The 72089-nt window shown below is 41.1% G+C and overlaps 1 protein-coding gene across 1 annotated transcript; it reads left to right on the top strand.

Annotated features, from left to right (window-relative positions):
* Window positions 1–30677: 30677 nt before the first annotated feature.
* On the top strand, window positions 30678–63346 carry LOC132236720 (nuclear respiratory factor 1-like). Its single transcript, XM_059699937.1, is given in 5 exon segments — window positions 30678–30893; window positions 31185–31610; window positions 61838–63220; window positions 63223–63293; window positions 63295–63346. Coding segments are annotated over 5 exon segments (2148 nt in total).
* Window positions 63347–72089: the final 8743 nt, after the last annotated feature.

Below are 72089 nucleotides of genomic sequence, written 5' to 3'. Positions count from 1 at the left end.
CAAGGGTCCTAGTCTTGTCTAATTCTTGGCATTAATGTAGCCATAAAATATTTAACACTTTTTCTTCTCCACTATTGTTCCTTATCTGTGAAAAGCTTGATAGAAATTGTGTATGCAACATCATACCTGAGTAAAATCTAAGCTATTTTAGGGATAATGATAATAAAAACATTATGTATCAATTACATGCTGGACTGTTGACATAAATTATCTCTAATTGTTAAGAATCCTTTGAGGTTTGTAATATTAGCACAATATTAAAAATTACTAAGCTTAAAAATATTTTTATTGTTTTCAGAGAGGAAGGGAGAGAGGGAGAGTGTGCCGTGCCAGCATGGCCAAGGGTGAGCCTGAGGAGGGGTGGTGAAGGATTAAAGAAGACAGACAAAGAGGATACAGCTGGGGCTCAGCGATCTCCCATGCCTGGATGAGGACACAGAAAGATCCAGCCAGCAAGCTGAAGCTTTATTTTATAGTCAGAGATAAACAAGGGTAGATTAGCATATATACAAATGTTCTTGTTTTGGCAACACTTGCTGCACCTACCACAGCCCATTAGCTTCTTAGGAAGGAATTAGGGAGGGCTACAAGGTCAGTCTTGATTATGCTAGGAGAGCTCTGCCCTCCAGGCTGGGACTTGTTTGTGGCCCTGCCACAGGTCAGCCTGAGGCTTGACCCTAGAGCCGCTCCCTACAGGAGTGATAGAAACATCAATGATGAGAGAGAATCATTGATTGGCTGCCTTCTGCATGTCCCCCTTTGGGGATCCAGCCCACAATCTAGGCATGTGCCTTTACAGCCTTGAACAGGAATTGAACTGTGACCTCCTAGTTCATAGGTCAACGCTCAACTACTGAACCATGCCTGCCGGGCCAAATTCTATGTTCTTTTTGCTAATAACTAGTTTGGAAAATAAAGTGTCTCTGAACTTGTTGCAGAAATGTTCCCTTTATTTCGCCTTAGACTCTTAGAGGTTTATCAGAATATAATTGAAACAAGTGCCAGTACTTAAAAAAATCCTAGAAAAGGCTGCTGATAATTCTAACACTCCATGAAGCTTAAGTAAACATAGATCTGTTTTGTCTTGAATACTTTTCAACATTCTCTATTTTGTTAACTACAGTTGACAAAACTATTTGCAACTAGGAAAGAAATGTGCATAGTTTAAAATACATTCTTGGACATTTCTGATATGTAGCAAAATAAAAGGAAAATTTATATTGTCTTTCTAGTCTTCCCATCTGGATACTGGGAGAGGCAGCTCTATTCCATGCCTTTGCTGTGACCAGCTGCTCCTCTACTTCCAATCACCTTGACTCTGCCCTGGCTAGTTGGCTTATACCTTTGGGAGCACATTAAAAACCCTTTACCCTCAATTTACACCACATCTTCTAAGAGCTGTGGAGACTTCATTGATTTTGCATTCTGTTTTCTGTACAAATGATGTCAATGGTGTTTAACGCTTCTCATGCATAAGGAAGGGCCAAAGTCTTTTGTGAAAGTTGATCAATTGAAACTATAAGTATTCCAGAGTCTATCTGATTTGAGGCACAGTTAAAGCACTCCAGCCAGAGATGGAAGCTCTCTCACGGGTATTACATTGTTTTTATACCTGACATTGTTTCTAGCAGTGATCTTGGGGCTTTCCTTTCCTTTGTGGGTTAAATGGTCTTCTCTTAGACCCACATGTGGAGTTCTGACTGCTCTGCATTGTTCAAGTGGTCTCTTTACTCTTGTGAAGTGTAAAAGTGAACTTACTGCTGATCCTTTAATTTTTAATTTAAATTTCAATCTCTCTCAAAGATATATATATATGTGTGTGTATATATAATTATATATATCATTATATATATAGTTTGATTTGAAATAATACCATCAAGCTTATAACAACAAACATTTCTGACCAGTCCCTACCCCAACTATTCCCCAATTCCCACTCTTCAAAGGCATCACTTCTAGTTCTTTTAGTTAATTGTTCTTTTATTTACCTTTATATTCAAAAACAACATCCTTAGAATCCTTTTCCTTGCAGTTTTAGATCAACTATTGCAGAAGATGAGGATTTAGCTTTTAACCTGAAACATTCGTATTCCCTGTCCACCTATCCCCTGCCCTCACCCATCTCCCAGTGTAGGTTTTGGTTAAATTAATCTCCAGCGTTACAACTAAGTAAATATTTTTCACAGTTGATTTATGAACTTATGATTTTTAGAGACTTTTACTAATTTATTCTCCAATTTTGTGAGAATCATAAATGTCCTTTCAATTTAGTCAAATATATCTTTCTGTTTTGCTCCCTCCTTCTCCCCTTTCTTCCTCCTTCCCTTCCTTCCTTCCTTCCTTCCTTCCTTCCTTCCTTCCTTCCTTCCTTCCTTCCTTCCTTCCTTCCTCCCTTCCTTCCTTCCCTTCCTGTCTGTCTTTCTGTTTTCCTCTCCCCTCCGGCCCGCCATGGGTACATCCTTTATGGAGACTTCTGTCCTCCTGCTTCACTCTTGACTAATTGCTTTCTAGATTCAAATTTTCCTTTATCAGCACCCTTAGAGAGGCCTTATGTTTTTACTATGTTGGGGCTCCTGTTTTCCTGAATCATGTCTTTTTTTATTTTTATTTCTATGCTCATTTGCTTTTTTTCTCTGAAAACTTTTATCTTACTACATCTTACTTCTGTGATCATGCTTTTATCTTCAACAGCTCCTTTTGGTCTTAGAATTTTTCTTTTGTAGTAGCATCCTTTTCTTGTTTCACAGGCTCAACATTGTTTTAAAAAATATATTTTTATTGATTTCAGAAAGGAAGGGATAGGGAGAGAGAGATAGAAACATCAATGATAAGAGAGAATCATTGATTGGCTACCTCCTGCATGCCCCCTACTGGAGATCGAGCTGGTAACCCAGGCATATATCCTGACCAGAAATCAAACTGTAAACTTCTGGTTCATATGTCAACACTCAACCACTCAGCCATATATATATATATATTAAAATATATTTCTTTATTGATTTCAGAGAGGAAGGGAGAAGGAGAGAGAGATAGAAGCATCAATGATGACAGAGAATCATTGATTGGCTGCCTCCTGCATGCCCCCCACTGGGGATCAAGCCTGCACCCCAGGCATGTGCCCTGGGCCGGAATCGAAGCTGGGACCCTTCAGTCCGCAGACTGATGCTCTATCCACTGAGCCAAGCCAGCCAGGGAACTCAATATATTTTTATGTTTCTTTGAGACATTCATCACAGTTTAATTGTTTATATATTAGAATGTCCATTTGTAAATATTCATGCATTTATTATTTGTAATAGACAATACATGGACATGGTAAACCATTCGAACAATAAAAAGATATTCAGTGAGAAGTGAGCCTTCCTTCCTCACTTGGCACCTGCCATCCAACTTCTTAGCACAAAAGTCTTCTCTTTTAGGCAGTTAAGTATCCTCTACAAGAATCCTAGTCTCCTGCTGGGAGGTATAGAAATCTGGGTGCCAGAGTCTGGGACCCCAGGTGGGCAAGGGGCTAAAGGTTTCCAGTGTTAGGTAGGTCAACTGTTATTTAATTCCCTCCGTTTGCTATGATACCTCACTCCCACTCGTGGCTGTGTTATCTTAAAAGCCTCTCTATGAGGGCTATTACTCAGTCTTCTCCTGGGAAGTCACTGACTGGGACAGAATATATGAAGGAAATCTGGAGATCTGACTTTTTCTTATAGAGACTTTCAATGTAACTGTTTTCATCCCCCAACTTCACCTTACAATTTAGAGGAACCTGGTTTCTCCAATTTCTGCGTCTTTCTGAGATTATACAGTCTTCTGTATAGTCAGTTCCAGGTGTATGGTTCCAATCTTTTAGGAACTCAATGACCCAGTACAAGCCAAAGGAAAACCCTTCTCAATCTCTCATCCTAAGCAAAGCCTCTCCCCTTTCCCTGTCCAGTGGCTCAGTGGCCAGCAGTGAGGTAGCAGGATCTGGTGAAATGTTGTCCGATTCTTCTTGCTCCTGCCTCTCCTCTTGCTTCAGGTTTCTTTAAGGTGGGGGGAAAAGGAGAGAGGAATAAAGGATGAGAGGAAAGGCCCTTTTAATTTAACACGGCCTGTTAGAAGTTCTCTCTTGGCTGTCCTGCACTTGTCCTGGCAGGAGTCCAGGTGCTTGCTCTGTCTTGGGAGCCAATTTTATGGGTGCTTTGGAGCTTCCTTTGCAGAGACTTTGACACTGTACCACCCCTCTTCAGTGCCTGCCTCCTCACTCCCCATAGAGCCTCAATGTGCTGGTATCCCCAAATCCTGGAAAGTAGCCATCTTGGGCAATGTTTTCCTACTTTCTTCATGCTCATTCATTTGCCTCAATGTCATCCTAATCCATGAGAACTTGGCACGATCCCACCATTTTTTTCTCTCTTTAACCAGCTATTGTGGATGTTCTGAAGCCAGCAGCCTGTCTTTATTTCTTCAATTGATGTCAGATATCAGGATCTGTGCCCCCAAACTCTTGAGGACAAAGGCTCACACTTTAATATAGAGTTGGCCTATGAGCTTTTGGTCCTTCAGCAAGAATACTGCCAGGGAGTCTGCCCTTCTGGAGAGCATCTTTTTAATCTTTCTGAGTAGTTTTCTTGAGGATTTAGCTTGAGAAGAGATCAGGAGGTAGGGCATGAGGCAGTGCTATTTTCACTCAAAGTCTTCCCCTGGAGAACTCTCAGCATTTCCCTTATTTAGACCACTAGGGGTAAACATGGCTGGACTAGTTTGGTAACTTGCCAACAAGTTCCATCTGGATATGTCTTATACTTTTTTTAAAAAATATATTGTTTTAATCTAATATCTATTCTTTATCTTTCTTTATTCTGTGTTATATTTACATGAGGCTCTTCCCTAAAGATTCTGTCTCCTGGATTCTCTTGCTGCTAATTTCTAACTTCCAGTTGGATTTGGGCAATAGGAGATCAATGAGAGGATGAGAGGAGAGACAGGCCAGAGTATTTACTCCCTCTCCTTCCCATTATGTTTCCTAGGGCTGTAGCTCCTACCACACGGTCTCTCCTCCTCAGTGTCCAATCTCTCTGGGCTCCTGGAGCACTTTTCTCTCCTTTTCCTTCAACACTCCTGGTGGTAATGGCATCTCACTGTTGAAGTCTTTGGATGGCTTTATTGGAGTCTCTTCATTAGATGATCTGGAGTGAATCTGTTTCCTACTAGGATACTGAAGGATACAATAGGAGGTTGTAGGATTATGGAAAATAGTACCATAGTCTCAGAATTTGAAATAAGACTTTGTCACTAATTGAGAATGAATTGCATTGCAGGAAGGAAGGATGGCAATACTCAATAGCTGGATGGGAACCCCCTCACCCTAGTCCCTTGACACATCAAAACAAAAGCTTTCCTTATACACATCAACAGCCCAAGTGCCACTTCAGCATTGTTTTTTTTCAGAGGAAGCAAATGTGTAAGAACATATTAAGATATCAGTGTTTTTCTAGTAAACCTTTTAGTAAACATTTCTTGAGATGATTTTTTTTTCTTTATTGACCTATCATATTATAGAAGGAATCACACCTTTACAGTTCTCATCCATTTTTCTCAGGTTTGAGGAGAAGAAAAGACCCATCCACCTCTTGTTTCACACGCAAGACTATTGTTCCATGCAGGTTCTTGAAATTAATCTGTGTAAAATTCTGTCTGATCTTGAGAATGTCCCTACTACTTTGGATATTTGCATAACAGGAAAGAAAAGAAAATATAATCTAGTATATCATTCTAGGGGTGAGGGTGGTGGGCAGGAGAAGCAGGCCCAACCACCTGTTAAATGGTTTGTGCTGCAGCAAGTCTATGAGGTGAATCTTGAGAAAAATGGAGTGTGTGAGGGAGCTGATCTCCTATTGCCCCCAAAGGACAGGACAGTAATGACTTCGACAGGTGTTCAGACGCTTTTGCCAAAAGGAAAAATAATTAGATGCTGCGGGTAAAATTTCAGAAGCTATATACAAATCATCTTGTCTATTTGATGGATGTTGTGAACATATGCTCTTGGAGAAATCGGTCTATTTTCAAAAGATTGAATTAATCATAAAGTTGTGATATCACCGGGCATGCTTAATTTATCTTAAAAATACCAATTCATATAATTTGCAAAGGAATTAAATGTACGTATCTATGTTTAATAATGATCTCTATTAGATTAAAAATGAAATAAATATATAGAATCTACAAATAAATGTAATTTACTAATAAATTTAGTGGGAGGAAAAATTCTCTAATATTTAAAAATATATATTTTTATTAATTTTAGAGAGAGGAAGGGAAAGGGATAGAGATAGAAACATTGATGAGAGAGAAACATCGATCAGCTGCCTCCTACACTCACTCCTCCCCCACTGGGCATTGAGCCTGAAACAGGGGCATGTGCCCTGACCGGAAATGGGACCATGACCTTCTGGTTCATGGGCTGATGCTTAACCACTGAGCAACACTGGTCTGGCAAAAATTCTGTTGTTATTATTATTATTATTTTTTGTTGTTGTTAATCTTAATCCAAGGATATTTTTCCATTGATTCTTAGGGAGAGTGGAAGAGATAGTGAAAGAGAGAAACATTGATATGAGTGAAACACTTTGACCAGGACCCAGGCCAGGCAGGAGCCTGCAACCAAGGTATATGCCCTTGTACCAAAATCGAACCCGGGATTCTTTGGTCTGCAGGCTGATGATCTATCCACTGATCCAAACCAGACAGGGCAAAAATTCTCTGTTACTGATGTCACTTAGGCTTTCAACCTATTGAAAGGAAATGAGGTACTCAAATATTTACTAGTTAAATTTTTTTATGCATTCTGATAGCTATTTTCTATCACTCTTCACATAAATATAATTTCTATTCAAGGAGCTACTAAAATAGCTGGATAATTTTGTAAAAACTTGCTTGAGGGCATATTATTTGAATTGCTTTCTTTAGCTGACTATTTCAAAGATCTACATAGATGTATCAAGGTTCTTTATTTTTTGTCAAGTTATTTTAGTTAGAAGGCTCTTGGCAATTAATTAAGAAGTTAATAGTTCAGCAGTTATGGGATGCTTCTGGTTAGTAGTTTATGGTTTAGCCTAACACAAGAGGTTTGTAAAACTTCTTAATATCTATTTGCTTAGTGTCTTTTATTTATTAAAAAAGTACATTTATTAGGAACTTAGTATGTGGCAAGCACACTTTGACTATGTGTTTGGATTAGAAATAAAGGCAACCATATAGACTTATATATTTTCATGGAGCTTAATATTGTGTGTGTGTGTGTGTGTGTGTGTGTGTGTGTGTGTAAAATATGAGGGGAAATACAGATCAATAAAATAAATATTGAATTCAGTGTGATGTGATGAAAAGAGCATAGTGGGAGAGCAGGTTGCTAGCTACCAACTCCATCCTCCAGTGTTAGAGAAGAGCAACTTCTAGGAGGGGCTATGTTTATTGGAGAGTGAGGATGTGTGGGAGTAGCCAGTTAAGGAGGGCATGGAGGAGGCAGGGATGGAGACAAGGCAGGGACTATGGTCCAGGCAGAGGAAATCATACACTTAAGATCAGGGACCTCAGGATGTCTGACATATAGTGTACAACTAAGTCAGAAATGCTGTTTTCTCTCCTAATAAAATTTCCACTCTCATTTACAACAATATTGGCAATAATGTTGATAATGAAATTGACAACAATTATGGTGACTCTTAGAATGGACAGCATTTTCTGAATACGTATTATGTGCCAGGTGCTGTGCTAAGTACATCATCTGTACTATTTTATCCTCCAAATAACCATATGAGGCAGGTACTGATATCGCCATCCCAAAGACAAGGAGATTCAGAAGCAGAGAGCTAGGAAACAGGTTTAACATGTTGACAAATTGTAGATCCTGGACCTATTTGTTCTCTCTCACTCTAAGGCTCATTTACTTAGTCACCATTTAATTAAGGTCTGTCTGGGTCTGAAAATTAATAAAGCAACTTCAAGCACAAAATTCTCTCTCAGTTAACAGTTTATGCATGCAGAATTTTAATTTTAAAAATCAGAAAATATAGATTATTTTAAAATGTTCTTTCCTTTCAGTGCGACAATTCTATCACATTATAACTAATAAATGATGATTTGATCTCAAATACTAAACATAAGCATCTATAATAATAAAAGTGTAATATGCTCATTAGACCAGATGTCCTTCCAAACAACCTTCTGGATGAAGCCGGGGCTGTGAGGAAAGCCTGGGTCCCGGGTGCCAGAGGGAAGTTGGTACTGGCAGCAGGGGAAGGAAGGCCTACTCTTGCATGAATTTCTTGCATCGGGCCTCTGGTGTTATATAATACAAAATATGGCAGGGATACAATACATAGTTTTCAAGCCTGAGGAAAAACTAAGCTATACAAATTGAGTAAAAGTGATTATTGCTGTATCTTACAGCTAAAGAAAAGCTAACATATTGCCTTGGGTTTTTCAGAGAAGTCTCTCTGAGCTGCAGTTATTTGAAAGGAGCCTGATACTGAAAGGCCACATGTGGTGTTAGTCTCAACGTTGCAGGCAAACCTTGGCTTCTGTTTGACATCTCAGATCCCCTGTAAGTTCCTCACTGTGATCCAGCTTGTTTTGTTTATCAAATCCAAGTCTCTGGAAAATTTGTTCCTGCAGAAGATCTAGAAAAGATGATTTATTTTGATGCTCAACATTTGTCATTCACCCCCACCTTCCCTTCCCAGGGCCTCGCCGGAATCTCCACCATCAGGGTCTGACCCACTGGGACTATCCTTTCGCCTTTGGTTGCCTGTTCACTTTCTCTCTGTCCTTTCTATTAACTCCTGTACCTCTTTCCACGATTCTGGTTTTATTGTGTGTCCTTCTATACACATATGTCTGGCCTCTATCTTTCCAATTCTATCTCCTTTCATCTTATTTTCCTCGTGTTTCCTTTTCATTTAAACTTTTTACTCTGAGCTTCACTTTTGGAAAGAAATGATCTATACAGATTTCAGTCTGGTGTTATCTAGTCCCTGGCCTTCCCCGCTCTTTCCCTGTGCAGAATCTGACTAAACTGAACTGATTCACAACTTTCGTCTTCCCTCCGTCATCTCCTCCCCAGCTACACTATTTCTTGAATGGTATTGCTGCTTTGGAGGGGTGACCCAGAAGATCTGGCTGGTGGTCTTTTGCTTCTTAGCACCTAAGGGGAAGTATTCACATTTTATGGAGTGTGAGGTCTTGCTTTGGATACTATGCCTCTCCTTTGACCTAGAAAACCTCTTTGAGAAAGTGGATACTGTGATCATCAAGCTATGCAAATCTAGATGTTCCCTTCGTAACTTTCTTTTTTAAAAAAATATGTCTTTATTGATTTCAGAGAGAGGCAGGAGGGGGGACGGAGAGATGGAAACATCAATGATGAGAGAGAACCATCGATTGGCTGCCTCCTGCATGCCCCCTAACTGGTGATCCAGCTGGCACCCCGGCACATGCCCTGACCTGGAATCTCAACCTCCTGGTTCATGGACCGATGTTCAACTACTGAGCCATGCTGGCTGAGCCCCTTCATAACTTTCTTAACTTTGTATGGCTCAAACAAATCTGTCAATTTAGAGATGTAGTTAATGAAAATGATGTATGTTAATGTTCCTATGTTAAAATATTAAAAATTTCCTTTATGACATAATCTATGCTTATTAAAAATAATAAAAGAAAAAATAGGTAAATTTTCTAGATTCCCCAATGAAACCATTGTTAACATAGTTTTGGTGTTTATTTTGTCTATATATATATATTTTTTTGTTTCAGATTTTTTAAAAAGTCTGTTCTTTTTTTCCCTTTTGATTTGTGATTATTATGTAATTGCACATATTTTGTACATAATTTAGCATCTTTTTTTTTCTACTTAGGATAATAGCTACGTTTTTCCATAGTCTTTAAAATAATAATTAAAAAACTGCATAATTGCATATTTCTTTGTGTGTCTCGAGTATATTTTATTCATTCATTTGCCAATTGTTGGATACTCCCTATTTTTTAATATGTGAGATTTCCCTGCTCTAAATGCTCAACTTGACCAACTTTATTTCATCCTTCAGTGACTTTCTGTGTGAACCTCAGTTATTGCCTGGGAGTCCGATGTGAGTGATGACTCAGGGAGTACAGGAATGAAACACCCAAACAATCTCCAGGTTGTTATGAACTGCCTTCCACCCATCTCTGTTATGACATGATCCCCAGGAAGAAACTGTGAGAAAGCCTGGGATGAACTATGATGAAGAATAATGAAGTAAGGCAGTTACTATTTCTGGAAATGAAAAATACAGACTGACAGCCACAAATCTCAGAGAAAAGTTATTGACGTCCCACTCCACATGAATAAGGAATGGTATATATGTATCAAGAGATATGTTTTTTGTACAGGTGTTTGTTGAAGGGACAAAGTAGAATAAATCACTAGAGGGAGTCTGATTTTATGTATATGGAACAGAAAACAAAATTAAACTAGCCTGAACAAACAAATACATATTATCTCCTCTGCTCACAAATGGAGAGGAGGCGAGCTGCAGCCTGGCTTGGGCCAGTGGCTCTGGCTGGGTCTCTGTTTGCTCAGCTGTCCCTCCACTTCGTATTGGTTTCATTTTTTAGACTGACTTCTTCATGGAGGCAAAGTGACTGATTATTTTAGGCTTCACAGTCCAGTTTCATGACTTTCAAAAGAAATGAGATCTTTTTTAAAAATTTTATTTCTGGTGGATTTTTTATTGAGAGTGAGAAAATTATTTCCCAGTAGTTCTATGTACATCTTTCTTTACATTTTATTGGTCTAAATTAGATCACGTGTCCATTCTTGAATTAATCCTTGTAATGCCCTGTGCTGATTGGCTTATGCCTGTATTCCTGACCCAGTCACGATGGCATGCATGTTGGGATTTCCTTTAAACCAAGCAAGTTAGGCTGATGTGATTCATGCCCCTTTATGCATATGGGCTGTGGGGAGGGTGAGATGTATGCATGAAGGAAAATTGGAGCAAAATTAGGAAAAGGAAAAATGGCAATAGATGCTACACAAATTTAATCCATGATAGCTGACAGTCTGGAGCTTGTGTTTAGTTTAAGGCTTGCTCACTTGAAAAATGCTAAAGATTTAGAAGACATGGAAGATGGCGGCTGGCAGGACAGAGGTGAGGGATAGGAAGTGAGTGAGTGAGGGGGTGAAAGGAGAGCGTGTGGATGTGTGTGGTGTGTGTGAGTGAGTGAGTAAGGGACAGTTAAATCTGGCAGGAGTAGCAAGGGTTGGCAAACCAGGCTCTCCTGGACAGGGAGCACCTACCACCACTGCGGGCACTCCTCGGGCTGCGGGGCTTGGGCACGGAGTTCACACCATCTTAAGGGGGAGAGCGGCCTCTTCTAGGAAATCATCAGCACCACCACCCCCAGACAGGCCTTGGACACTGCTCGTGACCCTGCAGCCACTCCAGCCAAAATCCTGCTGCCCCACCTGCAGACCTGCAGACCTTAGGACCTCCACCTCCAAGGATGCACGGCTCTTGCAGCAGTAAGTGAAACTTCCCCCTCCCCAGCTGCCGACCTCCGGACTCCGCAGTCATGCTTTTCCAGCACGCAGGCCTCCCGAGACCACCGCCCCAAAGGTGGCTCTTGGGTGCCTCTGTGAACCCTTGCTGGGCATGCTCTTATCCAAATAAGAATGCACAGCCCTGGCAATAGAAATTCAGACTCTCCCCCTCCCCCTTTCTGGCTGCCTGCCCACAGACACCTCGGTCATGTGGCTTCAGCACAAGGGCCCCTCTGAGTGCACCGCCCTGGCAAACGACTCCTGGGTGCCTCTGTGAGCCTCCACTGGCTGCCAACCTCTGGAAACCACAGTCATGCCTTTCCAGTGCACAGGCCTCCTGAGCCCCATCATCCCAACAGATGGCTCCTGGGTGCCTCTGTGATCCCTCTCTGGGCACATGTGATTTCAACCAAGGGCACAAGGCAGCAAAAATTGGGACATCCCCCTCCCTGGCTGCTGACCTCCAGATACCACAGTTGCACCTTTCCAGCACTCAGGCCTACTGAGCTCGCTGTCCCTATAGGTGGCTCCTGGGTGCCTCCTTGAGCCTCAGCTGGGCGCACTCATATCCAAACAAGGCACATGGCCCCGGCAGTAGAAATTCAGACTTCCTGCTTCCTGAATGCCTACCCACAGACACCGCGGTCACATGGTTTCAGCATGCAGGCCCCCAGAGGCCACCGCCCTAACAGGCGACTCCCAGGTGCCTCTGTGAGCTGCCACTAGGCTCACTCGTATCTAACCAGGGGCTCAAGTCCTCGGCAGCAGAAACTCGGACTTCCCCCTCCTCAGCTGCTGACCACTGGTCACTGCAGTCTCACCGATCTGGCGTGCAAGCCCCTTCAGCCCGCTGCCTCAGCAGGCGGCCCCTGGGTGCTTCTCTGAGCCTCCACAAGGCACAACCCCAGCCGCTGGTATCCAGTCCCCGTTGTAGCACCGCTTCAGCACAAGGGCTCCCTGATCCCACTGCCCCAGCAGACAGCTCCTGGGTGCCCCTGTAAGCAGCCATTGGGCATGCATATCCAACTAAGGGTGCACATCCCCTGAAGCAGAAACTGGGACTTCTCCTCCATGGGGCCGGTGGCACACCACAAATGCCCCAATCCAGCATGTGGGCCCCATGAGCACACACCCCTTGCAGATGGCTCCTGGGCCCCTCTGTGTGCTGCCACTTGGCGTGTGCCTCTCCAACCAAGGGTGCACGGCTCCCTCAGTAGGATCCACGACATCCCCCTCCCAGCTACCTACCTCTGGACAGCTTGATGAGTTCCTGAGGACTTGCCTCCCTGGACAAGGTCACATTGTTTCAGCCATAGATCCAGAAATTCCCACATGCCCAGCTGCTAGATCCTGAACCCTCTCATGATTCAGAGAGGGAAACCACTTTGGCCAAAGTCCCACTGCTTCAACCACAGACTATGAGACACCTGTCCCCCACTGTCACAGGCTCTGGGCCCCTCGTAGTGAGTTGCAGAGTGACGCTAATCCAGCAAGAGTCACACCACACCAGCCAAAGTCACAGTACTGAGCCTCAGGCCCTGAGACTCCTTCCTCTAAGGCCGTGGACTCTGGGAACCTACAGTGAGCACATACTAGTGAGACCTCAGGCAATCTTTTCCACCAGAGCTGGAACCACAATCACATCCAAAACAGCTAGCACAACAAAGCCGGGGTGAGTCACATTGCCAATCCATGATGAGACTTCATCCATGAATAAGAAACTAACATTCAAGGTCCAACTACGTCAAGAGAACCCAAATAAGCTCAAGTAGGGAGCTCTGGTAGATCACCAAGCCCAGGAGACCTGAGAGACCACACCTCTAGCATCACCCTCAAAGAACCTGGGTAGCAAAACAGTTGGCTCTAAGACACAGAAACAATTAAAATGTTACAGCAAAAAATGGAGAGACAAAAAAACAATTCCCAAAGGAAAGAAAAAGAGGGATCACCAGAAAGGGAATTAAATGAAATGGAGGCAAGTAACATGTCAGAGAAAGAATTGAGAGTAATGGTTATAAGGATGCTCAAATGGCAGGATGACAAATACACACAACTCAATGAGAATTATAAGGAGCTGAATGAGAATGTCACCAACATGAAATGGAACCAAGAGGAAATGAAGAATGACATAGCTGCAATAAAAACACAATGGAGGGCTTAAACAGTAGACTAGAAGAGGCTGAGGACCGCATCAGCGAATTAGAAGACAAGGTAGGAAAAAACACACAAACACAGCAGCAACTGGAAAGAAAAATTAAAAATCAAGAGGAGAGCCTAAGGGAGCTTTGGGACAACACAAGGAATAGAAAACCGGGTTGAAGAAATAATGACAGAAAACTTCCCTGATATTGACAAGAAAAACAACAACACGCAAGTCCAAGAAGCACATAGAGTCCCAAAAAAGATGAGCCCAAAAAGATCAACACCAAGACACATCATAATTAAATTGCCAAACATCAACAACAAAGTAAGAATCTTAAAGGCTTCCAGAGAGAGACAGAAAGTTACCTATAAGGGATCGCCTGCCAGGGTTCTTGTTCCAGCATCTAGAAGGGTTAAGCAATCTAGAAACGGGGCTGTGTGTAACTTAAGTAAGAGTCCAGAGATAAAGCATAATTTTGAAAGGCATATGGGGGTCAGAGGAGCTTAGCTAAAAGGAACTAAGATCCCCTTGTCTCAGGACCCCATGCTTTTTAATTAACACAAATTGTCCTGAGGCGAGGTGGAGATATACACTTCAAAGGGTCAGGGTTTCGTATACAGAGTCTATTGTTAGATTGGGGGAATTAGCCTATAGCTGTTCAGGTGTTTGGCCAGTACGAGGCAATAACATGTAGATTAAGATGCCCTGAGCTGTCTGGCAGCAAACAATTATCCCTTTTCAGGTTTGGGGAAATGTCCTCAGCCATTCCCAACAGGTGATAACATATGTGACTCAGCCCTTGTTGAGTCCCCAAGTTCCATCAACCTTATTAATTTTTTTTAAAAAAATATTTTATTGTTTTTTTACAGAGAGAAAGGGAGAGGGATAGAGAGTTAGAAACATTGATGAGAGAGAAACATCAATCAGCTGCCTCTTGCACACCTCCCACTGGGGATGTGCCTGCAACCAAGGTACATGCCCTTGACCGGAATTGAACCTGGGACCCTTCCATCCGCAGGCCAACGCTCTATCCACTGAGCAAAACTGGTCAGGACACCATCAACCTTTTGATGAAACTCTTGCAATTATGACATGCTGGAACTGGCTTCCGGCATCTCCCATTTTAATATCAACTGATTTCTGAACAGAAACAAACCAGACCAGAAGGGAATGAAATATACAAAGTGATGCAAAGAAAGGGACTGAATCCCAAAATACTATACCTAGCCAGGCTGTCATTCAAAATTGAAGGTGGAATCAGGAGCTTCACAGACAAAAAGGGGCTAAGAGAGTTTATTACCACCAAGCCAGCAATGCAAGAAATGCTAAAGGAACTGTTGTAAAAAGAAGAAACAGAAAGGCAAGAAGAAACACAAACATTAAGGATAAAAATGATGACAAACAAGTACTTATCAATAATAACATTAAACATAAATGGATTAAATGCTCTAAACAAAAGACACAGGGTAGCTGAATGGATAAGAAAACATGACCTATATATCGGCTGTTTGTAAGAGACCCACCTCAGAACAAATGATTCACACAGACTGATAGTGAAGGGATGGAAAACTTTTTTTCAGTCAAATGGAAATGAGAAAAAAGCTGGTGTTGCAATACTTATATCTGACAAAATAGACCTCAAAGTAAAGGCCATAACAAGAGATAAGGAAGGTCACTTCATAATACTAAAGGGAGCAATTCAACAAGAGGATATAACTCTGGTAAACATATAGGCACCCAATACAGGAGCACCCAAATACATAAAACTACTTCTGGAAGATATCAAGGGAGAGATCAACAACAACACAATCATAGTAGGGGACTTTAATACACCACTGACATCACTGGATAAATCCTCTAAACAAAAACATGAGCACAGAAACAGCAATCCTAAATGACTCATTAGATCAGATGGACTTAATTGACATCTTCAGAACATTTCACCCCAAGCCTACAGAATATACATTCTTCCAATGTGAACATGGGACATTTTCAAAGATAGACCACATATTAGGACACAGGAAAAATCTCTTCAAATTTAAGAAGATAGAAGTCATAACAAGCATCTTCTCAGATCACAATGGCATAAAACTAGAAATCACCTACAATAAAAACAATGAAAAAAAACACTTGGAGGTTAAATAGCATGCTATTAAACAATAACTGGGTTACCAAAGAGATCAAAGAAGAAATAAAATGCGTCCTAGAAACAAATGACAATGAAAACACAACAATCCAAAATCTATGGCAGACAATGAAAGCAGTCCTGAGAGGGAAGTTCATAGCTCTATAGGCCTACCTCAAAAAATAAGAAAAATGCTAATAAATTATCTAACCTTGCAACTTAAAGAATTAGAAAGAGAGCAACAAGGAAAGTCCACAGTAACCAGAAGGAAGGATATAATAAAGATCAGAGCAGAAATAAACAACATAGAGACCAAAAAAATAAATAAATAAAAATAAATGAAAAAATAAAAAGATCAATGAAAACAAGAGCTGGTTCTTTTAACGGATAAACAAAATTGATGAACCTCTAGCCAGGCTCACCAAGAAACAAAGAGAGAGGACCCAAATAAACAAAATCAGAAATGAAAGAGATGAAGTAACCACTGGCCCCACAGATATACAAAGGATTGTAAAAAGTACTCTGAACAACTCTACTCCAACAAACTGGATAACATTGATGAAATGGACACATTCCTAGAAAAATACAAGCTTACAAAACTCAATCAGGAAAAACAAAAAAATCTGAATAGGCCAAATACTACTGATGAAATCGAACAGTAATTAAAAAGCTTCCAGCAAAACAAAAGCTCTGGACCAGATGGCTTCACAGGGGAGTTTTACCAAACATTCAAAGAAGAAGTAAAACCAATCTTTCTCAGACTATTCCAAAATTCAAGAAGAAGGCACACTTCCAAGTTCTTTCTATGAAGGCAGCATTACCCCAATCCCAAAACCAGATAAAGACACCACAAAGAAAAAGAATTACAGGCCAATATCCCTGATGAACATAGATGCTAAAATCCTCAACAAAATTCTAGCAAACCAGATCCAGCAGTACATTAGAAAGATCATACAACATGACCACGTGGGATTCATTCCAGGGATGCAAGGCTGGTACAATATCCACAAGTCAATAAACATGATACAGCAAATAAACAAATTGAGAGACAAAAAAAATCACATATAATCATATCAATTGGTGCAGAAAAGGCATTTGACAAAGTCCAACACCCTTTTTTGATAAAAATGCTCAGCAAAGTGAGAATAGAGGGATCATACCTCAACATAATAAAAGCCTTATATGACAAATCCACAGCCAACATCATACTCAATGGGCAAAAACTAAAACCATTTTTCCTAAGAACAGGAACAAGACAGGGATGCCTGCTTTCACTACTTTTGTTCAACATAGTACTGAAGTGCTAGCCACAGCGACCAAACAAGAAAAAGAAATAAATCGCATCCAAATTGGAAAAGAAGAAGTAAAATTATCATTATTTGCAGATGACATGATACTGTACATAGAAAACCCTAAAGACTTCATCAAAAAAGATTAGACTAAATTAATGAATTTGGCAATGTAGCAGGATACAAAATTAATGCCAAGAAATTTATAGCATTTTCATATACCATTAGTGAACTTACAGAAAGAGAGTTTAAAAAAACAATGCCAGGATTTGTAGGTTGATGCTCAACTGCTGAGCCACACCAGCCCCGACAGATCTCTTTTTAGGAAGGTCAATAAACTTCTGTCTCATATAAAAAAACAAAACAAAACAAAAAATGCCATTTACCATTGCATGAAAAAAATTAAGATACCTAGGAATAAACATAACTAAGGAGGTAAAAGACCTGTACTCAGAAAATTTCAGGACGTTGAAAAAAGAGATAGAGGAAGACATAAACAGATGGAAGAACATACCGTGTTCATGGATTGGTAGAATCAACATTATTAAATGTCCATACTACCCAAAGCAGTGTATAGATTCAATGCACTCCCATTAAAATACCAACGGCATACTTCAAAGACCTAGAATGAACTCTCCAAAAATTCATCTGGAATAGAAAACAAAAACAAAAACACAAAAAAACGAATAGCTGCAGCAATCCTGAGAAAGAAGAACAAAGTAGGAGGAATCTCAATACAGATATCAAGCTGTATTACAAATCCACTGTTCTCAAAATTGCCTGGTACTGGCACAAGAACAGACGTATAGACCAATGGAATAGAATAGAGAACGCAGAAATTGACCCAAACCAATATGCTCAATTAATATTTGACAAAGGAGGCAAGAGCATACAATGGAGTCAGGACAGTCTCTTCAATAAATGGTGTTGGGAAAATTAGACACATACATGCAAAGAAATGAAACTATACCACCAACTTACACCAGACATAAAAACAAACTCAAAATGGATAAAGGACTTAAACATAAGACAGGAAAGCATAAAAATATTAGAGAAACCATGACCAAGTGGGATTTATTCCGGGGATGCAAGGATGGTACAATATCCACAAATCAATAAATGTTATACATCACATAACCAAACTGAGAGACAAAAATCACATAATCATATCAACCAATGCAGAAAAAGCATTTGAGAAAATCCAACACTGTTTCTTGATAAAAAAACTCTCAGCAAAGTTGGAATAGAGAGATCATACCTCAACATAATAAAAGCCTTATAAAACAAACCTACAGCCAACATCATACTCAATGGGCAAAAACTAAACTCATTTTCCCTAAGAACAGGAATAAGACAGGGATGCCCACTTTCACCACTCCTGTTCGATATAGTACTGGAAGTGCTGGCCATAGCGATCAGACAACAAGAAGAAATATAAGGCATCCAAATTGGAAAAGAAGGAGTAAAACTGTCCTTATTCACAGATGACATGATACTATACATAGAAAACCCCAAAGACTTCATCAAAAAACTACTGGACCTAATAAGTGAATTTGGCAAAGTAGCAGGATGCAAAATTAACACCCAGAAATCTATGGCCTTTTTATACACTAATACTGAACTCACAGAAAGAGAAGAGAAAAAAAACAATCCCACTTACCATTGCATCAAAAAAATTAAGATACCTAGGAATAAACTTAACTAAGGATGTGAAAGACCTGTACTTGGAAAACTACAGGACACTGAAAAAAGAGACAGAGGAAGACATGAACAAATGGAAGAATATAACATGTTCATGGATTGGTAGAATCAACATCATTAAAATGTCCATACTACCCAAAGCAACCTATAAATTCAATGCAATCCCCATTAAAATACCAATGACATACTTCAAAGACTAGAATAAACTCTCCAAAAATTCATCTAGAATAAAAAAAGACCCCAAATAGCTGCAGCAATCTTGAGAAAGAAGAACAATGTAGGCGGGATCACAATACCAGATATCAAGCTATCCTACAAAGCCACTGTTCTCAAAACTGTCTGGTACTGGCACCAGAACAGACATATAGACCAGTGGAACAGAACAGAGAATGCAGAAATTGACCCAAAGCACTATGCTCAATTAATAGTCAACAAAGGAGGCAAGAGCATACAATGGAGTCAAGACAGCCTCTTCAATAAATGGTGCTGGGAAATTTGGTCAGACACATGCAAAAAAATGAAACTAGACCACCAACTTACACCATACACAAAAATAAACTCAAAATGGATAAAGGACTTAAGTGTGGGAAAGATGGGTAACCATAAAAATCTTAGAAGAATCCATAGGCAGCAAAATAGCAGACATTTGTTGTAGCAATATCTTTACCAATACAGCTACCAGGGCAATGGAAACTAAAGAGAAAATAAACAAATGGGGGCACATCAAAATAAAAACTTCTGCACAGCAAAAGAAACCATCAACAAAACAACAAGGAAGCCCACTGGATGGGAGAACATATTTGCCAATGTTATCTCCCATAAGGGTTTAATCTCCAACATTTACAGGGAACTCATACAACTTAACAAAAGGAAGATAAACAACCCAATCAAAAAATGGGCAAAGGACATAAATAGGTACTTTTCGAAAGAGGACATTCAGAAAGCCAAGAGACATATGAAAACATGCTCAAAGTCACTAATCATCCGAGAGATGCAAATCAAAATGACAATGAGGTATCATCTCACACCTGTCAGAATGGCTATCATCAACAAATCAACAAATGACAAGTGTTGCAGAGGATGTGGAGAAAAAGGAACCCTCCTGCACTGCTGGTGGGAATGCAGACTGGTGCAGCCACTGTGGAGAACAGTATGGAGTTTCCTCAAAAAACTAAAAATGGAACTCCCATTTGACCCAGTGATCCCACTTCTAGGACTATATCCCAAGAAACAAGAAACACCAATCAGAAAGGATATATGCACCCCTATGTTCATAACAGCACAATTCATCATAGCTAAGATTTGGAAAGAGCCTAAATGCCCATCAGTAGATGAATGGATTAGAAAACTGTGGTACATCTACCCAATGGAATACTATGCTGCTGTAAAAAAAGGAATTCTTACCATTTGCAACAGCATGGATGGAACTGGAGAGCATTATGCTAAGTGAAATAAGCCAGTCAATGAAAGAAAAATACCACATGATCTCACTCATTTATGGATAATAAAGACCATTATAAACTGATGAACAAAAATAGGTACAGAGGCAGAGCAGCATTGAACAAACAGTCTGTCAAACGATAGCAGGAAGGCTGGGGAGGGTTGTGGGGGGGGAGGTAAGAGATCAACTGAAGGACTTGTATGCATGCATATAAGCATAACCAATGGATGCAAGATACTGGGGGGTAGGGGAGACCGGGGGAAGGTCAATGGGGAATAAAAGGAGACATATGTACTACTGTTTGCAATACTTTAAACAATAAAATAAGATAAAATAAAATAATTTAAAAAAAGAAATAGAAAAAAATATTAGAGGAATCTGCAGGCAACAAAATCTCAGACATATGCCAAAGCAATATCTTCAGCGATACAGCTCCTAGGGCAGCAGTTCTCAACCTGTGGGTGGCGACCCCTTTGACGGTCGAACGACCCTTTCACAGGGGTCACCTAAGACCATCCTGCATATCAGATATTTACGTTACGATTCACAACAGTAGCAACATTACAGTTACGAAGTAGCAACGAAAATAATTTTATGTGTGGGTCACAACATGAGGAACTGTATTTAAAGGTCCCGAAGGTTGAGAACCACTGTCTAGGGCCCTGGTTGGAAAACTGCGGCTCGCGACCCACATGCGGCTCTTTGGCCCCTTGACTGTGGCTCTTCCACTAAATACCAGGTGCGGGCGTGCATGTACAGTATGATTGAAACTTTGTGGCCCATGAGCAGAAGTCAGTATTTTGTGGAAGAGCCACACTCAAGGGGCCAAAGAGCCGCATGTGGCTCGCGAGCCACAGTTTGCTGACCACTGGTAGGGCAATGGAAACTAAAGAGAAAATAAACAAATGGGATTATATCAAAATAAAAACTTCTGCACAGCAAAAGAAACCATCAACAAAACCACAAGAAAGCCCACTGCATGGGAGAACATATTTGCCAGGGTTTAATCTCCAGCATTTACAGAGAACTCATACAACTTAACAAAAGGAAGATAAACAACCCAATCAAAAAGTGGGCAAAGGACCTAAATAGATACTTTTTGAAAGAGGACATAAGGAAGGCCAAGAGACTTATGAAAGCACGCTCAAAGTCACTAATCATCTGAGAGATGCTAATCAAAATGACAATGAGGTACCATCTCACACCTGTCAGAATGGCTATCATCAACAAACCAACAAATGACAAGTGCTGGCAAAGGAACCTCATGCACTGCTGGTGGGAATGCAGACTGGTGCAGCCACTGTGGAGAACAGTATGGAGTTTCCTCAAAAAACTAAAAAAGGAACTCCCATTTGACCCTGTGATCCCACTCCTAGGAATATATCCCGAGAAACCAGAAACACCAATCAGAAAAGATATATGACCCCCTATGTTCATAGCAGCACAGTTTACAATAGTTAAGATTTGGAAACAGCCTAAATGCCCATCAGCAGATGAATGGATTAGAAAACTGTGGTACATCTACCCAATGGAATACTATGCTGCTGTAAAAAGGAAGGAACTTCTACCATTTGCAATAGCATGGATGGAACTGGAGAGCATTATGCTAAGTGAAATAAGCCAGTCAGAGAAAGATAAATATCACATGATCTCACTCATTTATCGAATATAATAAACAATATAAACTGATGAAAAAACACAGATCCAGAGACAGAGAGGCATCGATCAGACCGTCAAACCTCAGAGGGAAGGTAGGGGAGGGTGGGGGAAGGGAGAGAGATCAACCAAAGGACTTGCATGCATGCATATAAGCATAACCAATGGACACAGACAACAGGGCGTGAGCGCATGAATGGGAGTGGGGTGCCGGGGTGGCAATGGGAAGATAAGGACACATATTTAATACCTTAATCAGTAAAAAAAAAAAAAAAGAAAAGAAAAGAAAAAATGTTAAAGATTTAGAAAATGTTTACATAAAGGGAATAGGTAATAAATCTGGTATAAAATATAATATGCTAAGCAATTGGTGTTATTAAATTTTGGGGATATATTATGGTTGGTGGTTCTGGAACCATGTATCCTGGGTTTTCAAATCTCACCTCTCCCACATACCAGCTTTGTGATCTTGAGCAAATTACAAAATCTTCCTGTGCTTTAGTTTCCTTATCTGTAAAATATGATAATGAAATACCTACTACATAGGGTTGTTTGAGTGCTACAGAACTCAGTACATATAAAACTGTTATAGCTGAGCCCAGCTCACAATAGTACTTAATAAATGTTTACTCTTAATAGTTTTTTATTTTTATAATATACTCTGATTAAAATGCCCTCAGTGTCCATGTTATCAGTTATTGGGAACATATAATATTTCCATAGATGGTTATTTAGTTTTTTCATAATCTGATGCAATATTATTTTTAAAAGTAAACAGAAAGTGTGCATTGAAAAGTGACATGTATTTTGTCTTTCTTTCTTAAAACTGGTAAGGGAGAAACAGTTTAATTATGACCTGGTTAGGTCACTTGCTCCCTTACTTCAAACCCTTGAGTGCTTTTTTTTTAAATTAAAAATAATTTTTTAAATCTTTATCCAATGATGTTTTTTAAAATTGATTTTAGAGAGAGGAGGAAGGGAGAGGGAGAGAGAGAGAGAGAGAGAGAGAGAGAGAGATCAATATGAGCGAGAAGCATCAGTTGACTGCCTCTCGTATTCACCCAGATAGGCACTCTGACCGAAGATCGAAACTGCAACCTGGCTATGTGCCCTGACTGGGAATTGGACCCGTGACCTTTTGGTATATAGGATGATGCTCCAACCAACTGGCCAAAATTCTTGTTTCTTACATAATAAAGACTATATTACATTTTTTTTTTGTATTTTGAGGCTCTTAACGATCTATCCTTTAACCTCCCTTTTTAATAAGCCCTGTGCACTTCTTCAGCTATTCCTTGAACATAATATATGCTTCCCAGCATTCCATCCTCCACTCTTACTGCATAATAATAATAAAAACTAATACTTATTGAATACTATGTAACAGGCACTGTGAAATACTTTACGTGAATTATCTTATTTAATACTCATAAAATCTCTATGATGTACTCTTTTTAGTCCCACTCACAAATGAGAAACTTTTGTTATTCACTCATAGTTATGCAGTTAGTAAGAGAATGCCAGAATTCTGACCATCATTTTGTATTGCCAGTTAACTGTTGCACTCTTCTGCCCTCACCCAACACGACTGATAAGATCCATTCATTCTTCATGGCATTCTTGAAACTTCAATTTGTGTAGGTATGTTCTCTAGCTGTCCGGCTAAAGTTAGCCTTTCGATCCCACATGCACCTAGAGCTAAGTTTAAACCTCTATGCACTGTCTACCTTATTCTGCTTTCTATTCTTTAAAAAAATTTTAATCTTCACCTGAGGATATTTTTTCCATTGATTTTTCTTAGAGAAAGAGGAGGGGGATAGAGAGAGAAACACCCATTTGAGAGAGACACATCGATGGCTGCCTCCCATTCACACCCCGACCAGGGCTGAAGATCAAGTCTGCAACTGAGGTACATGCCCTTGACTAGGAATTGAACCCATGATCCTTTGGTCCCAGGACCAATGCTCTAACCCCTGAGCCAAACTGGCCAGAACTCTGTTTCTATTCTTGTTCTTCTGTAAACATCTCTTGAATGCAATTATAAACAACCCAAGGGTGGTTGCCATGTCTTCATCAGCTTTGGGGAACAACAAGATGCGCTTTACACTCCAGGAAAATCAGTGATGTTTATGGAGTTAAATTGACTTGCACTTAACTGTTCATCTGAGCTCTTAAAATATTTTATTATTTGTGTTAAAGTGTCTTTGAGGAATGTGGACTCAGACAGCAGAATAAAACTTGTTAGAATAGAAAGATGGGCGTGGTAACTTTTTATTAAATGAAACACCTCCACTCAATAAGTAGATGTTCAACTGGTGGTTGATGATGCAATGGCCATACAGGTCTGAATAGTACTATTCCAGTTTCAGTAGTCTATTCTCCATGTTACACTAGAGAACAGTGGTAGATAGTAAGGTCAAGAAGTAGAGGCATACTTGTTTTGATTGCTCCAAATCCCTGATTCCCAGAACTGTGCCTGGATTCATATTCATGTGGTTGACATTAGTTAAATGTTGAGCCACCTCAAATCTTTTGAGAAGCGAACAGACTATCAGTACTTCAAATGATGAGTCAAATGAGGATAGAATTCCAAACACTCCATTGCTTAAAACACTCCATTTAACTAGTAACGTTCCTTTCTTTTTATATTGTTCATTCCAAGCTAGCATATTAGATTATTACCACTCACAAGGTATATACTCAGTCTTGTTCCTATGCTATTATTGACTGTACAGCAGACTGAAATGGAACATAGTCATTTATCTTCAAGATTGCATTAACTCTAATTTTATGACTGTACCTTTCCCTTGCCTGTCTCCTGCCCATAATCTCTTGTGTTGTTTCTGGAGCTGGCCTCTCAGTGTAAATCCTTATCTGAAGCCAGCACGTCACCACCACCCTCCTTTGGAGAGATCGTGGCAGCAGCATTTCCAGTTGTGAAACTGACAGAATCCTGAGAGATAACCAGCTGCATCAGTTACTTCCCACCATTTATAAAAATAGGCTTTCGAGCAAAACTTTGCCAGGAGCCCAAAATTACAGAGTAAAGCCACAAGAGTGACCAGTCATTCTAATGTATTTTCTCATGAAAATGAGGATTTCCATGATAAAGAAAATATGTATGCTGGGAAATACCTTTGTGGGCTTTCTGAGTAGCACGATTTTCTCTCTGATAAAGCAGTAATAACGCAGTTCAAGATTACATGCTCCTGATGGAGTAGCCAGCTATCTTCTGGCTGAGGAAGGTCTCACCACCTTGTCTCAAGTGAAAGTGGGAGGAGAAACACCAGGAGGATAGTGAATAAAAGGAAGCGGAAAGATGGATTTCTGGTCTAAGAATCTCTGCTCTCTTTTTCCTTGTTATCTGGAGGGTTTTGTGAATGTTCATAAATAAGCTCATTTACCAAAACATTTCACAAGGGAGACAAATGCAATGAGTTCATTGGAAACCCCAAGAGATATGAACTAGCCAAAGGATTTCTCTCCTTGCCCTTTTAATTTGGTATGTGCTTCCCTGGCAGGTGGCCACATACTGCCTGGAGCACGGACTCTTTGAAACTGTCTTGTGGGAACTCGTGGGTCTTCATTTATCAGCTGCATGGAGTCAGAAGAAGTGAACTTTAGAACTCCTTCCAAGTTCATGGAAGCTCCCAGGAGTCCCTGGTTACAAATGGGAAACAGCCACGCTAGAAAATGGATTTTTTAAAAAAGGCAAACACTCTAGGAGTCATGAAAAGTTTCCATTTCTAAGCTCTGTCATAAAGTAACTCCCCCCCCCCCACCTCAGAACATATATGAACTACCCATACTGTCATCAGGTGTAGTAAGGTTAAGTTAGATGTTCCCATTCTGTCATGCTTAGAAAAGTCAGTTCTTTTACTAAATGCTTTGCAAACAAAAAGCTATTTCCCGTGCCAGAGAGTACATGATGGAAGGATGCCCTTTAGGATTTTAAGACTTAATTGTTTAATTAAGAAGACCAACATAGCCTATACAAGCTGGAGTTACTAGATTCAGACTTTATAGATTTCCTGTAATATTTTTAATCTTTGTGTTTGTTTAGCTCATTCAGATTTTCTTTCCTTTCCCTCTGTGCTCAGAGTACCTATAACCAGTGGCAACTTACTGAGAAAATAATTCTGAACATCAAACTATGCAGTATCTTTGGTTAAGCATGAACCTTATAGATTTTAGTTCTCTTTCCTTTCTTTTCTTTTTGAAAATATTTTTAGTGCTGTGTTGCCGTTAACGGAGAAATGCCCCACTGTCCTTGGCTTATATGCCTCCACCCCCACTCCATCCCTCATCACCTTCTTCTCCCTCCCCCGCCCAACCTGCCTCTATCATCTTTCTGTGGTGCTGAATGTATATAGCTTCTGAAACACTTTGGAATGGAAGGTGCTATGAAATTGTAAAGTGTTTTTATCACAAAGTTCTGCCATTATGTCTCGATCCTGACGTGCAACACCTCTGCTATTTCAGTGTTGTGACGGGACACAGCCGGCCCTGAGAGGGCACCGCACTCAGACAAGCATGTGAGATTGCGTCTGTCCCTGTTGGTGAGCCCAGTGCTTTAGAGCAGTGGTTCTCAACATGTGGGTCGTGACCCCTTTGGGGGTCGAACGACCCTTTCACAGGGGTCGCCTAAGACCATCGGAAAACACATATACAATTACATATTGTTTTTGTGATTAATCACTATGCTTTAATTATTTTCAATTTGTGACAATGAAAATACATCCTGCATATCAGATATTTACATTATGATTCATAACAGTAACAAAATTACAGTTATGAAGTAACAACAAAAATAATTTTATGGTTGGGGGTCACCACAGCATGAGGAACTGTATTAAAGGGTTGCGGCATTAGGAAGGTTGAGAACCACTGCTTTAGAGCATCGACTGCATTAGATAGTTGTGGGCAATGCATGGAAAGGTTAGTTAGTGCCTTGCTACTTAAAGCATGGGCTGTGGCAGTGGAAAGGAAATGTTTAGATATATAGGACCTCCGGACCTGCCCCAGGCCTTTTGAACCACAATCCACATTTTAACAAGCTCAATTATTTGCATACATGTCATCGGTGTGGATACCTGCTATTTTGTCTGTTCTGTATTCCTTAATATACTAACAATGCTTTCCACCCTATCTTAAAATAACCATTCCTTTCTGCCTTTACTTGTGTTTCTGGTGGGGCTGCTATTGCAGAGACCTGGCTTTTTGGCTATAGAGATGAACAGTTAATTCAGGTCTGGACATTCAAGCCAGCAAGATAGGTCAGGGGGGCCACATGGGATATACCTGGGTCTTTTCCTGTGTTTCTTTACTCTGAAGTTGGAAGGAGAAGCCATTTGCCTCTGAAGTCATAAACGTGGAAAGAGGTAAACTTGCAATCGTCAATGGCTATTTTCCCACCGAGTGGAGAATACCTGCACAACATGAGTAGGAAAGGCATTAGTGCTCAAAGAAAAGGAACGGCAAGAGAGAGAGATCCAGTGCCTGATCCTGCATGTGGTTTTGGTGATATGAGCTTATAAAATGTCCTTTCTGCTTTTCTAGGTTTGAGTTAAATGCCCGCCCCACCCTCATCAAGGAAGAGATCTGGACAGGCTCTTTCGGTGCCTGAGCCTAACAAGCAGCTGGCAGGTGGGAGCAGGCAGACGTGGATTTTGGAGTGCCTCGGGACTTCTCTGACCTGTCTCCAGGTCTGGTGTGGGTAAAAGCCAGCCTTAATGGGAAGCTTGATTTTTCCTGTGCACACCAAGGCTCAGTAGAGGCAGCCACAAAAAGTGTTTGTAGCTCCAAACATATTGCCCAGGGCCAGTCACAAGCAGTGACTGGCATTGCCTGCACCATCAGAGAAGGATTCAATTAGCTTCACAAGTGGCATTCACAAGATCCAAAGGGAGATCTTGGCAGGCACCAAACCCTGCTGCGGTGAATTTGGCTTTGTATGGTCAGCACCTGCACAGGAGCTTATACTAGTGCACTGTGGTAGGGGTTGATCCTCACAGTCAGCCAGCCTGAGAGTTGACACCACATATGGACAGGCCAATAGCAACCAATACTCAATTGCAACAGGAAGGTCTACATAACCCACACAAGATGCATTCCTGGAGCACCCATTTCAGGTGATCAAGGAGACCATGTCACTAGACCCTCACTAGACTACATAAGGTCATCCCATGAAGACTTGGAGTCATAGCAGATCTATTTAATACATAGAAACAAACACAAATAGGCAGCCAAAGTGGGGAGACAAAGAAAGATGCCCCAAATAAAAGAATAGGAGATATCTCCAGACAAAGAGCTAAATGAAATAGATGCAAGCAATTAATCAGATATAGAGTTCAAAGAAATGGCTTAAGGATACTCAAGGAACCTAGTGAGAACTATAAGGAACTTAATTAGAATTAAAGCAGCATGAAAAAGGACATAGAAACCTTATAAAATGACCAGTCAGAAATGAAGAGTATAATTGAAAGGGCGAGGGCTAAGCCCTCCATCTTGCCCCAGGGCGAGGGCTACGCCCTCCATCTTACCCTGGATCTTCCATTTTTTAGGCAGCATCCATTAGCCATGTGCTCAGCAAGGAGCTTCTTTCCGGAAGCCCAAGCCTCTGCTAGCCACACCTAGGATTTCTTTAAACTAACCAATGATAATCAAGGGAAGTGCGCGCCATAGATATGACCACATCCTGTGTAACAAGACACCGACTTGCGCCCGGCCAATCAGCAGGGCCCACAGTTCTCTCTCCTCCCCTTACTCCAACCCCCCTATAAAACCCCTCTCAACACAGAGCTTGCTCTCTCTCTCTGCCTCCTGCCGCTGCATTGGCGAGTGTGGTGGATGGGGAGCTCGAGCTAGCTTGAGTAAAGACTCTTTTGCTTTTGCATCGGACTTGGCTGGCTCCCTGGTGGTCCTTTGGGGATCCTGAAATCTGGGCATAACAATAATAACTGAAAAGAAGAATATGCTGGGAGGAATAAACAGTAGGTTGGATAAGGCAGAGGATCCAGTCAGTGATTTGGAAGGCAAAGTGTAAGAAACACCCAAGCACAACAGCAAAAACAAGACAAAACAAAATAGTTTAAGGGTTAACATGAAGTATAACAACATACAAGTCACTGTTGAGTGTGTTTCCCTCCACGTCCTGCGTGGTTCAAGGATCAGGTCTGGAAGAGGAGCAATACACAAATGAAAGAGAAAAGACATGAGATAATTTGGAAATATTGGGGGACCAAGCAGGCAAGTCCAACTCAAGGAGGAGGACTTCCACTGGTGCTCAGGCCGAACCAACCTTTTATTGATCTGGGATACACCCATAGCATAGCCCTTAGGCAGGCACGTTCCAGTAACACACAGACTAGCCCACCCACAGGCAATTTCCAGTAATAGGAAGACCATCTTATCAATAAGGATTTACATGATTAAAGGTGGGGAGGTTGCTTCAGCTACCATTATCTAGATTAACTGGGTGGTGCACAGCTCCAACCTTTGTTAGGGCTTCAAAGGTCACCAGCTTTTGGGCGTCTCTACTCTTCTCTGCTAGTGAAGACGATAGGTGGTCTCCGACAAGTCACAGGAGTACCAGAAGGAGGAAAGAGAGAGCAAGGGATTGAGAACCAATTTGAAGAAATAATGACTGAAGCCCTAGCCAGTTTGGCTTAGTGGATAGAGCATTGGCTTGTGGACCAGAGTCCCAGGTTCAATTCTGGTCAAGGGCACATACCTCGGTTGTGGGCTCCTCCCTTACCTGGACCCTGGTTGGGGCTCATGCAGGAGGCAACCAATCATTGTGTTTCTCTCACATCGATATTACTCTCCATCTTTCTCTCTCTCTTCCACCTTCTCTAAAAATCAATGGAAAAATATCCTTGAGTGAGGATTAAAATTTTTTTTAAAAAAGGTTATAAAGAATAAAAATAATGACTGTAAACTTTCCTAACCTGGTGAAGAAAATTGACACACAAGTCCAAGAAGTGCAGAAAGTCCCAAACAAGATGAACCCAAAGAGGCCCATACCAAGACACATTCTAATTAAAATGGCAAAAGTTAAAGACAAGAGAGAATCTTAAAAGCAGGAAGAGGAAGACAATTATTTACAATGGAGCTCCCATAAGATCGATGGCTGATTTCTCAACATAAACATTCCAGGTCAGAAGAGATTGGCACAAAATATTCAAAGTGATGTAAAGGCAGAATCTGCAACCAAGAACACTTTCCTCAGCATTTCATTTAAAAATGGAAAGAATTGGGATCTGTCCCTGTTCATCAGTCTATGTTGTTCTCTGTATTCCACAAGTGGTGAGACCATGTGGTATTTATCTTTCTCTGACTGGCTAATTTCACTTAGCATAATACTCTCCAGTTCCATCATGCTGTTGCAAATGGCAAGAGTTCCTTCTTTTTTACTTCAGCGTAGTATTCCATTGTGTAGAATGTACCACAGTTGTGTGTTTTCTTTACTGCATTTCTGTGAAACGTTCCCCCACCCCCACCCCCCATAGGCATATCCCTGGAGGCATCTCCTTACAGAAAGCAGATTAGTGACTGCCTGGGGCTAGGGCAGGGGGACAGGGAGGGGGCACTGGGAAAGGGAGGCGACTGTTAATGGGTATGGGTTTAAAGTCCTACAATTGGCTCCTCTCTGAGGGGGCGTGGCTAGGCCCTGGGGGGAGTGGCTGGACTCTAGGGCGGACCCAGCCAGCTTAAAACCCTGCGGAGGGGTGGCGGCCCACTCTGTGGTGGCTGTTAAGTGTGGAGGCATGGAGCAGTGCGCTTGCCTCTGTGGCGTGGGCTCTTCTCGGGGATGTCGGTGTCTTCAGAAGCGCAAGCGCCCATCTGAGACAGCAGTGGCCAAGGGCAAGCTGTGTCGTCAGGAGTGCCAGGGCCCAGCTGAGATGGCAGCGGCCGAGAGCAAGCCGGCCCTGGCAGGAAAGCACCTCGAGGCGGACGCGGCAGCGCGGTGCTGTGCGGGGAGTGTAGGGATCTCGAGCCCCATGCTGCCCCCGCACTTCTCCCTGCAGGACCTGCCTCCGGAGCTGCTAGTGGAGATCTTCGCCTCGCTCCCCGGCACCGACCTGCCCAGCCTGGCCCAGGCCTGCACCAAATTCCACCACGTCCTGCACATCGACAGCATCTGGAGACGGCGCTGCCGGGAGGAGTTTGGCGTTCCTGAAAGCTTGTCGAACCAGGTGAGGAGGGGTATGTCTTATCGAGAAGTCTATGCGAAGCTGTTCCACCCATACAGACACATTTTGGGATTGTGGCAGCTAGATACTGAGGACTATAGAACACTGCTGAACGTAGTGGTGGATGGCTTATGCATTACTGCTTGGACGTGCTGGCCCCCCCTTAACATCGATGTGGATGGCCCAATGGAATTCGAGCCCTTGTTTAGAATTCGCCTGACGGAGAGGAAATCAGCCATGGTGGAGTACTATGCGGACACCTTCTACAGATTCTCCGACAGATGCCACCTGCAGATTCAGAAGGACAGGCTTAGCATCCAGTGGTTCAAGAGAGACCACCGAAAGGACAGACTGCCGTATCACTGCCTGACCTACCGCCGCCTCTACCTACCGCTGAGCCACCCGGACGACCTCATCAGGCCAGGCCTCTTCCAAGGCAAATACGATGCCGGCGGCCAAACGATTGCCATGCTCAGCTTCCATGGGAAGTATGCCAGGTTCACGAAGGTCACGGGATTCCCCATCGCAACGTTACAAATCCACCTCATGCGCCGCATCCAGCCGCCAGATGGCGAGATCTTCCGCAACTTCAACCAGCTCTCCCGCGGGGTCCGCGAGATTGATGAGCAGGTGATCCGGGAGCAGCAGCAGCAGCAGCAGCAGCAAGAAGACGGGACTGAGGAAAGCGAGGGCCATGCCTGGCAGAGCCCTGCCCAGCCCAGCGTCGGGGAGTCCGGGGCTGCAGCTTCGGAGGAGCAGCCTGTCCCGTTTGTTCTGCCTGTGGGCGTGCGCTCCATAGACCAGAACTACCCCCGGACCTGCAGGATGTGTTTCTATGGCGTGGATGACTTCGCCTACACCAGGCGCTGCCTTGCAGTCTTCATCCTGTTCGATGAGAACCACTTCGGGTTCATCTGGCTGGAGGCGAAACAGTTCTTCCTGTTCGGCAGAGTCCAGAACACCTTTCAGAATGTGGAGGCACCGTCCCCGCAGGCCTTCCTGGAGATGCTCAAGGACGTTCATTCGAACCTCCTGGAGAAGCAGCTTCGAAACAGCTTTGAAGCAGCTTTGAAGATTTGACCTTCTGACCAGGTTACCCACCTTTGTTTGTTTTTTTAATCCTCACCCGAGGATATTTTTCCATTGATGTTTAGAGAGAGTGGGGGAGAGAGGGAAAGACAGAAATAATCCATGTGAGAGAAACACATTAGTTGTTTGCCTCCTGCCCAAGCCCGGACCAGGGCCGGGCTGGGTAGGGGCCAGCAATTGAGGTAAAAATAAACCTTAGACCAGTGGTCTCAACCTTCCTAATGCTGCGACCCTTTAATACAGTTCCTCATGTTGTGGTGACCCCCAATTTCCTTGTTACAAATTGAACATAATTAAAGCATAGTGATTAATCGCACAAAAAAATAAAGCCATCTTAGTTAATATATATTGTTTATTTATTAACATTGAATTAGTGGCCAATAGCAATAGAGCTCATTCCTTATGAAAGCTTATCTAACAGATGCATTATCTCCATAAAGCATAGCTAGTGCTTTGGCACTAAGGCTGCGGGCTATTTTAAACAGCAGGGGCCACAGGCTCGTGGGATAGTGTCTTCAGAGACAAATGGGGACTGTTCTCATTTCTCATGGGGATCTGAAGAAAAGAAGGAACATGGGGGAAAGGCAGAAAGCAGCAACTCCTCAGACTCCAGCAGTAGCGATGAAGATGCCAGCAGCTCCAGCTCATCTTCCTTGGGGGACACCTCTGACTCAGACTCCAACTGAGCTTTATTCATTCCCAGGTGGCAGGACAGAGAACTTCCCAACAGAAGTCTTTGGCATCTATGTACATTGCAGGGCTCTTCTCCCTGTCCCTGTTTATTGCTTTACTTCCTTCCTTTGCCCTCCTCCTCCTCCTCCTCCTCCTCCTCCTCCTCCTCCTCCTCCTCCTCAATACAGAGTAGGATGGGTTGGGAAGTGGGGAATTGGGACAGAACTCTCAATATCAGGTCCACACACCTGGGAAGAGAGGTTCCTGCTGGGAGAAGAAATATATCTGAGCCTGTATTGGGTCCCCCTACACCAGTGATGGTGAACCTTTTGAGCTTGGCGTGCCAGCATTTTGAAAAACCCTAACTTAACTCTGGTGCCGTGTCACATATAGAAATGTTTTGATATTTGCAACCATAGTAAAACAAAAACTTATATTTTGATATTTATTTTATATATTTAAATGCCATTTAACAAAGAAAAATCAACCAAAAAATGAGTTTGCGTGTCACCTCTGACATGCATGTCATAGGTTCGCCATCACTGCCCTACACCATCAGTACCACTCCCTCTAGGAACCCCAAGCAAGGAAGGATCTTGAAACAAACAGAGATGATTGGGCAGCTGTGAGGAGCACACTGCACTGGACTGAGTATTTGTGAAGAAATAAGTTTTGCTTTCCTTATTTTCTGTCTTCCAGAGGTGGTCGGGGGCCACCATGAGCCTGTGACTCCTACATTCTCTGCAAGAACTCTACCTCTGGACTCTTATACTGCATCTGGTGTGATAAAGGAGTTGCCATTCTTTATGTAAGAGTCGGCAGCATCATGTAGCAGGCAATATTTGTACATGTATATTTAACTCTGACATCTCTATGAGGCTTTATTACTAATTTCAAATAAAATTATATTTTCTAAGTTTAGCTATTTCATTTGAACGAGGGCCTCCATGGAATAAATGTTTTATAATTTGGAGCACTGCTGCTACAAGTAGTGTCTGCATTGGTTCTTGCAAAATCCTAAATTCCTTCCTTTTGCTCCAGGTTCAAGTTAATCTCCTATTTAGCTTTCAGGGTTGATGGATGTATGAGTGGATGTATGAATGAAGAGATACATAGATAGATAGGTAGATAGATAGATAGAAATATAAAGATACCTGGATAGCCTTGGCTGCTGTCCTCAGTGTTTAGAGCATTGGCGTATACTCCAAAGGGTCCTGAGTTCAATTCCTGATCACGAGCACCTACCTGGGTAGCAGGTTTGATCCCTGCCCCCAGTTGGGGTGTGTTTGGGAGGCAACCAACTAATCTGTCTCTCACATAGGTTTCTCTCTCTCTTAAAAGCAATGGAAAAAATATCCTCAGGTGAGGATTAACAAAAAAAATAAGATATGTGGTTATATACATACATAGATACATAGAAAGATATAGATGTGTAAATATACACTATTCTGCTCTACTGGTCTGCCTGTGAATTATTGTGGCAGTACCACATTGCTTTGATTATTTGGTTTGCAGATATATTTGAAAATCTATTTCATGTGAAATTAAATTAAATCCTTTCCCCCTGTATATTCCTGGCTATTTCCATATTGTGTTCTCATGACTATAAGCAAAATAAAATAATTGTATCATTTTTATATGAAAACCATTAAAAAAATAAAAATAAAATAAAAATGGAAAGAATTAAAAAAATAATGTAAATATGGAAAGAGAAATAAAAAGCTCCCCAAATAAGAAAAAGCTAAAGGGAGCTTTCTCTCCGAGGTTTGCAGCGGTTGCTGGGACTCTGTGAAGCAGAGCCCCTAGGGACAGAACTGAGAGCAGCCATAACTGCTTGCTCTGCCCGCCCTGTAGATACCTGGGGACCCGCCCCGCCCAAGCCCTGTGCAGAGCCATTTGCTGGATAGCCTCAGGCAAACGCTAGATTAGCACCACCCTAGAGATCCAGCACAGAAGCTCTCCCACTGCAGACACAGCGGACTCTCATAGCCAGTTAGCCTGGAGGTCAAATCACCCCTGGTATTGCCGACAACAATAAAGGCTTAACTACAACAAGACTGCGCACAAAGACCACTAGGGGGTGCACCAAGAAAAGATAAAAAAATGCGGAGACAAAGAAACAGGACGCAGTTGTCAGAAATGGAAGATATAGAGCTCAAAACCACACTTTTAAGGTCTCTCAAGAACTGTCTAGAAGCCGCCGATAAATGTAGTGAGATCCTCAAGAAATCTAATGAGACCCTAGATGTTGTGATAAAAAAACAACTAGAAATTAAGCATACACTGGCTGAAATAAAGAATATTATACAGACACCCAACAGCAGACCAGAGGAGCACAAGAATCAAGTCAAAGATTCGAAATGCGAAGAAGCAAAAAACACCCAACTGGAAAAGCAAAATGAAAAAAGAATCCGAAAATACAAAGATAGTGTAAGGAGACTCTGGGACAGCTTCAAGCATACCAACATCAGAATTATAGGGGTGCCAGAAGATGAGAGAGAGCAAGATATTGAAAACCTATTTGAAGAAATAATGACAGAAAACTTCCCCCACCTGGTGAAAGAAATAGACTGACAGGTCCAGGAAGCACAGAGAACCTCAAACAAAAGGAATCCAAAGAGGACCACAACAAGACACATCATAATTAAAATGCCAAGAGCAAAAGACAAAGAGAGAATCTTAAAAGCAGCAAGAGAAAGAAACTCAGTTACCTACAAGGGAATACCCATACGACTGTCAGCTGATATCTTAACAGAAACTTTGCAGCCCAGGAGGGAGTGGCAAGAAATATTCAAAGTGATGAATACCAAGAACCTACAACCAAGATTACTTTATCCAGCAAAGCTATCATTCAGAATTGAAGGTCAGATAAAGAGCTTCACAGATAAGGAAAAGCTAAAGGAGTTCATCACCACCAAACCAGTATTATATGAAATGCTGAAAGGTATCCTTTAAGAAGAGGAAGAAGAAGAAAAAGGTAAAGATACAAATTATGAACAACAAATATGCATCTATCAACAAGTGAATCTAAGAATCAAGTGAATAAATAATCTGATGATCATAATAGAATCAGGGACATAGAAAGGGAATGGACTGACTATTCTTGGGGGGGAAAGGGGTGTGGGAGATGCGGGAAGAGACTGGACAAAAATCGTGCACCTATGGATGAGGACAGTGGGTGGGGAGTGAGGGCAGAGGGTGGGGTGGGAACTGGGAGGAGGGGAGTTATGGGGGGGAAAAAGAGGAACAAATGTAATAATCTGAACAATAAAGATTTAATTTAAAAAAAAGAGGAAAACAAAAAAAAAAAAAAAAAAAGAAAAGAAAAGAAAAGAAAAAGCGAAAGGAATTCATTACCACCAGGCCAGTATTACTAAAAATGTTAAAGGGCCTTCTTTAAGAAAAGAAAGAATAAAAACCTGGCCAGGTAGCTCAGTTGGTTAAGGCATTCTCTTGATACACCAAAGTTGTGGGTTTCATCTCTGGTCATAGCACATACAAGAATCAGCCAATGAATGCATCAATAACTGGAACAACAAACCAATGTTTTTTTTCTCTCTCTCCCTCCTTTTCTCTCTCTCTCTAAAATCAATCACTATTGAGAAGAAGAAAGATATTAAAAAGAATAAAAAGAAAGAGGATCATAGTTAAAAGAATAAAATGGAAATAAATATATACATATTAATAATCACTTTAAATGTAAATAGCTTAAATACTCTAATCAAAAGATAGGGTAGCTGAGTGGATAAGAAAATAAGTCCCATATATATGCTGTCTACAAGGCATTGTAGTATAGTTTGATATCAGGTGGCATGATTCCTCAACTTTGTTCTTCTCTTTCAAGGTTGCTGTAGCTATTCAGGGTCTTTTGAGGTTCCATAGAAATGTTTGGAATATTTGTTCTACTTCTGTGAAATATACCATTGATATATTGATAGAAATTGCATTGAATCTATAGATTGCTTTGGGGAGTATAGATTTTTTTTTAATATATTTTATTGATTTTTTACAGAGAGGAAGGGAGAGAGATAGAGAATTAGAAACATCGATGAGAGAGAAACATCGGTCAGCCGCCTCCTGCACACCCCCTACTGGGGATGTGCCCGCAACCCAGGTACATGCCCTTGACCGGAATCGAACCTGGGACCTTTCAGTCCGCAGGCCGACACTCTATCCACTGAGCCAAACCGGTTTCGGCTAGATATTTTAATGATGTTAATTCTTCCTATCCATGAACACAGTGTATGCTTCCACTTATCTGTGTCCTCTTCAGTGTCTTATAATTTTCCAAGTATAGGTCTTCTACATCCTAGGTTACATTTATTCTTAGGTGTTTTTTATGATATTGTAAAGAAATTGTTTTCTTAGTTTCCCTTTATGATAGTTCATTACTGATATATAAAAATGCAACTGATTTCTGGATATTTGTTTTATATCCTGTTATTTTACTGAATTTGTTTATCAGTTCCAGTAAGTAGCTTTTTTGTAGAATCTTTGGGGTTCTTGTGACAGCATGGATAGACCCAGAGAATATTATGCTAAGTGTAATAAGCCAGTCTTAGAAAGATTACCATATGATTTCACTTATATGTGGAATTTAGTGAACAAAATAAACTAACAAACAAAATTGAAAAAGACTCATAGATACAAAGAACAGACTGATAACTGTGAGAGGAGAAGAGGGCTAGGGAGATGGGTGAATAAGGTGAAAAGAAAAAAATCCCCCAAACTAACCAACAACCTCTCATAGACACAGACAGCAGTATGGTGATTATCAGAGAAAAAGGGGGTTGGATGGAGGTAGAAGAGTGTAAAGGGACCATAAATGGAGATGGCAGATTTGACCTTGGGTGATGAACACACAATACGATGTACATATGATGTAGTATAGAATTGCACACCTAAAACCTATATGACTTTATTAACCAATGTCACCCAATACATTCAATTAAAAAAAATAGATTGGCAAATGTAGAAAAAGGAAGAAAATGAATGGGAGGTTGGATAAAAAAGGTCGTTTAGCATTAAACAGACTTGGGTTTGAATATCAGCTTTACCATTTATTATTTGGCAACTTTGGGTAAACAATCTATTCTCCTGACCTCCATTTCCTTATATATGAAGTGCAAATAATAATACCTATCTTGAAAGAATGTTGTGAGAATTATATATAACTAGAGGCCCAGTGCACAAAATTTGTGCACGGGTGTGTATGTCCCTCAGCCCAGCCTGCATCCTCTCCAATCTGGGACCCCTAGGGGCTGTCCAACTGCCCATTTAACGAGCAGTCGGACATCCCTCTCACAAGCCAGGACTGCTGGCTCCCAACCGCTCACCTGCCTGCTTGCCTGATTGCCCCTAGTCACTCCCCTGCCACCCTGATCGACGCCTAACTGCCCTCTCTTGCCAACCTGGTCACCCCCAACTGCCCTCCCCTGCAGGCCTGGTCACCCCCAACTTCCCTCCTCTGCCAGCCCAGTCACCCCTAACTGCTGTCCCCGGCCAGCCCAATTGCCCCTAACTGCTCTCCCTTTCAGGCATGGCCCCTCCCAACTACCCTCCCCTCCTGGCCTGATTGCCCACAACTGCCCTCCCCTGCAGGCCATCTTGTGTCTACATGGGGGTGGCCATCTTGTGTGTTGGAGTGATGGTCAATTTGCATATTACTATTTTATTAGGTAGGATGTTGGTGCAGAGTTTACTGGTCACAATTACTAGTAAGGTTACTTAGTCTGAATATCACTTTCTGACCTTGTCAGGTAACAATGGCATGCTAGTAAATATTTATTTAATGCCCACATGCTGGTATATTAATTAATATTTTTGCTTATTAAAAATTGGATAAATTCCAAAGCTCAGGCCACACCAGGACCAATTAATTTGCAATCTCTGGGATGGAAAATAGGCATCAGGAGTTCTAGAAGCTCCCAGGTGATTCTAATGTGAGGACAAGTTTGAGGATCACTTCTGTAGACATTTAGTCTAAAGCTTGAAGATATCTGGGTAGTTGTAGCATTTTACATCAAGGAAATGTTACCTGAGGTTTAAAAATAAAAATGTCACAGTAGTTGAAGGAATAGCAGTTGCTTTGAATTTTTCCTGTGCTGAATAAGTTGCTATGAATTCCTTTTTAAAAATTAAATGCAGATACATTTTTATAACATATAACTTTGATAATGGTAATTTTTAGTTTCAGAAAACTGTGAGTAAGCAAGCCCTCAGGGTCTAGGACAGCCGTGGGCAAACTACGGCCCGCAGGCCGGATTCGGCCCGTTTGAAATGAATAAAACTATTGAAAAAAAAGACCGTACCCTTTTATGTAATGATGTTTACTTTGAATTTATATTAGTTCACACAAACACTCCATCCATGCTTTTGTTCCGGCCCTCCGGTCCAGTTTAAGAACCCATTGTGGCCCTCGAGTCAGAAAGTTTGCCCACCCCTGGTGTAGGACCCTTGTGGCTTGTGGCATTACTCTTTGTTAAGGGAGAGGCGTATTTGCCATCTTGAGGCATACGGTTGAGATGTAGGCTTTATGATATGCTTTTCTTTTCCTTGAGGGATATGTGCCATGCCACAAAAGACTATGGCTTAACCACAACTAATTGGCATTGACTAAGTGGAGGGGAATTTTTTATTTCAACTAGAAATAAATGCTCTATTGTGCATGTTATGTACAGCATGTGAAACTATTTTTGTTTTCATTTTTTAATGTTTCATGATTTGGTTTCCAGAGTTACAGCCAGAGATTCTTGTGCATGGAGTGATAACTTAATTTCATCAAGGATTCATGCTCTGTCAACAGGGAATGTCAGGAGGATCTATTACAGAATGGACATCTACGATGAGAAATGCTGCTGACAAAATGTCTGCAAAGACACCCTATGAGTCTTTGTTACAGATGACATGCTTGTCCACGTAGGGGAAAAGCAGCTTTAAATTCAAGCCTGTGAACATCAATGGATAGATAAGATGAGTAATACAGTGGGGCCTTGACTTACGAGTTTAATTTGTTCTGAGACCGAGCTCGTTAAGGAGCTCGTTAACTCAAATTACTCTATCAACTCAATGCAAAAAATCGGCCGAGCGACAGCTGGTATCTCAAAAAACTCATTAGTTGGTACACTCATAAGTCAAGGCCCCACTGTATATAATTTCAGAGATAGAAGAGTAGTTAAGAGATATAACATGTATCTTGAGAAGTAGCACATTAGACAAACTGTTGCTTATGATAAAAAAGTAATTCATCATTGAACAAAAATCTGATGTCGAACAGTTTTCTCATACCGATCACTACCTAATTTTGATTTTAATGGAATTTAGGATTTCTCATGGCTAGAACTGGAAGGGAAACTTTAGAACTGACTAGCAGAGCTGGTGTGAGAATTGGTGAACAGGAAGTCCACACAGGATTCTGCAGAAATCAGAGAGAATGACAGAAACCATTTTCTATTTAGGTCTTCACAGTGCTATCACTGCTTTTCCAGGTATCAACTCTATTTTTTAAAAAAATTAGTCAGTCCGAGATTTTGCTATAATACAAACTCATGTTTGTAAACCAAAACTAAATAAACCTTATTAATAGAGGTGACAATTAATTTGAATAATCAGGAAGCATTGTCAGCACTTGGGGAATGATGATTTCAGGAAATTAAAGATCTGATTTTAGTGCATGCAGAATGGGCAGATTTAATCGCTTTTCTAATCAGATTAAGTCCTTCTGATAAATATCTATAAAATATTCTGAATTTAAACTATTCACTTTGGGCTTAGGGACAAAAACTGAACATAACAAATGCAAACGTCTATTATGCTTTCAATTTATTTTTTTCTGTACTTGTTCTGCAATTAGGTCTTATTTTAGTTTATTTTTCTAATATTTACATTGAATTTTATACATCAGCAACTGATTTCCTTCTTATAATTTTCCTGGCCAATAGGTTTTAGATTTTAAAACTAATTATTGTATTATTATTTATTTTGCTGGTTGGATAGTCTTTAAAATTGAGTGAGCATCTGCAATTTCTGGACACTTTCATACTTTTCATCAAATGTTAATTGTTTTGAAATTATTTATTATTTGCAGTGAGCAATTGTTAATTGACTTTTGTGGATGAAATTTCCTGAAACAGTAGGATGCAAATGGTTAATCATAGTTGCCAGAGAAATTAATTAGTCTTAATCTTAAAAATGTCCACATCCAGAGCTAAAGCATCTTGTGCCATTTTATTACATATGAAAGATATTGGAATGAAGAGTTACTTGGGACTTTTTTTTTTTTTAATTAAATCTTTATTGTTCAGATTATTACATTTGTTCCTCTTCCCCCCCCCCCCATAACTCCCCTCCTCCCAGTTCCCGCCCCACCCTCCGCCCTCACTCCCCACCCACTGTCCTCATCCATAGGTGCACGATTTTTGTTCAGTCTCTTCCCACAACTCCCACACCCCTTTCCCCCCCAAGAATAGTCAGTCCATTCCCTTTCTATGTCCCTGATTCTATTATAATCAACAGTTCATTCTGTTCATCAGATTATTTATTCACTTGATTCTTAGATTCACTTGTTGATAGATGCATATTTGTTGTTCATAATTTGTATCTTTACCTTTTTCTTCCTCTTCCTCTTCTTAAAGGATACCTTTCAGCATTTCATATAATCCTGGTTTGGTGGTGATGAACTCCTTTAGCTTTTCCTTATCTGTGAAGCTCTTTATCTGACCTTCAATTCTGAATGATAGCTTTGCTGGATAAAGTAATCTTGGTTGTAGGTTCTTGGTATTCATCACTTTGAATATTTCTTGCCACTCCCTTCTGGCCTGCAAAGTTTCTGTTGAGAAATCAGCTGACAGTCGTATGGGTATTCCCTTGTAGGTAACTGAGTTTCTTTCTCTTGCTGTTTTTAAGATTCTCTCTTTATCTTTTGCTCTTGGCATTTTAATGATGATGTGTCTTGGTGTGGTCCTCTTTGGATTCCTTTTGTTTGGGGTTCTCCGCGCTTCTTGGACCTGTAAGTCCATTTCTTTCACCAGGTAGGGGAAGTTCTCTGTCATTATTTCTTCAAATAGGTTTTCAATATCTTGCTCTCTCTCATCTTCTGGCACCCCTATAATTCTGATGTTGGTACGTTTGAAGCTGTCCCAGAGGCTCCTTACACTATCCTCGCATTTTTGGATTCTTTTTTCATTTTGCTTTTCCGGTTGGATGTTTTTTGCTTCCTCGCATATCAAATCATTGACTTGATTCTTGCGCTCCTCTGGTCTGCTGTCGGGCGTCTGTATAATATTCGTTATTTCAGTCCGTGTATGCTTAATTTCTAGTTGGTTCCCCAATATAAGATCGAGGGTCTTATTAGTTTTCATGTAGATCTCATTAAGTTTATCGGCAGCTTCTAAACAGTTCATGAGAGACCTTAAAAGTGTGGTTCTGAACTCTATATCTTCCATTGACAATTTTGTCCTGTTTCTTTGTCTCCGCATTTTGTTATGCTTCCTTGGCGCACCCCCTAGTGGTCTTTGTTCGCAGTCTTATAGTTAAATCTTGATTGTTGTAGCTAATTCCAGGGAGGGTTTGACCTCCAGGCCAAGTGGCTATGAGAATCAGCTGTGTCAGCAGTGAGAGAACTTCTGTCCTCTAGGGAGGTGCTAATCTAGCCTTTGCCTGAGGCTATCCGGCAAATGCCTGTGTTCAGGGCTTGGGCGGGGCGGGCCGCACAGGATCAACAGGGTGGGGCAGAGAGAGCAGTTATGGCGGCTCTCAGTCCTGTCCCCAGGGGCTCTGCCTCTCTGAGTCCCAGCACCCGCTGCAAAGCTGGGAGAGAAAGCTGCACTCGCTCTGACCGAAGCCAGACAGTCCCGCTTCTCCCGTTTGAGTCTGGGTCCCTAAAGACTCGCCCGGATCTGGTGCTCAGAGTCTGCGACTCCCTCCCGATTGAAAACAACAACCGCGCCCTCCGCCGCCAGCCCGCTCCGCACACTCCGCACCTCAGAATTTGACTTCAGCACTGCGCCTCCTCTGAGTGTCCGTGTGCGTTTCTCTTTCCTCCTAGTTGTAGGACTTCCACTCAGCCAGCGTTCCTGTGGTTCTGGGTGATGTCCCTTCCGTTTTTTGGTTTCACTTTTGAAGTAGTTGTTCAAAGCAGCAAACTCCGGCATTAACCTATGCCGCCATCTTCTAGAACCAATCTTACTTGGGACTTTAACCCAAGAATAAGTCATGCTCATCATTTAAAAATGAAATATATGATCTCAGTTCCATTATTATCCTATTTTTATTTAGCTAAAAGTAACATTTTGTGAAGATTATATAGAAATCTTAGTTACTGATAATAAAGATGAAGACTTAGAAGACTAATTTCTCAGTGAGGCAGACTTTTTAAAATATAATTCATTCTTCCAGGAGCTAAAACACAACAAATGCATTGACACCTTCATAGAAAAGCATGCTACCAATTCAAGCCATTAATGTACTTATTGAAATGGTCAATATGTTGTGAATTTTCAGGAACAGTTGTTTGCAATGCTAGTTTTCTCTTTTATAAGGATACGAACTTAGGAAAAAACACTGTGTTTTAATATTTAATTTTATTTAAAAGGTTATAGAACTTGCTCATTAATTGTTCATTCATTTAACACATTCTTATGGAGCATCTATCATTACTTGTCAGCTCTAGTTTGGAGGTGTTCAGTAAATGTCTTCCTTCACTCCTTTGGAATAAAGCAAACACAAACTCATACTCACACACACATTCATACACTCACGTTCATACACACACGTGCACACACATTTCCCATTGAGGTGTGTAGTGCCGATAAAAGAAGGGAATTTGTTTAGAAGCAGGGTCTTGAAGATGTATTGTGGGTTGAATGCTCAATCTGTGGGGAAGAGAAATAACTGTTTTGGGTATAAGTTAATTTGATATGCAATTCTATTTTATTATTCTAGGTTTTATAGAAATGTCTCCCCAGTAGTAACAAATACTGGGAACAGAAGGGAGAAATGATTCTAGGAAGTGTTTTTCTGATAATTTGCCAATGCTTCTGTTCAATTACTGAAAATTCTCTCTTTTGTCCCCGAAAGAGGATTTTACTTGATCAGTTCTCTGTGTTTTAAAAAATGTATGTAACTATAGCAAAGGACTTTGTCTTCCCAGCTCTTGAGGGAGGGCAGTTCTGGACTGACCCACCCTTGTCACTTAACACTCCAAATTAAGATAGAGTTCCTCATTCTTGTGGCTTTGTTAGGAAAAGAAAGAATATTAATAATAATAATAATAATAATAATAATACTGCTGCTGCAGCTATGCCTGATAAAAGAAAGGAATCTAAAAAAGACATGAGACAATTCTAAGAGTACTTAAAATTATTTGGGGGCACAATTCATGATTTTGTTTTGAGTTTTAGATTAGTAACTTAAGGTCTAGAATTCTTCCATTCCCTTGGTTAAGTGCTGGAGGTGGTGTAGTTAGAGCTATAAAAATATTTCATTTATGTACGGTTTGTTCAGAAGTAAGGAGATCTTGTCAGGTGGTACTGACTCAGTAGCAGAAAAAAAAGTGTTGCCTGACCAGTGTGGTTCAGTGGTTGAACCAAGAGGTTGTAGTTATATTCCTGGAGAGGGCATGACACATGCCCAGGTTGTGGGCTCAACTGCCATTGATGTTTCTATCTCTTCATCTCCCTTCCTCTTTCTGAAATCAATGAAAACATATTTTTTTAAAAAGCAGTGCTGTAAGGGTTTATCAACATGAATTAAGACTAAGGATTCACCTAAATTAGAAGCAAGTAGGCTTTGGGGAAATATGAGACCTTGAGTCAATGTATTTTTAAAAAATATATTTTTATTGATTTCAGAGAGGAAGGGAGAGAGAGAGAGAGAGAGAGAGAGCGAGCGAGAGAGAGCGAGAGAGAAACATCAATGATGAGAGAGAATCATTGATCGGCTGCCTCCTGTATGTCCCACACTGGGGATCAAGCCCACAACCCGGGCATGTGCCCTGGCCAGGAATCGAACTGTGACCTCCTGGTTCATAGGTCGACTCTCAACCACTGAGCCATGCCAGCTGGGCCTTGAGTCAATATACTTAATATTTTCAAGCAGGCACCAGAAAGTTATAAACAGAAATACACTTCCTGAGAGTTTCAATGCAATAATGCTTCTTTTCTCAAATAAGCAAGACATCCAGAGTGTGAATTGATCTGAACCACCTGAGGTCAGGCATGAGGTTGACATTTAAACTCATATTTTAAAATGAAAACAAATAGCTTAAATGTAGAAATGCATCTCAAAAAAAGGAAAACAAAAATCACTTAATACTCTTGCCCTTAGATACTAACTTAGTAATGTGTAGACTCAGTTTTCTTCCTACATCTGTGTAAGCCCATGTTCATGCATGTATGAATTTTTTTTACAAAATGGGATCATACACTATATAACTGTTTGAGAGCATGTCTTTCTCATTTAAAGATACACTATAGCTACTTTTTTCATCAATAGATCTATTAGTGACTGCATACTATTCCAACATTTTTCTTTCATAAAATGAGATTTGTACTCAATTCCTTCTTTTTGGACATCTGAATCACACATTATTCATAACACTTGTATATTTACTTGATTCAAAGCAGTTTTTCAACTGTAGCACTATTTTGGGCCATATAATTAATGTTGTGGGGGTGTTCTGAAATTATAGAATATTTAATAGCACCTCTGGCCTCTATATACTAGATGGCAGTCTTAATAACAAAAAAGTCTTCCAACATTGCCCTAAGTCTTCTGGGGTGTATGTGTAGGGAGAATTGCTCCAAATTGATAACAATTGCTTTAAAGGAAAAATAGAAAGAGGCATTAATAAATACATCTGTGGTATGAAAATTGTGTGAGGTTTTTAAATAGCCAGGCTAGATTTCAAATTTTAGCTCTGTCATTTACTAGCTTGGTTACAGAAAGACAGAGCTAAGATTTGGAACCATATCTTAGGTTCCACATTTTTTTTTTTTCTTGGGAAGTGGAATCTGAGCGGTATTAATATAATTGTCCACATGCCCAAATATCTCCTTTGATGGATTATCATTGTTCAGTAGGTTCTCAACCTCCCATCCCTGCAGTAGAGTAAATTCTCTGATTACAACATTGTATCTCCAAATGTCCCCCAAAACTACTTCCTCTCTGGAGGGTAGATAACATACTAAGCCTTATGGGCTATTAATCTCTCAGCAGTTTCTTCAGAATGACATACAACTAGGCTAAGTACAGGAGTTGAGTGACTACATGGACAGGTGACATATGTGAAGGTTTCTTGCGTTATGAGTATAAGATCTGACTCTGGCCAGCCTAAGCGGAAGGAAACTGAGGGGGTTCTTATAGAAATAAAGGGAGTCCAATAAGCAACACATGACAAGAGTAGGAGGCAGGGGTAGCTGTGAGTCTCCTGTGGGACAAGAGTTTGTGGTCATTCTTCATAGGGTATTGCCGTAAATGTGATTCACCTCCAAGTCCCTGTGCATTTCAAGTTCTAATGAGAGAACACTGAACAGTCCAATTTGGGTCAGATGTGTTCTTTGAGAATAATCAGCTATTTCTAGGGGTCAGGGTCCTGTAAAGACATCTTTCTCACATCTATACCTATGTGTGTGGCTATTCCTAAAGAGGAGAGACTGTTGTGGTAAGAAGTTCTTTTTTTTTTTTAATATATTTTTTATTGATTTCAGAGAGGAAGGGAGCGGGAGAGAGAGATAGAAACATCAATGATGAGAGAGAATCATTGACCACAACGACAACCTGGGCATGTGCCCTGACCCGGAATCGAACTGTGACCTCCTGGTTCATGGGTCAACGCTCAACCATTGAATCACACTGGTTGAGCTAGGTGTTATTTCTTGAACCACCTTCCACAGAGGACCTAGAGAGTATAGATTGGTGAAGGTGAGAGGACTGGTTAGAAGGGTCAAGAGTGTCAACACAGTTCACTGACTTTACATTTGCCTTTGAGTTTGAGGCTAATGGACCTGCCCTCTGCAGTAGACTGCAAGCTTATGTCAGGCACTGTGCTGTCTTTTTAGCAGCTATCCAGGGCTACTGGGACCCAGTGCAATTGCTGACACTGGGCAGCTACTCAATGTACTATTTTTCTTACAAAGCAAGATGCTAAGATTTTGTTGAGGATTTTGGCATCTATGTTCATGAGGGATATTGGCCTGTAATTCTCTTTCATTGTGTTGTCTTTACCTGGTTTTGGTATTAGGGTGATGCTGGCTTCATAGAATGAGCTTGGAAGTGTTCCTTCCTCTTGGATTTTTTGTAGTAGTCTGAGGAGGATAGGTTTTAGTTCTTCCTTGAATGTTTGGTAAAACTCCCCTGTGAAGCCGTCCGGTCCTGGGCTTTTGTTTGCTGGAAGCTTTTTGATGACTGCTTCAATTTCTTCCATAGTTATGCTCCATAACGTATTAACGCTATTAATAGTTGATACCGCTTCATCACTCACTTTCCCGTGTTTCTAGCTCTCTGTCTCTCTCCCTTCCTCTCTGTAAAAAAATCAATAAAATATATTTTTAAAAAAATAAAAAATAAGTAAATAAATAAAAGATGAACAGGCAAAGCTCTGGCCCTCTAGGAGCTCACAGTTAGTGGGGACAACAGACAAATAAAACAATTTCAATGTAGTATGATTAAATAAAATAGTACAAGTGCACACAACATGTTATGAGCTCATGGCAAAGGAACTGAATCAATAAGGGAATGATTAGAGAAATAATCATTTCTTAATTTCTTAACTTAATACGTTAAGTCCCACAGGGCTCATGGGACATAACATATCAGGCCATTTCCTTAATACCGTGTTGATATGCCTTTTAGGAGTGAAGTGCAATACATCTAGTGTTAGAAGTTGTGTTTGGGAATATGTCTTATATATGAAGTTCACATGTTCAGAAGCATATATATATGGTCACATTTGTAGCCATTTGAGGGATCTTATAAAATTTGCCCTAAATTGATATATTTCCTATTTTTCCAGGCCTTAAAAACAAGGGCCTGCTAACTTTAACCTGTGGGCCTAAGTAGAAAATATTGGAAAGGATGAGGCTAAAGGAGCAATGGTTGCAGCTTCCCCCACTGGATCCTTTGAGGATTTGGGGAGTTCTATAGCGGTATAAACATTGCTCTTTCTTTTCTCATTTCCCCTCATAGTATCAGCAATACATACTCAAGCCCTTCCTATTGAACATAATCCTTCTGGCAGTGTGGAGTATTTAATTTCTACCAAGGCAATCACACGGGTACCAAGTAGACACAATTCAAAATTTCTTACCTTGGAAAGGGCTTTTTGGTCAGGATCTATCTCTTCATCCTTCCCTAGTTTTGATGATGAAATCTTTGCTTAAATCCACATGAAGTCTATATTTTCCACTGAAGCTCACCTCTTGCTGAGAGATGAAAAAGTGTCTGGTCCCCATTTTTATCTTTTCACTTCTCCCTCTCTTTTCTGGCCTTCTGAAAATCATATCCTTTATTATAGTCTAGAAACTTGGTACCCGTTTTCCTTTAAAAGTAATCACTTAACCCTTACCTCATAAGCCTCACAAGGCCCCCATTTAAGTAACTCACTCAAGCTGTGATGGGTGGAGAAAGGATTCACTTAGTTCTGTGGGGGTCCAGAGCCCACACCCTTCATCATCTTGACAATTCTCAACTTGCTTCCTACTTCTTTTTCAACTATAATGATAAACAACATCAGGAGTGCTCAAGTGGGAAGAGCGTTCTAAAGGGAAAAAGGTTACTGTTGTTTCATCTTCAGTAAGGGAAAGAATATAAAGGAAATATTCTATAATGGAATTTTTTTTTCTATAAAGGGCCAGGCAATAGTTATTCAAGCTTTACAGCTAAGTGTCTGTTGAAATTATTCAGGTGTTGTATCATGAATGTGACCATAGACAGAGGTAAACAAATGCGTTTCAATAACATTATTTACTGACACTGAAATTTTAATTTCATATAAATCTCACTTGTTACAAATATTATTTTTCTTTCATTTTTTTTCTGCAAGTACTTAATGATGGAAAAAACATTCTTTGCTTCTGCACTGTACGAAAACAGGTCAGATTTCAGATTTTCAATATTTAGTATTTAGGACATATTTATACTAAAGATTATTTGTTGTTTATCTGAAATTAAAATTTAACTGGACACTCTGTATTTTTTTAAAATCTATTTTATTGATTTTTTACAGAGAGGAAGGGAGAGGGATAGAGAGTTAGAAACACCAATGAGAGAGAAACATTGATCAGCTGCCTCTTGCACACCCCCTACTGGGGATGTGCCCACAACCAAGGTACATGCCCTTGACCGGAATTGAACCAGGGACCCCTCAGTCCGCAGGCCGACACTCTATCCACTGAGCCAAACCGGTTAGGGCTGGACACTCTGTATTTGATCTGGCAACACAGCTGGCTTTGGTCTCCAGGCCATAGTTTGCAGTCTCCTATTCCATAATTATTTAGTTCTTGTGAAATATTTATCTGGTTGCAGTTGGTGGAGGGGTAAGGGTGTTTAAACAGACACATGCATTGTCTATATAGTTAAATAGTAATATGCTCATTAGCTCTAATGGGGTTCTCAGATGTGAAAAATACTGAGATATTGGCAAACCAGTATTTCCAGAAAAAGAGTCATAACATTACAGCTTAGATTTGCTGCAAAGATTCATAAAGCCAGAGTGCAAATGACCTAAAGCACTTGACTATGTGATAGAGAGTGTTTCGAGGAGGAATGAGCAATACTATATTGAGCTTTCTTTCTATCACCTAGGATAGTGACCAGTTACTGAAATATTGATCATAAAATATTTTTATGTGATTGTTTTTTCCAATTCTTTAATATTCATACATTCAGCGAGTACATATTGAGTGTATATGTACTTGCTAAGCATATGCTAAGAATGGCTATAAAGTAGTAAACAAAATGAACAGAAGCTTTTGCCCTCAGGAAGTTTACATTCTAGTGGAAAGATAAAAAAATAAAAACCAAATAAATAAAGTATTAGCACTGTTAGTTGCAAAGGGCAACTGGGAAAAATGAAGCAAATGAGAATAATATGGCAGGACAGGGGAGGAGCTGTGTTTTCAATACAGGGGAGTTCCTGGGAAGGTTACGGAAGGTTACCTAAAGGAAGTAAGGCAATGAGCCCACTATCCAATGAGGTGAAGAGTATCCTAGGCAATGAGTGGGCTAGTGCCAGGACCCTGACGTTTGAGGAATAATAAAGAAGCCAGAGTGACTCAAGTAGAGTGAACAATGGGGAGAATAGTAGAATATGAGTTAGAGAGGTGACAAGGTAGAGAAGGTAGGGTATGGTATGAAGATTATGTAGGACCTTGTAGAATTGTCTTTTAGTTTGATGAAGTGAGGTAAAATTTTAGGGTTTTAAACACAGAGAGGACTTTAGCTGATTACCATGAATGCTGTGTCTCTACTAGGCTACAAGCAGTGGGCCTGAGACAGAGGACCAGTTAGGAGGCTACTGAGTAATCCAGGTGAGAAATGATGGTGCCTGGGATTAACACAACTGCAGTGGAGACAGTGCAAAGTCAGATTCTGGGCGATGTGGAAAGTAAAATTGACAAGGTATTCTGATAAATTTGATGTCAGGCATGAAAGAAAGAGAGGATCAAGGATGAATCCCAGATTTTGACCTGAGCAGCTGGGAGGATGAGGCTACTAATTACGGAGAAAGGGAGAACTGTGGAAGGAGTTTTGGGAAAGAATATCAGAAGTTTGGTGTAGACAAGATAAATATGAAATGCCGACAAGATAAAGATGAAATGTGTTAGGCTTCTAAGTGGAACTCTCAAATATGCAGCTGGATATATGAGTCTGGAGTTCAGAGGACCTGTCTGGAGTCTAGATATAAGTTTGGGAATTTGGTGTATGGATGATGTTTAAAGCCAAGTAACTAGATGAGATCATCAAGGGAGTAAGTGTAGCTAGAGGAGAGATGACGTCTAAGAACCATATTTTATATAAAGTTAGTAGAGAAGGCTTGATAGCTTCTGTATTAATCATAGCCACAAATATAATTAACATTAGGAATATTAAAATGATATGAAACAGTAAATGCTTTATAGTAGTAAAGATCTTTCTACTGAATATTAGTCTACTGAATATTCAGATTCATCTTTTCTGTAAACAAAATATACATGTTTAAAACTGTTTAGACTTTTCTATCAGAACATCTAAATGATACGTATAAGACTTGACCATATTCATTGTTTGATTCTTTGTAAAGCCTAGAAAGACATGTATCTTTTGGTACAGAAAGTGCTGGTGTGTGCACAAGTTTAAAAGAAATGGAAACATTTTTTGATTAGTTGGTACTTTTCTACTTATGTTTTGCAAAAATACCTTCTTTTGCTAAATAAAAAAATAAAAAATGTTGTACCTATGTGTATCTAACTAAAGATGTGTGTGTGTGTGTGTGTGTGTGTGTATCTATTTATTATCACTTGATCAATGGATAGAAGATTCTTTCAAGTGTCTTGGTATGGTTTCCTGAGGGCAACGTCTCCTGGGCCTAGAGCCCTTCAAGCAAAACAAACAAACAAACAAACAGACAGACAAACAAACAGAATAAATCACTTTGTGAGACGTTTCCTCCTCTGATCATCAAACTATTTCCTGAAGTTAAAGCCTATGGGCCTTAGACATAAAACTAGCTGAGGAGTCCTTCATCAAACAAGAGTTTGAATCTAGACCTCAATAGTATCTTCAAAAGTGAAAGTATCATTGACATTTTCATTTGTGATTTAAAGGGCATGATGGGTTGTTTTTAACGTGGTAGTCTCAGGCCCTGAATGTCTGGCCATGTGTTATGGGTGAGCAGCCTGACCCCTAAACACCTGGTCACTCCCAGTGTGATAAAACTGCCTTATTCTGGTTTTCATGGCTACTCCAATAAGAATTTGTAGAAGTTGGCTGGTCTCAAGAAGAAGACAAGAGTGGCCTTCTGCCACGACCTTTGTAGCTGGGGTTCAGGATCTGAAATTCATATTTCTTGTACAAATGAAAATGCTGTACAAGAAATATGAATTTAGAAGGCCTGGAGGGCCAAGTGGAGCCTCTTTCTTTTTTTTTTTCCTCCTTTTTCTTTATTATTAGTTAAGGTATTACAAATGTGTCCTCATCCCCCCCATTAACCCCCAACCTCCCCCCCACACACAAGAGACACATGGACTTCTGGCCTGGTCTGCTATTTATACTTGAATACACATTTGCCCTTTAGCAATGCATAAGGCATATCAAAGGTAAAGTTTGTTAATCAGCAAAAAGATTATCAGATTAGGGAATCAGGATAGCCACCACTATCTCAACAGATGAGGTGCTTAGCGTCAGCCCTGCTAACACCCAAGGTCCATCTGTCTTCCGCATTCCTTGGTGACTCTCCTGACAATATTGCAAGTGGTGGCTTCCTGTAGCCTTCTCTCTGGGAGAGCCTCAGCCACAGGGCACACACTGCCCAAGTCACTGCCATTGTATTCTGTGCTGATAGAAGTGCTGTCTGTCTTCAGGAGAGGCAAGAAATGATGTGGCTCCCCTGAGGCCCTGCTGCTGTTGGGACTCCTCTCCTACCCTGATGTCCTGACAGCAGCTATGCACTCTGCCTGGAGAGTGAGTATACAGAATTGTCAAATCTTCTCGTTGGCTAGGCTAGAGGGTTTTCTCTTTCTTTCCCCTGGGGGTTCAGAAGAATAAAAAATGCTTTATTCACACTCTATAGTTCTGCCCACTTCTGATCAAGTTTCCTTACAAAACCCATTAATCCAGAAGTAGTACCTCCTGTACCTCCCCTCCTGATACTTGAATATTAGTCCCTCAATAGACTGGTTTAATTAATTAGTGAATATGAGACTGATCTTGTGATCTGTCATTTCATTAATTTATTTTTTATTATGTTTATTTCTGCATAACAAATCACTGCAAAACCTAGTGGCTTACAACAATAGATATTTTTTAACTCCCAGTTGCTATGGGTCAGGAGTTTGGAAGCTGCTTAGTCAGGTGGTTCTGAATCAGGGTCTTGATGATATAGTCAGAAGTTGGCCAGTGCTATAGCTATCTGAAGTCTTGCCTTGGCTTGAGAGGGGTGAGATCTAGTGCATAAGTATAAGGACTGAATTCTTTTTTTTTTTTTTAAGACTGATTTCTGATAGGAGCATTCAGCAATTCAACAATGATGATAGCCAGGAACGCAAAGATGTTTACTGATGTAAGAATGTAGATAGATACTAGTATGTTGGTAGGATATGTGGAAATTGTTTTCTTATTGCTCCCACTTTTTTTAGTAAAATAGGAAGTGAGGTTATCAGCTGAGAATAATGGTGGGAGAAAAGGTATTGGGAGCTTGAGGAGAGAGTATAAAATGGCAGCCTACATGATTAAGAGAGTTTATGGACAGAGACATATACTGAATGGTCGGACCACTTGAGGTATACAGTCAAGCATTTAAAGCAAGACCACTCACCTGGTTTGTATTTTTCTCTACCATGTTTTGCTATGCCGAAGATGGCTTGGAATAGGAAGAAATTTGCATTCAAATAGGATTATAGTTTTGTAAAGCAAAAGCAACAAAACTTTAGAGAGGCAAGGGAGTAAATCATCACTGACAATGGACTTTAAGTTGGGTAAGAAGAGAAACGAAGACATTGAGAAAGCGAGGAAGAGTGAATAGATGGTAGGATCAACGTTTTCACCATATCAGTGGTATGAAAGAATTGTAGGCTGCAGAAGACAGAGGTGAATGATAGAAGGTGATGGGAGAGAGTAGGATGCATGGAATTAACACTAAGGAGAAGATGGTTATTAATAGTAACAAGGTCTAGGGTATTGATTACAGGAGTGAGTGGATAGGTTGGGTAGAGGAAATGAAGAGAATCCTTGATTTTTTGGCAATATCAAGGAGGAGTTATGGGCGATATAATCTGATGACAGAAATTCAAAATTTTTAGGAATGAGGGAGGATTGGAAAATTGTCTGAAAGCAGCAATAAGGAGCAAGGAAGACCTGTGCTCTACTTCTAGGCCTAGTGCTATAGTACCCTGGGAGACAAAATAAACTGCATTAAGAGGAATGTAGAGTAGCAGTTTCATCAGTGGAGAGCCAAGTTTCCCCTGAAGCAAGAAGTGGGAAAGCATTTGGGCAACAGTTGGAAAATGAACATGGGAGATTTTGCTGATGGCTGACTGAGTGTTGGAGGATAGAGTGGAAAGATGGTAGAACCTGGGCTGGATAGGAGCAGGGCACAAAACAGGTTTCAGAGGCTAACAGGGATTCAACCATGAGAATTGGGAGGCAGCCGGGGAGTCTAAGGGTAGCCTGATGTGGAGTGGCTCAAGGGCATGGTGAGGTCAGTCTCAGTGGGTCCAAGGCAGATGTTGATGGGGAGGCTCTGAGTGTTGTAGGGAAAGAAAGAGGGCTCTGGCAGAGGGGTGGGCTGTCTCAGGTTCTCACTGTGAGGAACCAATTAAGTCAATTTCAGTCCTGATCTCCCCAGCTCCAAAGTCAATTTCCTTTCCTCTCCAACTTTCCCATTTAAAGTGCTGACTAAGGTCTAGCCTGAGAACTTGTTAGAAATGTGGACTCTCAGGCCCACTCTGAATCTATTGAATTTGAACCTACATTTTAACATAATCACCAGGTGATTCATGTCATTGTTAGAATTTGAGCCACACTGCTCTGCACTACATATTTTTCAACCTCTTAAAAATTAATGTCCACTTAATGAGATCCCATGTAATAAAAAAAGAATAGATTTTTTTTTTTTTTTGTAATAAAGGCTTTTGGAGCCTTCCAAGACTTCACAGAATATTTCAAAATAAAGTTATACAAACGTTGGAGATAGATGAGTAAGATATAAAAATGCCTGCCATATTTAGTTATCTGGCAGATGACTAGTCGAGTACAGTGTTTCTTTCTAAAGTTTTAGGGTGTGGATGAAAGGGGCCACATGCTAACCTGACAAACTCAGGGAAGGCCTGCATAACAGTCTTGCAAACTCAGAGACCTAAAGTAACCACAAAGGATGGTTTAAAATTAAACTTTAACTAAAAGCAATTATGGTGGGTAGTTACATCCTAGGCTGATATCTTCACTGACAAGGTCAACCTTTACCTTAACTGAGCCTGTCTGAGTTTTTGCATCTATAATAACATACACTTGAAATGTCTGGGTAACTTGTGACTTCCCTTTTTCTGGACCCCTTGGGGCACAATCTAATGTACTTGGGCGCCAGGACAGATACCACAAATTCCTTCATTGTTATCACGTTAATTGTTCCTGCACCCACTTAAGTATGTGTCTATTATTTTACTTTTTATCCAATCCCAGGTGTTTCCCCTGCTTTGCTTTCTTCCGCCTCTCTGGTGTATCACCAATGGATTTCATGTAACTCACCTATGTCCCTTCCTTTGCAATACTATACATAAATAGGTAATATACAAATTAACCCTCATGCCCTCACAAAATGACTGCCTATGACCAGGCCGGCAGGGGGGTTAGTGAGGGATGACCAAATGACTGAACAAGCAGGCTGCGTGGGGCAACCAGGCTGGCAGGGGGGTTAGTGAGGGAGGACAAACGACTGAACAAGCAGGTTGCTTGGGGTGACCAGGCCAGTGGGGGGTCCATGAGGGGTGACCAGGCCAGTTGGGGGGGCAATTAGGGGCAACCAGGCCAGCAGAGGGGGGCAGTTGGGGGCGACCAAGACAGCAGGGGGGCAGTAAGAGGCAACCAGGCTGGTGGGCAGGGGGCAGTTGGGGGCAACTAGGCTGGCAGGGGGCGCAGTAAGGAGTGACCAGGCCAGCAGCGAGAGGTGGAGGGGGCAGTTAAGAGCAACCACGCTGGCAGGGAGGGGACAGTTGGGGGTGACCAGGCCAGCAGGGGGACAGTTAGGGACAACCAGGCAGGCAGGCAGGTGAGCCATTAGAAGCCAGCAGTCCAGGATGTGAGAGGGATGTCCGACTGCCAGTCAGACCTAAACGGCAGTTGGACATCCCCTGAGGGGTCCTGGATTGGAGAGGGTGCAGGCTGGGCTGAGGGGACCTCCACCTAGTGCATGAATTTTGTGCACTGGGCCTCTAGTCTTCTATAATAATAAAAGTGTAATATGCTAATTAGACCAGATATCCCTCCAGATTACCTCCCAGATGAAGCCAGGGCTGTGAGGGAAGCCCAGGTCCTAGGTGCTTGCCGGTAGCTGGAGGGAAGCTGGTGCCCGCAGCCCGGGAAAGGAAGGCCTACTCTTGTAAGAATTTCATGCATTGGGCCTCTAGTCTACTTATATAAAAACCCTAGATGTAACATCATGGCCAGAACCGCGACCAACTGGAAGGAAGTCAGTCCTGCAGGGGTCGTCTTGGAAACGGCTGCGCCCTCCCCCAGGTGTTTCCTGGAGAGTGAGGTTTCAGGCAGGAACCTGCCCTAAGGGGAAGGTTTCAGGCAGGAACCCGCCCTTGGAGCAGAGCATGGAAGTGAAATGATTTGTAATGGATCTATTATTGAAGCTACCTTTGGAAATACTATATCTATAGATCAGTGGTTCTCAACCTTGGCTGCACATTAGAATCACCTGGGAATATTTTTAAAATCCTGATTTTTGGGCCTCATCCTCCGGAAATTCTGTTTCTTTGTTATTAATGTTGTGGCCCCACCCCATAACAAAGAAACAATTTCCGGAGGATGAGGCCCAGGAATCAGGATTTTAAAAAGATTCCCAGGTGATTCTAATGTGCAGCCAAGGTTGAGAACCACTGCTATAGATAATATTAAAAATATATCTAAATGTGCAATTCTTTGTCCTAAAAATGAGCATATTCAAAAATTAAATGAAGAAAACTTCGATATACTCGATGGAGATTTTCACACATATTTGAGTGATGATTCCATTGATTCCACAGATGATGCTGAAAAGGAAAATTTTCCCATTGAATTTATTAATAGTATTACTCCTTCGGGAATGCGTGTCATAAATTAAAATTGAAAGTGGGTGCAATCATCATGCTATTGAGAAATCTCAATAGTATATGGGGTCTTTGTAATGGTACCAGATTTATTATCAAAAGATTACAACCTAACATTATCGAAGCTGAAGTATTAACAGGATCTGCAGAGGGAGAGGCTGTTCTGATTCCAAGAATTAATTTGTCCCCATCTGACACTGGCCTCCCATTTAAATTGATTCGACAACAGTTTCCTGTGATGCCAGCATTTGTGATGACTATTAATAAATCACAAGGACAAACTCTAGACAAAGTAGGCATATTCCTACCTGAACCCATTTTCACATATGGTCAGTTATATGTTGCTTTCTCATGAGTTTGTAGAGCATGTGACGTTACAGTTAAAGTTCTAAATACTTCATCACAAGGGAAATTAGTCAAGCACTCTGAAAGTGTTTTCACTCTTAATGTGGTGTACAGGGAGATATTAGAATAAGTTTAATCACTTTATCAGTCATTGTTTGCATCACTGTTGTTTTTATATCATGTTTCTGTTGTTTTCATATTATGTTTTTGTTGTTTTCATATCATGTTTTTGTCATTTTTATATCATGCCTCTGTTGTTGTTATATCCTTTTGTTACTGTTTACTTATTAATAAATTTATATATTATTTTCATATATATTTTACTAATTTCCTTTCATCTCTCACACTTCTATTATAGAGAAAGGGCAAATAGTAATATTTAAATATCTTTGCTAATTAACTCCCTTTTTAAAAAAATATATTTTATTGATTTTTTACAGAGAGGAAGGGAGAGGGATAGAGAGTTAGAAACATTGATGAGAGAGAAACATTGATCAGTTGCACACTCCCCACTGGGGATGTGCCCACAACCAAGGTACATGCCCTTGACTGGAATCGAACCTGGGACCCTTGAGTCTGCAGGCCGATGCTCTATCCACTGAGACAAACCAGTTAGGGAAATTAATTCCCTTTTAATGTGCACAAATTTAATGCACCGGGCTACTAGTTATAATAAAATCCTAATATGCAAATCAATTGAATGGCAGAACGACCAGCTGCTGTGATGTGCACTGACCACCAGGAGGCAGACACTCAATGTAGGAGCTGCCCCCAGCCCACAGGCTCCAGGCCAGACAAGCGGGTGCCAATGGGGGTGCCAGTTGTCCCACAGATCAGCCCTGATCGCTGGCCAGGCCTAGGGACCCTACCCATGCACGACTTTTGTGCACTGGGCCTCTAGTTACATCTATATAAGTATAGATGTAACCCGCCATTTTCCAGAGCATTATCTCAGTTTGTTGAGGTTCTGCTTCCCAGCAATTGTAGACAGTTTGGCTCAAATAAACTCACAAAAATTCTTTACAGGTTTGAATGTTTTTATGTTAACAAGGGTTATATGTGGAGAAACCTCTGATGCATTTGAGATTAAATCCTTCCTAGTTGGATTCTGGTGTTGCCAATGGTCTGATTTATAAGTAAACAGGAACTATGAGGAATAGAAATGGGGAGGTAAATGAGTGTTTATTTTCTTCAACTCTCATTAATCTTAGCTCTGGTGTTTGTACCAAAGAAATTACTTGTATTTATTCTTATGGCTAAATTGCTAGCAATAAATTAGGAAAGGAAAAAAAAAAATAACCATGTGGGATAATTGACTGAAAAACAAATGTCAGTAAAAGTAAACAAAATGGATTCCACTAAATCTACTTGCAAAAATGTCAGAGGAGTTGAGTTGTTTTCCCTCACAATATTTGTGCTGGTATAAAGTTTAATTAAATGTCTCCATAGAGACTGGGTATTTTGCTAGATGTCACTTTGAGATTTTTCTCAATGAAGGACTGCATTCTGATTAAGTGATGCAACATTTGTCCTCGGTAGTAGAGCTATGACAATTGACACCTCTCTTCCCCAACTCTCCCAAGCTAACTAAGCAGCAGGAATGAAGGAGCACTTGCCACTGAGCCAGTACTTCTGAGGCTGGACCAGTCCTGCTTTGGTCACTAAGGAGCTTTGACCTTGAGCAAATTCCTTAAGACCTCCAGCATATTAAGTATCAGAGACATCGATCTGTCCGACACATACGTTTAACAGTCAGTTCTGAAAGCCTTCCTGCTCTAGCAGCCTCTGTTGTATTATAATGTTACACAAATACACAGTCAGTGAAATTTAGCAAAATAAATAGGAATTTGGGGAATTTTAAAAACGAATAAACTATTCACTGAGCTGGAGTCATCAGGTAACTGCATGTTATTTTAGGATGAGAAATTAAAAAGAGTAATATGTTTGCCTACACTTTTAAGTCTTAGGCTTCTTTTTTACCTTTAATATCACATTTATTAGACTTATCATGTAAATAGTGCTGATCTTTCTTGATTTTAGCTATATTTCCAAGCTATTTGAGAATGGCCAAGGGTAACTGTTTTCTGCACATATCATTATTTTTTTCTTTTTTGGGGGAATCTTATAAGCTGTTGGAGAAAATGGTAGATAAATTAGCTTTTTTTTTTTCTAAAAAAAAAAATAAGGACATTTAGGTTGTTCTTGGGCATCTAGATGAACACACCTTTGAAATTTCAGAGTCATTCTCTGTTCAGACCCCTTTAAGGCATAATCATCTGATAATCCAAGCATGTCAAACTCAAAGGCTAATATGGGCCAAATAAACAAGGTTTAAGTTTATGTACGCCAAAAAAACCCCCCCAAAGCTTCAATTTTCATAGAAACGTAGGTTTATAGAGACATGCTGAATACAAAGGGCTGAAATAAATGAGTAATCATTAATATAAAATAATAGAACATTTTAATAAAAATCAATATTTTTTCTTGAACATTAATTTACCAGACACAAATTAATAAGCGCAATGCAAATAAACCTATCTTTCTTGTTCTCCAAAAGTAAAATATTTCCTGTTGCACACACCAAACAAGTCAGTTCAAGACTAATGACGTGGCAATCAGCTGCTAAAATATTTGCTGTTAGTATTAGTGGAAAGAAATGGTGTACCTGTGCATAAGGCACGTAAGGGAAATGAATGCAACACGATTATAGTAATCAGTCATTAGTGAATGTTGTAGTTCATTATTAATAACTAGAGGCCTGATGCATGAAAATTCATGCAAGAGTAGGCCTTCTTTCCCCTGGCTGCCGGCACCTGCTTCCATCCAGCACCCACGACACAAGCTTCCCTCCTCTTGCTGCTGGCAGGCACCTGGGACCCACGCTGGCTTCCCCAGGCTGCCAGCAGGCAGCTGGGACCCGGGCTGGCTTCCCCAGGCTGCCAGCAGGCAGCTGGGACCCGGGCTGGCTTCCTCCAGGACCCGGCTAGCTTCCCCCAGGCTGCCTACAGGCACCCAGGACCTGGCTGGCTTCCCTCTGGCCCCTGTTTTGTCAGGAAGGACGTCTGGAATGATGTCTGGAAGACATCCGGTCTAATTAACATATTGCCCTTTTATTATTATAGACTATAGGCCCAGTACACAAAATTCATGCACTTGGGGTAGGGGATCCCTCAGCCCGGCCTGCGCCCTCTCACAGTCTGGGAGCCCTCAGGGGATGTCCCAAGGGGAGTGTGCCTAAGCCATCAGTCAGACATCCTTAGCGCTGCTGTCGGGGTGGGAGAGGATCCAGCCACTGCTGCTGCACTTCCCAACCGTGAGCTGGGCTTCTGGCTGAGCGACGCTACCCCTGTGGGAGCACATTGACCACCAGGGGCAGCTCCTGCATTGAGCATCTGCCTTACAATGACTGGTCATTCTGCTGTTTGGTTGATTTGCATATTAGCCTTTTATTATATAGGATTATGTATAACAGGATATTGTAAAACTTAAGTTATGAAATTTTTATTGAAACGTTTTTTTCATTTTTTACATACTGGCTGGGCCACAAAAATATTTGTTGTGGGCCTCATGTGGCCCGTGGGCTGCGAGTTTGACATGCCTGATGTAATCATAGAAACCCCTCCCCTTTCTGTTCCCTGCTGTGCTTTCTCTCACTTTTTTGTAATCTTCCTTAGTTCTCTCCTTAATTCCAAATGCATAAAAGAAAACTGTAAAACTGTCTTTCTCTGGAGCATTTGAAATCTTGCTTCCAGGCATGTCATCTGTTTGGCTCAAATAGACTCAAGTAATGCTTACAAAAATTCTCCACAGGTTTGGAAGTTCTTATGTCAACATTTTCAACATTAGCAATCCCTCAAAAATAAATTAGGGTTTTTTTTTTTTCTTGTGATATACCTTTTATGTGGGAGAAAGATAAAAATAGACTTGTGCATGAAAAGGAATTGCAGCCTACTTTTTTCAATAAAATACTAAAGAATTCCTTCAGTAATCAAAAGGTAAGTGTGAAATTGCCTTTTGTTTAGTGGAGAAATAAATAGAAACAAGAAAGAATCTCTTTTTAATAAAAACTTAATGGTATGTCCATTCAGCTGCCATGTTGCATGAGGTAAATAGCTGGATTTGTGACATTCAGAAAGCAAAGAAATCATGAACAAAAGTGTAAAGAAAATAATAAGTCTGAAAATTAAACACTTTAGCTTTAAGTCTTGCCAGTGGATCTTATAAAACTGCAAGTTGTTTTGTAAACAATTTGTGTTGTAAACAATCATGGTGTTTGTACCTATTCTCATTTTTAAACTAAATATATGACAACAATGGAGTTCAATTAAAAACAGATTAACCACATAGATATGTATAATTGATTATGGTAGATTTTGCTTTGCTAAATCTACCTAGATTTTCCCTAAGGAGGCATACCATTTTATCCACTTGGTGGATAAAAAAGGGGCTCTATAATAAATCTGACTAAAAGTAACTTAAAGAGTAATTTGATCCTAAATCCCTATCGGAGCAGATTATGGTGGGTGGGTGGCTCGTCATGCCCCAGGCATATAACTTGTTTATTAAAAGGTTTATCTTTGGACCTCCACGGCATTAGGCTCACAGCAGCGCAGCCGCTCGGAGTAGATCTACGGAGTGAACCAAACCGAACCCATGGCTACCACCCAAGCCCGCGCGGTGGTCCAACAAGTAGAGCAGGTCCCTGTGGACACCTACACGGACCACAGTATGTGGAATGCTGATGAAGACTCGCCTCCGTCTCCAGAGGACCCCTCTTATGGTGACTCCGACATACTCAGCTCCGCCGCTGCTGACGAGGTAACAGCCCATCTGGCTGCTGCAGGGCCTGTGGGAATGGCTGCCGCTGCCGCTGTGGCAACAGGGCAGAAACGGAAACGGCCTCACGTGTTTGAGCGGAATCCATCCATCCGGAAGAGACAGCAAACACGCATGCTTCGCAAACTTCGAGCCACACTAGATGAGTATACTACTCGAGTGGGGCAGCAAGCTGTTTTGCTCTGCATCTCACCCTCCCAACCCAAACCGGCCTTTAAGGTATTTGGAGCAGCACCGTTGGAGCAGGTGGTGCGTAAGCACCAGAGCGCGATCCTGGGAGACCTGGAGTCCGCCCTGGCCCAATGCGCCCCGGGGCCGCAGGAGGGTAACTCGGAGCTGCCACCTCTCACCAGCGACGGGATTCCAGTCTCTGTGAATCAAATGACCCAGGCCCAGCTGCGGGCATTCATCCCAGAGATGCTCAAGCACGCCACGGGTCGGGGAAAACCAGGCTGGGGCAAAGAAAGCTGCAAGCCCACCTGGTGGCCCGAAGACATCCCGTGGGCCAATGTCCGGAGGGATGTCCGCACGGAAGAGCAAAAGCAGAGGGTTTCATGGACCCAAGCACTCCGGTCCATAGTTATAAACTGTTATAAACAGCACGGGCGGGAGGACCTTTTATGCGCTTTTGAAGATCAGCAAACACAAGCAGAGGCTGCAACCACACAGAGTATAGCCCATCTTATTCCATCAGAGACCGTAGTCCAGACCTTCAGTAACCCGGATGGCACTGTCTCACTTATCCCGGTTGGCACAGGGGCAACAGTAGCAACATTGGCTGATGCTTCAGAATTGCCAACCACAGTCACTGTTGACCAAGTGAATTATTCTGCTGTGGCAGATGGAGAGGTGGGACAAAACTGGACCACGTTACAAGGAGGTGAGGTGACCATCCAGAGGGCGCAAGCTTCAGAGGCCACACAGGCAGCGGCATCACTGACAGAGGCCGCAGGGGCAGCTTCTCAAGAGATGCGACAGGGAGCTACTGTCACCATGGCGCGCAACAGTGAAGCTGTCGCCACATTGGCCAAAGCCACCTTGCAAAGTGGGGGACACATCGTCCTGTCTGGGGAAACCGCAGCAGCCATTGCAGCACTTGCTGGAGTCCAAGATGCTAACGGACTGGTCCAGATCCCTGTGAGCGTGTACCAAACTGTGGACCTGCAATCCTTTGGGTAACTAGCCTCACCCAAGGCAACGGGCTGGTGCAGGTGGCCATGGCCACTGGGGACACCAGGACAGCGGGTAGCAGTCACCATAGACGGCCAGGCTGTGGAAATGATGACGTTGGGACAGTGACATGCAGCCATGCCATCATGGCATCGTTTTCTAGTCTACGTCAGGCATTTTTATACCTTGCAGAGGTGCAATCAAATGGAGTTAAGTCCGTCAACTTTGGAAGAAAAGTATCGTTAATCCTTTTTTAAAAAAGGAAGAAAGGCAGTGAATGTTGAAATTGCATTTTTTAAAGCACCACTCTTGATTTTCTGGGATTGGTGGAATAAGATACTGCATGGTTAGTTTCACTGTCCCTAAAAAGCCAAATTGTGGCAAGACTTCTTTCTGCGAAAACATGTGTGTATACTTATGTGTGTGTATGTGCGAATGTGAATATATGTATATGTGTACAGCTGGATATAAACATTTACATATAAATAAAGTATATATGTGTACGTATATATTCATCTATATGTATAAAAGCCTAAGCAACTGTATGGCCAGCCAACCAGCTGGTAGCTATGATGCACACTGACCACCAGGGGGCAGATGCTCAATGCAGGAGTGCACTCCCACAGTGGAAGCACAGCTCAGCTGACAGATGGGTGCCAGACACCAGGCTCACGGCTGGCAAGAGCTCACGGCTGGCAAGCGTAGCTGTGGCTGCACGAGCCTCCCCCACCTCCACGGCAGTGCTATGAACGGCAGGCGCAGTGGGGCTGGGCTGAGCGGGAGTGGCTCAGTGCCTGGCCCAGGCTCCTCACTGGCTGCCTGCCGTTTCTCTCACTACTACATCCCCTGAGGGCTCTTGGATTATGAGAAGGCCCAGGCCAGGCTGAGGGACCCCACCGGCGCACAAATCTGTGCACCCACCAGGCCTCTTTTATATATACGAAACCTACATGGAATTATCTATAGGAAATTAAGGTGGGCCCAGGCCCCGCACAGCTGCCTCCTTATGGTGTCCCTGGGTCTGGGCCTCTCTGTAACTCTTCAAGTCTAGGATTTCTCAGCTGCAAGTCCTGAGTATCCAGTGACAGGCCAAATCTCCACTCCTTGAGTACAGGGACAACTCTTCCCGCTCTTCTGGGCCCCCTCTGTGTGATAAAGTATTTAATGTTTTGTTTTTTTTTAACGTGACATTAAAAGATCATTCATGTCTTGCTCAGCCTTTGAGAAAAGTTTCAGATTCTTGTATTTGCTTGTTTTATATAAAACTAGAGGCCTGATGCACAGATTCATGCACCAGTGGGGTCCCCCAGCCTGGTTTGCAGGGATCAGGCCAACACTGGCTTTCTGACATCACTCCAGGGGTCCCGGATTGTGAGAGGGCGCAGGCCAGGCCAAAGGACCCCACCGGTGCACGATCAGGGCCGGGGAGGGACAGTGGGAGGGCTCCAGGACGTGTCCAGACCGTCTTGCCCAGTGCCGATCTGCCGGACCCCAGCAGCAAGCTAACCTAGCGATCAAAGCATCTGTCCCCTGGGTGGTCTGTGCACATCATAGCGACTGGTCTAACAAATAGTTCCACACTTGGCATATTAGGCTTTTATTATATAGGATTATCCAATATTAAAAAAATAAAGGGTTTATCTTTGCCTTAAACAAGCCCTGTCCATTGTCTTTGTGCATCTAGATTAACACACCTTTAAAATGCCTTTTTCAGACCCCTGGGAAGTGTAACCACCCTCAACAGAGCACATAATCTTGTTAAATATTCTGTCATTTAATCCTCACCCTGCCTTGCTTTCTACCATCTTCATGTAACCTTGGTAACATTCCTCCCTCCCCCCTCCTTAATTCCAAATGTATAAAAGAAACTACAAAACTGTCCTTCTCTGGAGTATTTGAGATCTTGCTTCTTGGTATTGTCATCAATTTGGCTCAACTAAATTTTATTAAAACTCTTACAGGTTTGGACATTTCTTACATCAACATACTGCTGAGATATAGTGGGCCATAGATTTTAGGCAGAGTGCTAATTAATCATGTAATAAATGAAACATTCCAACTATTTAAATATGGTGCATGTGAGTGGGTGGGATGGTAAAGGACTTTGCCCTTAAATTCAAAGCCAATTCATTTTCCCACTTCTGCTCCCTTGTGTATTTGTTTATTGCTTCTCTTTTATTCCTGTAGAAAACTTTACCTGATGTCAAAAACACATTTTCCTGACATCTAGCTTTTACTTCTGGATGGATGCTACTTAGAAAATACCTAAGGGTGCTTCAATTTCTGATTTTGATTGCTTGTGGTGAAGGTGGTAGGCATACCAGGAAGTTTGGTAAATGTATTTAGTGATACGTTATTAACTGGATATTTTGCTATGACTCTTGCCCTAAGCACTTGGTAAATATTTTCCGATTTTTTGGTCTCTTTTTATTTTACCTACTATGATTTATAAATATAGGAACATATTTTGACTTGTGAAAATTCAGCAAAGAAGTTGACCAAGTGGGCAATGCCACTGAAGAAGGGTAGAAACCTTTGTGAGAAACATTGTCATAAGAGGAGGAAACCTTTCTTTATAGGTGGCCACTGATTTTGGAAAAAATACTTTAAGGACTCACATATTAAAAAGAGTTAATTGAAATTTATTTTTATTTTAAAGAGGAAAATTTTCCACAGTCTGAGGATACTTTTGATATATATAAAAAGTTTATTTAAGCCAGGGTTTCTCATCCTCTATCAAATCTTGATAATGTTTCAGTGCACACAGGGAGAATCTTTATGAAATTTATGATGAGAAAAATAAAACATAGTGTAGTATGGGAAAAAAAATCACGATTTAATTTGCATAAAATTCAATACTTAATTTCATTAAGATATATAAAATCTTTTGAAAAAATTTTGGTAAGACTTTTAAACTATGACACTGATGAGAAATTATCTGCATACATATCAGACAATGCTTTTAAAAAGTATTTTTCCATTTAAAAATTTATGCCAGTTAAAATTATTATCTAAGAGTCTAAAATCTTTTAATTTTATGTCAGTGACAGATGTAAAGTTAAAATATCTTGTAATAATGTAAATATTACATTCTAAATATAGAATCTAACCAGACTTTTTAATATCAAGTATTTAAAATAATAAAGCTGTAATTGATAGAAATGAATAGGTAGTTAGAGAGGTCACCCTGTAACCCATTTGTAAACAACTACAAGGTAAGTAATACCAAAGAGAAGTAAGAGAGTTAGGGATTGGGGCTACTACTTGGAGGTGTGCTTGCCAGCTTCTCTCTTATCAGCCAGCCCTTTGCCATTGTACCTTGGGTTCTATGTATATTCCATGGAACACTAACTCCATGGATGCATTAGCCTGGAATGTGACCTCTTTCAGTAGCTCCTTGGTACACATGACCAGAATGGGTAGCAGTGTGCCACTGGCTAGTGAAGTAGATGCTTATGTAATATAGCATACTTGGGTTGTGGGCAGCATTTCATGATAGAACAATGAATGGCTAGATGTGACTCTTGGTTTTTGCTGTCCATGGGGACCATGGAGCATACCATTCACTCTATTGCAGCAGACTTTGACAGCTTCTCTAGAGCAGAGATGAGTCAAAATATGCCAGGGTTCTTGTCCCAGCATCAAGAAGGGTTTAGGAATCTGGAGAAGGCTGTGCATAGATGTTAAATAGGAATCCAGAGACTAATACCAGAGTCTGGAAACAAGATATAATTTTGAAAAGCATTTGCTTTTGAAAAGCATTAACACAACTTGTCCTGAGGCGAAGCAGAGATATACACTTCAAAGGGTCAGGGATTCCAACAGAGTCCATTGTCAGAATGGGGGAATTAGCCTACGGCTGTTCAGGTGTCTGGCCAGTAGGAGGCAATAACATGTAGATTAAGATGCCTTTTAGCTGTCTGGCAGCCACAATCAGTTTCCTATTCAGGTTTGGGGAAATGCCTTCAGCCCTTTCCAACAGGTGACTACATGTGTGACTCAACCCCGTTGAGTCCCCAAGTCTCATTAACCTTTTGATGAAACTCTTGAAATTATGACATGCTGGAATTGGTCTCTGGCAAAAATACAATGGAATTACTACATCCTTTAGTTCAGCAGCTAGAAAGAAACAATTTGACACTGTCACCACAATTTAGTGATGTCCTTTGGGGGACATTATACAGTGATTTAACCTCGGTGGATTAAGTTCTATAATGTCTCAAAACTGGTGAACTAATGCACAAAGTTGGAATTTGGTCATAATGCTGGGAACAAGCCGCAGTAGGAATCCATTGATAGTAATTGTACTAGAAATGCCATTGATCAACTTCATGAACACAGAGTTAGTTGATGGTTCTAATATAAAAAATAAGCACTTTTTCGGTGCTTTCTGATGATACAAAAAGAATTGAAGTACAGAGAAGAGGTCAAGGAACAGACAGAATGCCCAGAAAGCTTTTGGTCAATTTTGTTAAGATTTTCATCAATTCTTTCTTCAGGAGATAACTGGAAATTTATGTTGGAGCCTCACTATAAATGAAATGTCATGTGACGTTATTTTAGCGTGTACATACAATTATGTTCAAGTTATCAATTAATTAGATAGAATTAATTCAGTTTTATCGTCTTAGTGATTATTCAGTAATTCCCTTTATTTCTTCATGAAGTTGAATGAACGGTACTTTGATTATTGTGCCTTAAGCTTTCAACCTGGAGTAGGCAGCCCCTACCTTGACTATGTGAGTCATGATTCTGATGGTAATTGTGGTCGATCTGCCAAGTTTGCCCCTTCTCATGGTATGGCTGGGTGTGCTATCTGAAGTCTGTGTTCTGCACAGAATTCACAACGATTGGCTTCCCTCAGATAAATGCAGTAAGTGGCCCTCCACAGTGCCTAGCTCATGGATACGGTGTCTTAACTTTGTTTGGGTAGACATATAAATTTGGGTGCTCTTGAGCAAACCACTGATATTTGAAGTATGGGTAAGGCCAATTAGAACAAGGAGCAACAGCAAGAGCTGTTGAGCTGTTGAGACACGTTGGCAGAAAAGATTAAAAAGGGAAAGCTTATCTGCAAAACTTGATTGTGTGGATCGTCTTCAGAACCATCTCCAGGCTTTGGAGTGATCAGACCATCACGAGCTTGGCTGTGGTTGTAAGATGCTCACTCTTTTCTTTTACATTCCTGGCTGAGGTTCAGTATTCAGAGAGGTGGTAGCTTAATGTTCCATGCAGCTGTCAGCATCTTTGTGGGCATCTGAGAGGGCACGGGGCCTGCACATGGCACTGAGTCTGACGTGGACCCTCCTTTCCACACCAGGACTTCAGCTGAAATGTTGGCAAGGCCAGTCTTGGGCCTGCAGCAAGGGCCTGGCTGCGGGAGTGCCTTGACTTCCACCTAGTGGCAATTGTAAGTGGCCAGCCACCCTTTCCTGGGGAGGGACATTTCAGACTAAAAGCCTTTCCAAATACGGGCCTCAAGATCTTCCCAACTGCTTCCTGTAGGGCCAGGCCAACTCTGATTGCTACCAAAAATATTTAACCTCATTGAGTGCAATTTCAGGGAGAAAATGTTAATTTCACAAGTATCATTTTGTATAAAATGTGTGTTTATATATACACACACAAAAGTATGAGGTATTAGTTAAATGTTCTCAACACAGGGAAAATAAAAACTTAACTTTTAAAGAGTAACGTTTACTTAAGTTAATCTTAAAAGTTAAAAAACGTTGTTTTTCAATAACTATGAAAAAACAAATACATGGCTAAATGCATCTCTGCTCTCTCAATTAGTTTTATTTAACATTAGAGCATAATAATGCTTTGCTCTAGATTTATGCCATTTTTAAACTACTTGCATTCATGTATTTATTATTACTTTACTTGGAAAAGTGAGAAAACTAGAATATTGATTAATAGGAACTCTTTCTTATCTTTCATGTGTTTTATTCCCTAAATATAAAGTATATTCTTAGAAAATAATGAATGATAGTTCAGGATATTTTTACTTCTGAGAAATTGTTTCAACATTTTTTTAAACTTAAAAAAACCCCAATATTTTCTTTCTTCTTTTGCTCATTAACTGTCCTTAACGTTTGGCTCCTATTATATAAGTTAATTCTCCATTTTGAATATAATGATGTAGAATAGCACTAAAATATACTAAAACTATTAATGTTTGATTAAATTTTATATTGTTAAATTTCATTTAGTATTGTTCATATCAATAAAATGTTATTCTATAAAAATATAAGTATGATGTGTTTCTAGCTTTAAATTGTGCACTATGAGTAAAGAATATAGAATTGCAAAAATTAAATTCAAGTTCTTAGGACAACACATATCAATATGATTGTTAGAACACAGAGTCTGGCTTTTTAAAACTGGTGTCTTAAAGACAGGGAGGCAAGAGTGAGCATCAGTTTTGTGTCAGACAGATTTGCTGCTCTGGGCAGAGAATGTAGCATCTTAGCTTAGTTTTCTTATCTGAAAAAGTACTTAATAAAATATACACAGCCTTACTTGTGAGGATTCACTTATCTGTTTGTAAAGCACCTAGTACAATGCTGTGAACATAATCGGCACTAAAAAAGGGTGCTAGCTTCTGTTATGATGATAATAATAGTATTGTAGTCTCTAAATATCTCTTCTCAGATAACCAATAACTGAGTTTAACATTGAAGAGGAACATATTGTTTTTAAGTGGCAGTGCAATAAAATTTTAATATTTTAAAATAAATTGATTTAAAATTGTACTAAAATGAATATTTCTCTGTTTTGTCTACAAAACTGTGACTAAATGGACACATCTATGTGTTTATATTTTTGTAGACAAAAAAACCTACTACTTTTAAAATTTATTTTATACTTTACTCTTTTGCTTCTAGACATTAGATTCGTGCACATAAAAATGTGATTTTTTTCAAGAGTAATAAAGAAATATCTATAACATACATGGACTAAATGTCATCATTTTACTGTAGTCAAATATAGGAATTTTAAATTAAATATGGATGCCAGATTAAGTTGCTGAAAATGTCACAATTGGTTAAATTATTAGTCTCAGTAGTATACAAAAATCATTGTTTCAACATTAACTTATGAAAAATCATTTCCCTCCCATGGTTTAAAATTCAGTGTTTAAATTAAATTTAATGAAATATGTTCAATTCTAGCTATTCATTGAGAAAAGATCATTTAGATATGTGAAATTACAAATTATATCATCACTTTCACTGAGAAGTCTTATTTTTGCCCTCATGTTATAGTCTTGTGTTTTTCAAAATGTCTCAAATTATTGACATTCCACATAGGTCTCAGATTTACAGCTTCGGCTCGAGCAGGTCTCATGAATTTGAGCTGGATTCTGGTTACTGATGAAGTAATTTCACACAATCACTGCAGAATTCACAGCAACTTTGTTCTACTTGTTTAAAAACATGTGTTTACAAGGTGTCATCAGACTGTAGAAAACACGGTATTTGTTCATTCTCTATTTTAGTCCTTACGCATCTCATGGGCAGCAGAGCCCCCATTTCTGTGGCAGAGTTGGTTATTCAGGGAACTCTGCTCCTCAGAGAGTGTGCTGTGGTGCTGTTCCCTTCATTCCCTACCTTTCTCCTTTGCAGTACTGTCCATGCGGTCCCTGTATCACCAGGGGTGGAGGCCCAGAAATCTGTTTATTTCATAGATGTCAGAAGGCAATGGAGTTCTTTCTGCTATTGAGCTCTTGGTCAAATAATTCCAGCTTCATCAATCCTCTCATCATCAGACATTGAATTTTCAAGCACATCTTGAAAAAACTATCCTATATGATAAAGAGGTAATATGCAAATTGACCATCATGCCCTTGCACAAGATGGCCACCCCCATGTGGGCACAAGATGGCCACCACCATGTGGTCAAAAGATGACTGCCACAAGATTGGCCAGCAGGGGAGGGCAGTTAGGGATGACCAGACCAGTAGGGGAGAACAGTTGTGGGGGGGCTAGGTTGGCAGGGGAGGGCAGTTAGAGGGGACCAGGCCTGCAGGGGAGGGCAGTTAGGGGTAACCAGGCATGCAGGGGAGGGCAGTTGGGGAGACCAGGTTGGCAGGGGAGGGCAATAGGGGGGGACCAGGCCTGCAGGGGAGCAGTTAGGCATTGATCAGGCTGGCAGGGGAGTGGTTAGGGGATGATCAGGCTGGCAGGCAGAAGCGCTTAGGGGCAATCAGGCAGGCAGGGAGCCAGCAGTCCTGGATTGTGAGAGGGATCCTAGATTGGAGAGGGTACAGGCTGGGTTGAGGGACACCCCTGCCAGTGTACAAATTTCGTGCACCAGGCCTCTAGTAGATATTAATATAGAGATTGTTTTTAATGATAGTAAATTTATAATTTAAATGCAGTAAGGGAAAATACTCTGGAATTCTAGAATGTGAAGTATTTAGGGAGAAGAAAAGATGGAAGTGGACCATGTCTTTCATTTTATACTAGAGACCTGGTGCGCATTCAGGGGAGTCCCTTAGCTTGGCCTGCACCCTCTTGCAGTCTGGGAGCCCTCGGTAGTTGCGCATCCTTAACGCTGCTGTGTAGGTGGGAGAGGCTCCTGCCACTGCCGCTGTGTTCACCAGCGATGAGCCTGGCTTCTGGCTGAGCGGCGCTCCCTCCATGAGAGCACACTGACCACCAGGGGGTAGCTTCTGCATTGAGTGTCTGTCCCCTGGTGGTCAGTGTGCATCATAGTGACTGGTCGTTCCTCCATCAGGCCCAAACTGGCTCTCTGATATCCCCCGAGGGGTCCTGGATTGCGAGAGGGTGTAAGCCAGGCCGAGGGACCCCACCAGTGCACAATTGGGGCCAAGGAGGGACACGGGAGGTTGGCCAGCCAGGGAGGA

The sequence above is a fragment of the Myotis daubentonii genome, chromosome 1, assembly GCF_963259705.1.
Source record: "Myotis daubentonii chromosome 1, mMyoDau2.1, whole genome shotgun sequence".
Taxonomy (NCBI): domain Eukaryota; kingdom Metazoa; phylum Chordata; class Mammalia; order Chiroptera; family Vespertilionidae; genus Myotis; species Myotis daubentonii.
Note: the sequence above shows the minus strand (reverse complement) of the source record. Positions and strands in the feature narration are given on the sequence as shown.